Source organism: Zingiber officinale, chromosome 8B (assembly GCF_018446385.1).
Source record: "Zingiber officinale cultivar Zhangliang chromosome 8B, Zo_v1.1, whole genome shotgun sequence".
NCBI lineage: Eukaryota > Viridiplantae > Streptophyta > Magnoliopsida > Zingiberales > Zingiberaceae > Zingiber > Zingiber officinale.
The window spans coordinates 28,001,637-28,067,871 of record NC_056001.1 but is presented as its reverse complement, the minus strand read 5'-3'; the positions used below and the strand labels follow the sequence as shown (position 1 = coordinate 28,067,871).

The following is a 66,235-nucleotide window of genomic DNA, read 5'->3' as shown; positions in this document are numbered from 1 at the left end:
TCTCCGACTTCATCCGTGCAGAACGAGCCACCGAGCCCTCTCGACCTAGTCCGGAGAACGAGCTACCGAGCCCTCTCCGACTCCATCCGGTCCAGAGAACGAGCTACCGAGCCTTCTCTGACCTAGTCTGGAGAACGAGCTACCGAGCCCTCTCCGACTCCATCCGGTCCAGAGAACGAGCTACCGAGCCCTCTCTGACCTCGTCCGGAGAACGAGCTACCGAGCCCTCTCCGACTCCATCCGGTCCAGAGAACGAGCTACCGAGCCCTCTCTGACCTAGTCCGGAGAACGAGCTACCGAGCCCTCTCCGACTTCCACGTCCGGTCCAGAGAACGAGCTCCCGAGCCCTCTCTGACCTAGTCCGGAGAACGAGCTACCAAGCCCTCTCCGACTTCCCATGCCAAGTTTCCATACTTGGACTTTTCCCGTGCCAAGCTCCCTGCTTGGACTTTTCTGTGCCAAGTCTCCATACTTGGACTTTTCCGTGCCAAGTCTCCATACTTGGACTTTTCCCGTGCCAAGCTCCCTGCTTGGACTTTTCCGTGCCAAGTCTCCATACTTGGACTTTTCCCGTGCCAAGTCTCCATACTTGGACTTTTCACCAGATGTCTGGTCAACCTTGACCTATCTGGATTTCCCTTGCCTGGCTTCACTCACCAGGACTTTCCAACTGCCTGGCTTCACTCACCAGGACTTTCCCTTGCCTGCCTTCACTCACCAGGACTTTCATCTGGCTTCACTCACCAGGATTTCCCGAATCAGGTCGACTCACCTCGGGTCAACCAGGTCAACCTTGACCAAAGATTGCACCCACAATCTCCCAAGTTTGTATTCTGTCAAACATCAGAATACAACTTTTCTATTCTCGTCAAACATTAGAATAGAACTTTTCTATTCTCGTCAACCATCAGAATAGAACTTTTCTATTCTCGTCAAACATCAAAATACAACTCGAGTCAGGTCAACTCGAGTCAGGTCAACCAGGTCAACCTTGATCTAAGGTTGCACCAGCAATCTCCCCCTTTTTGATGTTTGACAAAAATCATAATCAAGTTAGGTTAACCCGATAACCTAACTTAGGTTTTCCAATGTTCTTCCTTGAACATTCTCCCCAAACTCTAATGTTCTTCCTTGAACATTCTTTGGACATTCTCCCATTCTCCCCCTTTTTGAGACACATCAAAAAGAGTGAATCAAGGTCAAGAGTTTCTTCCTAATGAAAGTTTCATACCTTTCATTGAAACCTTTAATTTCCCCCTTGATACTAAAGTCAACAATCAACTTAGTGATAATCACATATCACTCAAGTCTTTAGAGTAAAAACCCCCCCTTGACTAATAGGTAAAACTCCCCCTAAAAGTCAACTCCCCCTTGACCAGTGCACCAACAATGTCTTGGAGAGTTTCAAACCTTTAGAAATCCAAAACACAAACTGTGTTTTAACTTTCAGCCGAAATTTCAGACAACACAGTCGAAAATCAACAATTTTGGCACGCTCGATCGGTCACCAGACCGATCAGGAGCTCCCTGGATCGGTCCAGTGACCGATCCAGCATCCCTCCTGATCGGTCACACATCTAATTTCTGAATTTCTTCCTCCCGAAATTCAGAAACCCCTACAAAATTACAGAAAATTCCAAAAATTATAAAATTTTGAGGATACATTCCTCATAACATATACTACCATGGAAAAATAGTTTTCTATGAAAATAACTTCCATTTTCAAATCTTGATACAAAGTTCGAAAAGTTTTGAAATAGCTCAAAGTTTCAAAAACTTTGTATCAACTTGCTCAATGATGAATGCTATCACTAGAAAAGCTTCATCAAGGTTTTTCAAATCAATTTTGAAATGATTTTAAACCATTTAATTTAGGACCACAATCTTAGGGCTAAGTATACATGACTTGTACACAAGCTTTCCCTATGATCCTCAATTTCGAATTAGACTCATCTAGGTACAAGAACTATGCACCTTGATCCTAACTCATCATCCTAATATCTCACACACATCTAAGGTGTATCAAACACATCCAAGTCAATTTTGATGTGAGATATGATTTTAGGTCATCTTAAGCTAAGTTCTCATGCATTTTCTAAACAACAATTTGATTTCCATATCAAATTATGTTTTTGTCCTTAAATCAAATTAATTGATTATAAATGCAAAAGATGATGACATGACATAAAGTAATATCATAAGTGAAAACATGTGCCAATGTCATGATGTCATGTCATAAAGTAATGAAACTTAAATAAGGCATGACATATAGCTAACCTAAGTATTATCATGACATTTCAAATGATAATAAATTAAATATGATGTCATGACATGGCATATGGCAAACAATACATGGCAAATAATATATAAAGGTATAGAAAATACCTAATTCTAGCCTTAGTTGCCATTTTTGATAATTTTGATCATTTTTCCATAAATTTCATATTCCTAAGTGTAATAGACCTAAAATCATATACTAAAGATTTTTAGATCACAATGTGCCAATTAGATTGACCCTAGAGAATTCCTCGAATATGGTTGGCACATGCTAATCATCTTAGGAATAACTTTCCATTTCATTTTCAAGGCTTGATTACACCTTGAAAATTCCTAAAGTGCCACCTTTTGCCATGATTAGGTTAACTACCTATTCAATTAAGGTTGGCACACTCTAATCCATCTAGCGTGATGGAATCATGCTCTTAGGAACCCAATACCTATTTGAGCTCATTGGGTTCACTAAATATTCACTAGGGATGACTTCCCTAGCAACCCTCCTAATGACCCTCCTAGGCTTTAAAGCCTTGGTCATTTGGGACTCATCAAGATCAACTCTAGGGGTGACTCCCCTTGTGACCTTGGTGATGGTCTTCCTAGCCCTAGGTCTTGTTCCATAATTGAATGGAACATTATGATAAGTGGGCTTGACCACTTGAGACTTAGGTTTGTGACTCAAACCTCTCATGTCCTTGGGCTTTTACTTTTGACCCTTAGACCCTAGAGTTGACTTCTCCAAATTCTTAAGGGTCTTTTCTAAGGTGTCAAGTCTTGACCTCAAGACTTGATTTTCCTTTTCTAATACCTCAAGTTTTAATTTGTCATTTTTCTTTGAGGTATTCCTAGGCATATGTCTAGTTGTTTTGGGATTTCTACCTAGGTTTTCCTTAACCTTAGATGAGTTAATTCTAGGGTTGGTTTTTCTAGTATTGTCCTTATCTAGGTTAACATGTTTGGCACCTAAGCACATGTATCAGTTTCTAAGATTATCATGCTTATCATTATTGACAATTGCAATAAAATTACTAGCATGTGTCTTATAAGGATTGCAAGAATATACCTTAAAGGATACCTTAGGGTTTGCCTTAGCTCCCCCTATAGATGTGCTTGGTCTCTTGTCCTTGTGAGGTTGCCTCCCCCTCAGACATTGACTTCTATAATGTCCCCTTCGCTTGCATTGGAAGCACACCACGTGCTCCTTGCTCTTGCGTTTCGGGACTCTGGCTTCCTTGACCTTTGGTGCCGGTGGAGTCTTCCTAATCCTCTTTGGACATTTACTCTTGTAATGCCCATATTCCCTACACTCAAAGCACATTATATGTAATTTACTTGAAATTAAATCGCTTGAGTTACCTAGGGTTGAGGATGGATATAAGCTCTCTTCTTCATCCCTTCCGGAGGTAGAAGCTTCTTCTTGCACCAATCTTAAAGAAGCACTCTCCTCCTCTTCTTCCATAGATGTTGAGTAGCCCTCAACTTCTAATTCCTTACCTCCATGATGTGAGCTACTTGGCTCACTTGACTCCTCTTCATGACTTGAATTGGAGCTCTCCTCATGAAACTTAGCCAAGTTGTTCCACAACTCCTTGGCATTGCTGTATCCACCTATCTTACACAAGATATCACTAGGTAATGAAAATTCAAGGATTTTCGTTACCTCGTCGTTGATTGTGGATTGGTGGATTTGTTCTTTCGTCCACTTCTTTTTCTTGAGAAGTTCTCCCTTTCTATCCACCGGAGGAATAAAACCTACTTGTACACAATTCCAATTTGCTAGGTTAGTCATAAGAAAATACTTCATTCTTACCTTCCAATACGCGAAGTCGCAGCACTCGTAGAAGGGTGGAATCGTGACGTCTTCTCCAAGTCGATCCATTCTCTAGCTTGTGCTCCCCCGGGTGTTAATCCGACGAAGAGCAACCTTGCTCTGATACCACTTGTTAGGACCTTCGGATGCGGCTAGAGAGGGGGGTGTGAATAGCCGACCCCAAATTCGCGTTTCTTTCTACAAATCAAGTTAGCGCAGCGGAAAAATAACAACAGAAACGAGAACGAGAAGATCAAACCTTAGACGCAGCGATGTAACGAGGTTCGGAGATGATACTCCTACTCCTCGGCGTGTCCGTAAGGTGGACGAAGCCTATCAATCCGTCGGTGGATGAGACCCCGGAAAACTGGCCAATATGAACTCCTTATGGGTGGAGAAACCTCGCCACAATAACTCTTGCAATAGCAAGATAGAAGTACACAAAATACAAAGAAGCACAAGACAATATGAATGTAAAACAAACAAGCTTGCCTTCTCGTCTGGAGTCCGTTGATGAAGCAGCAGCTTCACGGATGCCAGCAGCAGGGAAACCAGCACGAAGCTCACACGAAGCTTCAAGAAGTAAGAGCTCAGCAAAGCTCGCAGAAGGAACCAGGAAGAACTTGCAGAAGCAAGAAGAAGGTCCTGTAGAGTCGCTCGACTCTTTATATAGCTGAACCTGCAAACCTGTGAAGGCAGAAGAAGACACAGAAGACCGAGATCTAGCCGTTGTCACTCACAACGGCTAGGCCTGGACCGATCAGGCTCCAACCTGATCGGTCCAGGAGTGTTCTGATCGGTCTTGGGACCGATCAGGCCTTAGGCTGATCGGTCCCCAGATCGATCAGCCAACTCTCACAGAGAGTTGGCCTCGTCTCTGATCGGTCTGTGGACCGATCAGGACTCAGGTGGATCGGTCCACAGACCGATCCTCCCTCTTTCTTCTCTCGATCTTCTTCGCTTCTGATCGTTTCCTGATCGGTCTGGTGACCGATCAGATTGCTTACAGTGAGCCACTGTTTGGTTACTGATCGGTCACCAGACCGATCAGAAAACCCATAGTATCACTGGATCGGTCTGCTGACCGATCCAGGTTTAGAGCTCCCAGCCCTAAACCCTACCTAGTCCGGAGAACGAGCTACCGAGCCCTCTCCGACTTCGTCCGGTCCAGAGAACGAGCTACCGAGCCCTCTCTGACCTAGTCCGGAGAACGAGCTACCGAGCCCTCTCCGACTCCATCCGGTCCAGAGAACGAGCTACCGAGCCTTCTCTGACCTAGTCCGGAGAACGAGCTACCGAGCCCTCTCCGACTCCATCCGGTCCAGAGAACGAGCTACCGAGCCCTCTCTGACCTAGTCCGGAGAACGAGCTACCGAGCCCTCTCCGACTCCATCCGGTCCAGAGAACGAGCTACCGAGCCCTCTCTGACCTAGTCCGGAGAACGAGCTACCGAGCCCTCTCCGACTTCCACGTCCGGTCCAGAGAACGAGCTCCCGAGCCCTCTCTGACCTAGTCCGGAGAACGAGCTACCAAGCCCTCTCCGACTTCCCATGCCAAGTTTCCATACTTGGACTTTTCCCGTGCCAAGCTCCCTGCTTGGACTTTTCCGTGCCAAGTCTCCATACTTGGACTTTTCCGTGCCAAGTCTCCATACTTGGACTTTTCCCGTGCCAAGCTCCCTGCTTGGACTTTTCCGTGCCAAGTCTCCATACTTGGACTTTTCCCGTGCCAAGTCTCCATACTTGGACTTTTCACTAGATGTCTGGTCAACCTTGACCTATCTGGATTTCCCTTGCCTGGCTTCACTCACCAGGACTTTCCAACTGCCTGGCTTCACTCACCAGGACTTTCACCTGGCTTCACTCACCAGGATTTCCCGAATCAGGTCGACTCACCTCGGGTCAACCAGGTCAACCTTGACCAAAGATTGCACCCACAATCTCCCAAGTTTGTATTCTGTCAAACATCATAATACAACTTTTCTATTCTCGTCAAACATCAGAATAGAACTTTTCTATTCTTGTCAACCATCAGAATAGAACTTTTCTATTCTCGTCAAACATCAAAATACAACTCGAGTCAGGTCAACTCAAGTCAGGTCAACCTTGACCTAAGGTTGCACCAACAATATACACAGCACACATGGCTGGAACAGAAAAAACATAACCGCGTAGTTGTATAATAAGTAGCTCACACGACTATACTAAAAACACAGCGAAAGACATAGGAAAGTCACATAAATCAAAAAGATACAATGCACGTCAGCACAACTTAAACACAACAAAGTACTAAAAAAATGATAAAATAACCACATGGCTAAACACCAATACAATGTCAATATCATAAGGAAATTGTATAAGAAAACAAGAGCGAAGTAATGATTGTCTTCTGATGTGACGTGGGATCAACAGACAAGATACTCCAAGCGACTTCACATTCTTCTACCTGCTACTTGAGGAAAAAGATAATATATAAATAGGGTGGTGAGTGCGGGTCACTCAATGGGTAATAGAGAAGATAATGCATGATCTATATAAAATATAGAGATCAACGCATACAGTCTCAGTAGGGAAATAAAAACATAATCACACCGACATAATCAGTGCACTTAGACATGATTGACATAATGAATACTCATAGTCATAACTAACATAAGGAATGCACATAATCATAATTGACATAATAAATGTACATACCCGATCTGCACCCAACACATATGGTATAGTGATCAATATACTCACTAAGAATCAGCAACAGATCTGCTCATAACACCTGAGTAATATAACTGATAGTATATACATGTATGATAAATAAACATGTATGAAGCATGCCAATCATATGAAACAATCATATCTCAAGCATGTGCAATAATTACAAGTAAATGCATATATATCTCTAGAAGATGCACCGCGCATCATCTGCAGAATGCACGTGCATGCAACATAGTCACCCCACCCACCCATCAAGGCACCACGACCCTTGTATGGTCGAGAGGCTGGATAATGACAATTGTACTACCCTCCAAATACCACTATGGAGTGGTTGAAGCGAACAGTTCGTTAAATAGTTATCTAACTACATAGTATTAGAGTCCTCGACTGCTCACATCTCTAGCCCCCTGACAACTGTACTACCCTCCAGATACCACTACACACGAATAGCCAAGGCGGACAGTGTATAACACTGAGCGGCCAAGTGAGCACGACAGGACTAGCTTCACTCCTATCTATCACTCTTCCACAGTGGCCGAATGGGCAACTAAAATTGAAATGACTGACAACTCTCTCAACCACAAAAGGAGATTTAATTGTCAGCATGCATATAGTGCAATGATGAGCATAATATAAATAATCATGATATAGACACAGTTATCATCAATGCAACAACACAATCAACACAGGTACCTCCAGTACATTATCCATCTATCACATAAAATATAAAAGTATGGATAGATCCAACAGGTGTCTACTAATCAACACATAAAATATAAAGTAACACATATTATACACCCCATACACAAGTGGTTACGTGACAACATAGGATCAATCAACTTGATACCTCCAAAAGTATACACTAAACCCGTGTACGCACTCAATATAGGTTTAATCGACTTGATACCTTCAAAAGCCACATCAAACACACATGCACACATAACATGGATATAATCGACATAATTCCTCCCATAGTAAACCTCAGACATATGTGCACACACAACATGTAAATGGGCAGTCAACATAATGACTCCTATAATACATACCAAACATGAATGCACTCAACAACATATGCATAATCAACATGTCAACACAGTCAACCAGAAATCCCCTCCAGTGCATACTCTATATGTGTACACACAATAGAGTATAGATATCCAAAGTCAAAATTGTATATGAAATAAATAGATCATCTCTAAAGTCAAGCACTGAAGTATCAAGCAGGATAACAAATGAATTAATTTAAGGTAAAGTAGCATAATCCATCAATCAAAACAACCATTCACTAAGTTCAAAGAATTAAAGAGGCTAAAGAACAAATACTCGCCTTTATCTATTGATCGTGATAAATCAATCCCACGTTGAGACGCTCATCTCGAATCAAAGTCCTGTAATTACATGATATATGAATTTAGCCAATTACATATGAATTAAATACCTAAATCAAATTCTCAAACCTATTTAGGGTAACCCCAATCAAAATATGGTCATTGATTAACCCCTACACGAACAGTATGGACACAGATTAGGGGTGATGCTGGTTGAGCATGCAGCCAGCATGAGCAGTAGACAGTGCGAGAGTTGGTACACGAGTGAGTACATGTACATGATCATGGTTCCTCTTCCAGATCTAACAGTTCATCAGACATGACATAAGAGGCTCTATGACCCTTTTTTATGTTTGTACATTTTGATGATATATATTTACCTTTTCATAAAAAAATATAGTTTACCCCTAATTAATCCATCATCTTCATAATACAATTCAACCTAATAGTCATCCAATCATTTAATCTATTGAATCAACTATTAAGAATCATAAACTCAATATACATAGTTCATCCATATGATCAATTGCTAACCACCGAATCTAATCATTAACCAAATCCATTTATCCAATCAGATTTAACTCCAACCATTTCCATTAACTATCATACATTTATCCCTTAACCAATTGGACATTGGTAGATCCCAAATCCATAAATAATCTCCCTATCAATCTGATATCCCTTGCCCAAATCAACAATCACCATCAAACCCCCCTAATTAACCAAAACAATATAGATAAAATGGATTCAATTTTGTAAAAACAACTTCAGTTCTAAACATTTCTCCTCACCATCGATTAGTTAACATTTAACATAAAATTGACTTCAAATCTGTATCAATCCAATACCAAACAGATCTCGCCTTATTTCTGATCCGTAGTCGTTCGATGAAGAAATTGAATGCTACCATGAAGAAAGAACTCTCCACCTCATATCTGATGAGAAGATGGTGTCCCAGTGGATTTGTCCTCCTCCCCAAACTGAAGAGAGGATAGATCTTCGGCTAGCCATTCTAGTGTACAAGGAGTTATGCCCGTCTCCCTCGCTGCATGATAGTGAATGAAGAGGTGGATCTGAAAGATGTTGGTTCGGGGTGGATTAGCAGCAGTCGGTTAGAGAGGAAAGATCAGGTGGCCGGAGGAGGAAGGCCGATGATCGGGTGGTACCAGTGCGATTGGCCCGTGGACAGATTGCTAGGGTTTCACCGTCGATGATCCTTCAACCGCTGCTCAAATTTGATCCTTAAGTCGAAGGGAGGGTACCTCTAGACCTTCGTGCGTTGATTTCCCTCTTTGGCACCGACGGGACCTAGCGATCGGTTGTCGATGAGATAGAGAGAGGGGGTGGAGGTGTTCGGTGGATCGGGGCGACGGTGGTGACGCGAGGCAGAAGGCAGCTGGGAATCGAGATGGCTTCCTGCTCGTGGTCAGAGAGAAACTGGTGGCACACGGGAATTCGGTGATCCGGTGAGGCGATGCGGACGGTGGTCGACGTAGGGGTGGTGCGATCAGGATCGGGGAGAAAGCACTGAGGAGAGGTTTGAGTGAGCTTTAAGTGAGGAGGAGAAGCTTTTATATCAAGGGTTTAATCAATTAAATGCTAGGTTATTTCCTTAATCAACTCCCAATAAGTGGTTATTCCAAATAGACTTTCTCCTAACCTATTATATTCATCCCTTTAAAATATCTTATACTGACATTGTATAAATGTAAAAACATTTCTAAAAATTCTTGAAAAATTCAATAAGATTATTTCTCTAATAACACTTATTATTTAATTTGTCATATTTTACAATGCCACATGCACTACACCATAATTTTACTAAGTATCCACCTTCTTAAGATAACTAATCCAAGGGTCCACTCCTCGTTCATAGCATCCACTAAAAACTTCTTTTTTCTCAGAAACTTTCTTGAGGCGGAAAAGCCTCTTACAGGCTTGATCACAAGAACACAACAAGAAACAAGAAGACAAAGATAAATACAATCGAAAACGACTTTACAATCAAAATCTTGCTTACTTGATCTCCTGTAGCTTAGAAATGCCTCTTGTTGATCCGAAAATGCAACAACACTGTCCTCCCAAACCCCCACGAATTGGCAACGAAAAACTTTTCGAAACATTTCCTTTAAAGCCTTTTGGTTGAGGTTGATTTCCGACTATCAGTCGACTGATCTTACCTATCAATCGATTGACATGGTCATTGATTATTGTACACAACCTTTAAATATTCTAAAATCTATTTGATTTTTGTTGATAATTCGAACATCTGTCGACTGATGTTCAACATCAGTCGACTGAGAGCATCAGTCAAATAGAGAACGCGAGTCTCACTCACTTCTGTGCTATTTAATTTGACATCAGTTGACTGATCACATCAACCGAACAGAACCAGTGAGTTTGACTCTTCTGTTCTCTTATATTTGACATCAGTTGACTGTTGTGAATCATCAGTCGACTAATTCCATCATTTGAATCAAATCAAGTAAATTTGGCTCGCTTTTGTTCAGTTTCTAAAGTCTTCAGTCAACTGATTAAACTCATCAGTCGACTGATTCCGTCAGTTAAGTCTAGCAACCAAGTCGATTTGCTCCTATTCAATTTCTAAAGTCGTCAATTGACTAATCAAACCCATCAGTCGATTGATACTTGAGTTTGATAAACATAGATATCTGAATAAGCTCCGTTTCATAATAAAATCACCTTGTTATGATATCCGGGTCAAAAGTTATGGCATTCGAAAGTTTGTTTTGTCGGAACTTCTTTATTTATGCCAACTCCCTGTTGGACATCAGACCGCCAAATATTCGGTCAATCGTAGTCCACTTGGACTTTCTGTCTCGTGCCAAATATTCAGCTCCCAGTTGACCCACTTTGGACTTAACCTAATTTGGTAATTCCCAATTAAGCCCTGCTAGGACTTCCATTACTTAATTCTCAACTAGGTCTTCTACCGCCTAGCTCGACTTCCATTACCTAGTTCCCAACTAAGTTTTCCACTGCCTAGCCTAGCTTTGCTAGGGCTTCCATTACCTAATTTCTAATAAGGTCTTCCACCGCCTAGCCCCACTAGGACTTCTATTGCCTAGTTCTCAACTAGGACTTTCTATTGCCTAGTTTTCAATTAGGTCTTCCACCATTTAGTCCCGCTATGACTTCCATTACCTAATTCTCAACTATGTCTTTTACCATCTAATCCTGTTAGGACTTCCATTACCTAATTCTTAACTATGACTTCTATTGTCTAGTTCTTGGTCTTCCAACTCGAGTTAACTTGAGTTGGGTCAACTTTCATCCACAATGATCACTGTTTTTTACATGTAATCAATGCCCATGTTATAAAGTTCTTCATTTTAGTCCCACAATAAAACTAATATTTGTGCATAAAATAATTTATAATAATTTACTTTATAAAGTAATTTATAATAATTTATTCATATTCCTATTAGATTGCATGATTATATTATGTTTTATACCGAATTATTCGTGTTTTTCAAATATTGTTGAAAAGTTTTAAAATCATAGTTAAACAAATTTTTTTTTCATATTTCCAAAATCTGACTTATTATTATTTCAATAAGAAACCTTAAACATCAATTTTTTTCAGCGCCATTTTCCTAAAAGAAATTACATTCAATTAGTAGAAGTCAGTCATTTTTAAATACTATTTATTATTCTTGAAATCAAATTTAGATTTAAAAAAATATGTAAATTTATTTGATTCAATCTAATATTTCTATTAAAAAGAATATGTAAGTTTTTGGGAAAAACCAAGAAAAGAAACATTTGTTTTAATTTTTTAATAATAAAAGACGCTCCACCCCACTAGTCCTCTTATAAAATTACATAATTACATTTAATGTGTTGTTCCATAGATTTTGAAGTTTGTTTGATAGATTAATTTTAAATTTAAATTCTAAATCGATCTGGTGAACTTGACTTGCACAACGGCATTCATATTATAACATATACAATTTTGTAACTACTATAATAGACTTATTCATCTAATATTAATGTTGTAATAATTTTATAAGTATTATAAAATTGTAGTTGTTACAATACAGATTTATTCTGTCCAACAATATTAACATTGTAATAATTACAAAATGTAGATGGTATAATATTGTAGTAACTAGCAACTACATTTTGCTACAAAAATCATAGTTATTATAATACAAACCTATCTTGTTCACACAATTGATTGGGTTTAAACTTTAAATCAATTATTAAAAAAAAAAAATCAAAACCAATCAAATGGTGCATTTACGGGTAGCTATGTAGTTTTACATACAGGCCGATGGGGTGGGGTGCCTTATAAAAAAAACAAAGAAGACATTATTTTCGATGATTCTAATAAAAAAGAAGTTTGGACTATAGTGCAATGGTAAAGTGCTTCCTCATTTAACTAAATATTTTTGGATCAATTCTTAATTATGGCGCACTACAGAATTAATTTTCTTTATGGCTGTAAACAAGTCAAGTTAAATCAAGATTTGTGGTTGTAAACAAGTCAAGTTAAATCAAGGTTTGTGATATTTAAGCTTGTTTGATAAGGTAACTAAGCAAAGTCGAGCTGAACTTAAAATAAAACTAAGCTTTTAAAATGATTGTTCAAGCTTGACTTTGTTTTTTTTTTATAAGTTTGATCTTAGCTTGAGATTGGTTCGTTTAGATGTTATCGATCTCTAAATTCAAACTTGTTTAATTATTTGAAACTTTTATATTTTTAAACTTATTTGATTAGTTATTGAGCTTGATAATATAAATTTGTTTGTTCATTTTAAAAGTTTTTTTTATTTATTTAGTAAATTGATAAGTGTTTTATTGATGAACATGGTTGATGAACATTGTTCATGAATATTGTTCATGAATGTTATTTATGAACATTGTTAACGCAAGTTGATCACGAGCATGTTCACAACATTATTTATGAACGTTAACAAGCTTAAACAAAATGAGTTATTCAAGCTTGTTCATTTAATTGATCTAATGTATATTGAATGAATATAAATAAGTTTTTACCAAGTCGAATATCAAGCTTGATCATGAACATTCAATTCATTTACAATATTAATTTTCTCCAATGGGGAGCAACCTTGAAACGCTGGTTGCGGAGTGATGAGTTGTTAATACTTCAAGATTTACTTTGATGGTCGTTAAAAAGTTTTATGAGTAGAACAATCACCACCAAGATTAATTAATTAAGAACTAGATATTTAGATTTAAATAATAATAATAATACGTCCTTTTTTATTTTTGCCTTTTTTTTACAAATCAAACTCTAAAATGATTAGGTGGCGTACACGCATATGAGAATGAAGAATTAGATTTATTCCTAAACTTTATGTTTGATTGATGGAAATAGAATTAAGATTTTGGAATGAAATAAAAAAACTTAGGTATTAATTAAACTCACCTCCTTGGGTTTCAATATATCTAAAAATTTGGATATCATTTAAATTATTTTGGATGAAAATACCCTTAATATATTTGTTTAATTTTTTCTTCATATCACTTCTTCTCTAATTGTTCTCTCTCTTTATTTTTTTTTTATTATACTTTCTCTCTTATCATATTCCTCTTTCCTCATTCTCATCACACTTTTTCTACCATTTTCTCTCTCATCACACATTCTCTCCCATAAACCATAACATACACTTTCTCTTTATTTTCTCTCGTCACACCTTATCTCTCTTCATTCTCTCTCATTACATTATCTCTCTGCTCATCCTCCCTCATCATATTCTCTCTAATCATATTTTCTCTCTCCTATCTCTCTCCCATCACACTATCTACTCATTTTTCACTACAAAAATTACAACAAATACCGACTGAATTTTTCGTCACAATTTCGTCGGTAACTTGGATCACCGATGGAATAATGATGAAATTTGTGACATCGAAAGTTATTGCGTCGGGAAGGGAATTTATCGACGGAAATGATATTCAATCGATATTCATCGACGGAAATATAAATTTTCGTCGGTAATATTTAACGACAGAAATCTGCCCCGTCGGCAGGGAGGAGACAGAAGATAACGGTATATTACCGACGGAAACCAACATTTCGTCGGTAATTTATCAATACACAACTGTATAGATTCGATATTTTACCGACGGAATCATTCCTTCCATCGGTAATGTTAGCTAAAAAATTCAACAGCACCTCTCTTGTTTAAAGGTTATCCTATATACAATTTTCATATCAACAAAACCATCACAAACGATGACAACACAAATACAAACCACACATAAATCACAATTCCTACAACATACAAACAATCAAAATATCCAAAATTCAATATTAAACACAATCATAATTGTCCAAAAGTCTAAGATTCAGCACAAAATACAAGCATAAGTATTCATATACACATCATACTCACAATCATACTATCCAAAGTGAATGACAAGTAAAAGGCAAATACAACATATCCAAAATACTTATCATGATACATCTCCTACATATATCCAAATATAATCCTGTGAAAGTCAAATACAAGGGGTCCTGATTAGAACGAATCGATACAAATGTAATATATAATTCAAAAATTACGGCATATAACTAATTTTATATGTAAAAAAATACCTGAATTATATTTTGGATATGCAATGATAATGACGGTGAATGTATCAATACGGGCTCCTAAAAAAATGTAATACAATTTAAGATAAATATTTAATAATATCCAAATAGAACAAATATATTTTACTTAATGTATGATAAATTTAAAAAATCAAGTTATATTTGAACATACCTCAGAAAATCTAATCATTAGCAGAGTTTGATGGGTCTCGAGTCTCTTGTGACTCAATATCATGTTGTAACTGGGGCTACTGTAACTGGTCCCATCTGTAGGACCGTTAGATTCGATAGAGGGGGGGGTGAATATCGATTCGAAAACTTAGAGTGTAAACGCAGCGGAAAAGTAAAATAGACACAGATGTTTTTTACTTTGTTCGGAGCCTGTGACGACTCCTACTCGAAGGCCCGTGGTCCTTGACCACTTTCGTTGGTCAATTACTAACAAGTCGAAATATGATTACAGAATAAGTACAGGAAATGCTAGTGAAAATAAAGCAATACCGACAAGGAAATTAAATCAAAACGGAAGGAGCACTTTGTCGGAGCATTGTTGGCGTCGCACTGAACGTCGAGCAGCAAGACCAGCAGTAGAAGAGTTCTCAGATGAATTGCATTCTGAAGCTCCTGTCTGGGGCTTCTTTTATATACTGTTCCGGGCGCCTGGAATGTGACGTAGCTGCTCAAACCGAGATGCTCCACGTGGCGATGCGCAATCAGGATAAAGTTTGCCTCCCGGGCGCCCGGATCCCTTCCGAGCACCCGGACCTCCGGGCGCCTGGATTCCTTCCGGGCGCCCGGACCCTGTTTTCCCACAGAATCCGTCCTGCACGACAAACGTTAGTCCGGAGGCAAATATATATCCTGTAAAACAGATTGTTAGCACAATTAAAGTTCAACAAAGTAATAGCAAAGAGTATGACTTAGATTCCGTCTTTCCGAGACCGGAATCTAGTCACGATCTCGACTTAGACATCCGAAATGGATCTAAGCCGGATCGACGTCTAATGTTCCCTTCCCGGGAACGCGTCCTCGCAGTCACTCCCCTCCAGTGACTTACCTCACTTACCGCCAGAGGCCAGCCCGTCGACCGTCTGGACTTCTCGCCAAGTCCGGTCACCCCATCGACCCGCTTGGACTTCTTGCCACCTATCCGGCCCGTCGACCTAGCCGGACTTCTCGCCAAGCGTCCGGTCGGTCCGTCGACCCGCTTGGACTTCTCGCCAGCTATCCGGTCACGACCTAGCTGGACTTCTCCTGCACACTCGATCAAAGTGTCAGACAACAACAAAACTAACTTAACCTATTTGTCATTCATCAAAACCTGGGTTAAATCGTTAGTGCTAACCGCACCAACAATCTCCCCCTTTTTGATGGAATGACAACCTGGTTAAGTTAGTGAAAACATATGCAAGAAACAACATGCATTTATGTGGTTTTAAAGTTAGTTTGTATTTTCAAATTGGTTTAGCTAACTTAACCACCTAACCCTCCCCCTTTGGCATTCATCAAAAATAAGCAAGGGTAAACAATCATAGTGTAGAGTTACTTTAAAAAGTAATCAGATTTTGCAACATATCTAAGTTTGGTTCAATTTTTTAACACCAAGTTAAAAAATAGTCAAGTTGACTTGGGGGAGACAAGTTGAATTTTGAAAAGTATAAATTTAAAGTTAATCAAGTTTAACTTTTCAAGTGTGTAAAAATTTTCAAATCAGGTTTTTCAAATTTACTTTTCATGTTTAAGTAACATTTACTTTTCAACAAGGTAAATTTTCAACTTCGATTTTTTTTTAAAAAAAAACAAAGCAAAAAATTTAAACAAGTAAGAATAATTTTTCAAGAAGTAAAATTTTTGCCAAAATAAATTTTTAAGGATAATTTGATAAAAGCTAAGTTTGGAAAGTTGAATTTTCAAGCATATGTTACAAAAACTGAATAAGTTTAAATTTGCTATATTCAACTTTTAAACTCAGGTTTAAAAAAAAAATTAGGTGAGATTAAACTTAGTTAATTTTAACTTTTTGCAAACTGATGTTTTAAAGATAAGTTAGTTTAAAAAAACACATTTTTTTTTTAAATATATAAAGTTAATTTCTCCCCCTGAACTTGATACTTAAATGTAACCAGCTGTCTAACCAATTAGGTACTAACTAACTATCAGAAGATAGTAGCTTTCACTTGGTTAGTCAGATTAAGTTGATTATAACCAGTCAGTGTTTGACTTGACTGATGAACTTTAATCTGATTAATATCTGAGTTGTATTTAACGTCCAGACTTATGCTGATGCACTGAAATAAGCATCTTAAGTCCAGACAGTTGGCCTATGCATCTCACCCCTTTCTATGTTTGTCAAACACAAGCAAGGTAAGCCTAAGGTGTTGGTGAGATGCTCAAAAACTAGTCCTATGGGTACATGCTTTCTAGGGATTCAAAACTAGTCTAAGGCCAAAACTGTTTTTTGAAAGTCTAAAAATGGAAAGTTTTCGAAAACAAACAAGTTTAACCTATTAGTTAAAAAAACATTATTTTTTAAAAATAGTTAAAAAAAAATCCTAGTCTATCAAGCACATCCCTAATTTTCGCCGTAAGTTGCTAAATTCACTTTCAGGGAGTGGTTTTGTAAAAATGTCAGCTAAATTTGATTTGGACTCAATGTACTTGAGTTCAATATCACCTTTAGTAACATGATCCCTGATGAAGTGGTGTCTAATTTCAATATGTTTGGTTCTTGAATGATGCACATGATTCTTGGTTAAGTTGATTGAACTTATATTGTCTATTAATACTTTTACATTTGTGATATTTAAGTTGAAATCTTTTAGAGTATGCATCATCCATAATAATTGTGCAACACATTCGCCTATAGCTATGTATTCTGACTCAGTTGTAGATAGAGCAACACAATGTTGCTTTCTACTAAACCAGCTAACAAGTGATGTGTTAGAGTATATACTAAAAGCCTAGCTTTTGGTATAAACATTTATCTAGAAATAAGAATCACATTGGTCAAATGTCTACATTTATGATAAATGAAGTTGTTCAATTAATTTATATTGTAGATAACATGGTGTGTGGTGTCACACACAGAGGATCATGTTATCAGTACCTTATAAATTATAAACAGTAGCTCACGACCATAATGGAAAGGAACAAACCATTGGAAGGTCGTAGTGTAATTAGGTATTAGTTTATCTTAACTATATAATTACACTAGTACACTTAGAGTGTATTGAGTAGGACCATTAGAGGTCGTTTCTTTTATACTGACTTTATAAAGAAACAAAGACCTCAGTTATTATGGAAGTGTGTGCTCTTAATCCTAATATAATAACAAGCACATATATTTGATATTTATTTCTTTAATTTATCAATGGGTGAGATTTAGTTCGATGAATCAATAAGCCCGATAAGTTGGGAAATGATATCACTTATAGTGTGTGTTGTTGATTATAGAAGGAAGCTGTGTCCTAGTGATCTAGGTTGAGAATGTCCCCAAGAGGAGCTCATAAGGATTGTCATGTTAAACCCTGCAGGTGGACATAGTCCGACATGACGATGAAGTTGAGTGGTACAACTCTTGGAGCTAGATATTAATTAAGTGAGTTGTCAGTAACTTACTTAATTAGTGGACATTTGTTATCTTAAACACAGGGAGACTAACACACTCATAATAAGAAGGAGCCCAAAATGTAATTTGGGATTGGTGCGGTAGTTCAATAATAGTTCTTTAGTGGAATGAATTATTATTGATGAAATTAAGTTGTGTGTTCGGGGCGAACACGGGATGCTTAATTTCATCGGGAGACCAAAACCAATTCCTCCTCTCGGTCCCTATCGTAGCCTCTAGTATATAGAGATTTATACCCACCGCATACCCACCTTCTTACCCATCCAATGGGGCCGGCCAAGCTAGCTTGGAACCCAAGCTAGGGCCGGCCAAGACCAAGTGGATGAGTCAAGTAGGTGGCCGGCCAAAGCTTGGGTCCCAAGCTTAGGTGGTCGACCACTAGAATATTAAAAGGATTTTTATTAAAATTATTTCTTATGTGGATATCATGATTTTAAAAGAGAGTTTAAAAATTAAAAATTTCCTTTTATAACTTTCTACAAAAGATTAAGAGAAGAGATTAATCTCTTTCCTTATTTGTAGATTAAAAGGATGGTTTTAATTTTTGGTAAAAATTTTCCTTATTTGTAAATCATCTACATGTTTAAAAGAGTTTAAAATTTGAAATCTTTCCTTATTTGTTGATTAAAGGAGGATTTTAAATTTTAAGAAAACTTTCCTTTTAACCATGTTCATGATTTAAAAGAAAGTTTAAAATTAATAATTCTCTTTTATTAGTTTCTACAAAGATTGAGAAAAGATTTGATATCTTTCCTTATTTGTAGATTAAAAGAGATTTTAATTTTAGAGATAACTTTCTTTTTATCCACATGTTTAAAAGAAAGATTTTAATTTATTAAATTTCCTTTTTATAAACCAATCATGAAGGATTAAATTATTGGAGAAATTTTATAAATTTCGGAGACAAATTAGGAAGTTTTAATTAATTAAAACTCTCCTTGTTTATAGCTTGGTGGTGGCCATGTAAATTGAGAAAAGGAAAATTGTTTTAATTAAATAAATTTTTCCTTTTCATGGCAAAAGAATTAAGGAAGTTTTTAATTAAATTTCCTTATTTGCCAAGACCAAGGATTATAAAAGAGGGGTAGAGAAGGCTTCATGGGTAACAACCTCTATTATTTCTCCCTCTTTTCCTTGGTGTTGTGGCGACCAACCTCTCTTCCTTTCTTCCTCTTGGTGGTGGCCGAACTCTCTATTGGCTTGGAGCTCTTGTGGTGGCGGATACTACTTGGAGAAGAAGAAGAAGAAGGAGAGAAAGCTTGTATCCCTTGGAGCTTGGTTGGTGTTTTGTTCTTCGTCCTTGGTGAAGCTTTCTTGTTTTGGCCGAACCTAGCTAGGAGGAGAAGAAGGTGTTTGGTGGTTTCTCATCTCGGAAGATCGTTGCCCACACAACGTCCGAGGTTAGAAGAGGAATACGGTAGAAGATCAAGAGGTCTTTCTAAAAGGTATAACTAGTAATTTTTCTTTCCGCATCATGCTAGTTATTTATGGAAATAATACCAAATACAAGAGGCTTATGATTCTAGTATTTCGAATATGTTTTTCGAAGTTGTGTTCTTTTGTTTTATTTTTCCTTGTGATTTGATTGTTCTTTTCGGTTAACCTAAAGTTATTTTAGGAAATTAAATATTAGAATTCTATAAAAGGTTTTGTCTAGTCGGTGGTGGTTGCTCCCATATCCAAGAAGGCCATGTGCCTCGCCACGTCAGTACTGGGAACCAATTATGGAAATTAATATTTAATGGAATTAATAACTTAAGGTGATTTGGGTCGAACGTGTTAAGTTCCGCAGGAGATCCAAGTCAAAACCTAAAAGAACAAATAGATTAAGTTTTGGATCAAACGTGTTAAGTTCCGCAGGCGATCCAAAATTTAATTTAAAAGAACACATGGTAGCTAGGAAAAGGTTCAGACCTTTGTACAAAATTTTTGTACAGTGGAACCTCTAGGCTTTCCGAGTAGCAACCAACATGATGAACCTAATAATTGGCATCCACCACTTGTGCTTTTGCGGTCTAATTTGCATCCAGCATAATCTGAGTCAGAATACCCTATTAGTTCAAAATTATTTATCCTAGGATACCAGATTCCTACATTTGTTGTTCCTTTAAGATATCTAAAAATTCTTTTAACTTGCGTCAAATGGGATTCCTTAGCAGAAGTTTGGTATCGAGCACACATACTAACTGCAAATAAGATATCAGGTCGGCTTGCAGTTAAGTACAGTAGGCTACCTATTACACTTCTATAATGTTTTAAATCAATTGGTTTTCCATTTGGGTCACTGTCTAGGATTGTGTTTACTGCCATCGGTGTTTTTATTTCTTTTGTGTTTTCCATTCCGAATTTTTTAAGTAATTCTTTGGTGTATTTATGTTGATAAATATAATTTCCTTCATTTGTTTGTTTGATTTGTAATCCTAAGAAATAGGTTAATTTTCCCACTAAGCTCATTTCAAATTCTTTTTCCATTAGATTAATAAATTCTTCTAAAAATTCTGAATTTGTTGAGCCGAATATTATATCATCTACGTATATTTGTGCAATAAATATGTCTGTATTTAATGATTTAACAAACAAGGTTGGGTCAATTTGACCTTGTTTGAATCCTTTAGATGTTAAGTAAGATATTAGCCTCTCATACCATGCCTTGGGAGCTTGTTTAAGTCCATATAGTGCTTTCTTTAATTTAAAAACATAATCAGGGTGTTCTAGACTTTCAAACCCAGGAGGCTGACCTACATAAACTTCTTCTTTAATTAGTCCATTGAGAAAGGCAGACTTAACGTCCATTTGGTATAGTTTGAATCTCTTATGGGCTGCATAACTTAGTAACATTCTAATGGATTCTAATCTGGCTACTGGGGCATATGTTTCATCATAGTCAAGGCCTTCAACTTGACTAAATCCTTTGGCAACCAGCCTAGCCTTATTTCTAGTAATTTCCCCAGTTTCACTTAGTTTGTTTCTGAATACCCATTTTGTTTCTATTATTTTCTTATTCTTAGGTGGTGGAACTAGGTCCCAAACCTCATTACGCTCAAATTGGGCTAGTTCTTCTTGCATAGCTATAATCCAATCTGGGTCTAGTAGGGATTCATCCACAGTTTTGGGTTCAATTTTTGAAATTAATGAGATTTGACTTAGGTTTCTAAAGGATGATCTGGTTTGAACTCTTAAGTCTGGGTCACCAATTATTTGATCAATTGGATGATTTGGGTTAACGCTTATTGTTCTAGGAGGTTGATTCTCTTGATGTTGTTCCTCTTCTTCATGACTTAGAGTTTGGTTGGTTTCTGGAACAAACTCAGGTGTTTGTGTAGATCCTATGTCTTGTTTAGTTTCTTCAAACTTTACATTAGTAGTTTCTTCAATTTTTAAGGTAACCTTATTGTAAATTCTGTAGCCTCTACTATTTAGGGAATATCCTACAAAAATTCCATTTTCAATTTTAGAGGTGAATTTTCCTAAGTGTTCTCTTGTATTTAAGATAAAAACTGGGCACCCAAATACCTTAAAATATTTTATATTTGGTTGTTTATTATAAAACAATTTGAAGAACGTTTTGTTATGAGTTTTATTTATTGTTGTTCTGTTCTGTACATAGCAGGCTGTACTAACGGCTTCTGCCCAAAAGTATTTAGGTAGGTTATACTCATTTAACATTGTTCTAGAAGCTTCAAGTAGGGTTCTATTTTTTCTTTCTACAATTCCATTTTGTTGGGGGGTTTTTAGGGCATGAGAACTCATGATGGTAACCGTTTTCTAGACAAAAACTGTTAAAGTTGTGATTTTTAAATTCTCCCCCGTTATCACTCCTAATTCTTTTAATTTTAATATCTTTTTCGTTTTCAATCTGTTTGCTTTGTTGACAAGCATTACATATGGTTGAATCTAAGTTAGGTAACTTTGGTAAGCCTTTTACAAGTCCATTTAGTTTACTTATATTTCTAAAGTTGGTGTGAAACATCCTCCTATGCCATAACCAAGTTTCTTCTTTTTGTGTTAAATAACACTTAATGGAAGAAATGGTTAAGTTGATGGCATAGATGTTGTCTTTTCTAAAGCCTTTTAGGCTTATGGTAGGATTATCTAGATGTTTGATTAAACACTCTGTAGATAGAAATTTGACCTTATACCTAGTATCACACAATTGACTTATACTTAGAAGATTATATTTAAAATTTTCAACAAGTAAAACATTTGTAATTATAAAGTCTAATTTTAATTCAATATTACCTATACCAATTACCTTGAGTTTGCCGTTGTTTCCAAAGGCAACTGTTCCTAGGCTTTTGTAAGTGAGTTGAGTGAATTTTGTGTGATCTCCAGTCATATGTTTGGAGCAACCACTGTCCAAAATCCACTTGGTTTCCTACAGTAAGTAGGATTAAAAGTTAGTCTTTTGAGCATGCATTATTTAAGTTTAATTTTTAAAATTAGAATTTTGAAATTAAATTTAAGATTAAAATTTTGAGATTAATTTTTAAGTTTAAAATTTAAATTTTGAAATTAATTTTTAAGTTTAAAATTTTGAAAATAATTTTTAAGTTTAAAATTTTGAAAATAATTTTTAAGTTTAAAATTAGAATTTTTGAAATTAATTTTTAAGTTTAAAATTTTGAAAATAATTTTTAAGTTTAAAATTAGAATTTTTGAAATTGATTTTTAAGTTTAAAATTAGAATTTTGAAATTAATTTTTAGGCTTAAAATTTTGAAAATAATTTTTTTTAAGTTTAAAATTGAAATTAATTTTTAGGTTTAAAATTTTGAGAATAATTTTTAAGTTTAAAATTTTGAAAATAATTTTTAAGTTTAAAATTTTGAAAATAATTTTTAAGTTTAAATTTTGAAAATAATTTTTAAGTTTAAAATTAGAATTTTTGAAATTAATTTTTAAGTTTAAAATTTTGAAAATAATTTTTAAGTTTAAAATTAGAATTCTTGAAATTATTTTTTTAAAAAAAAAATTTGAGATTAATTTTTAAGTTTAAAATTTTGAAAATAATTTTTAAGTTTAAAATTTTGAAAATAATTTTTAAGTTTAAAATTGAAATTAATTTTTAAGTTTAAAATTATAATTTTGAAATTAATTTTTAGGCTTAAATTTTGAAAATAATTTTTAAGTTTAAAATTAGAATTTTTGAAATTATTTTTTTTTAAAAAAATTGAGATTAATTTTTAAGTTTAAAATTTTGAAAATAATTTTTAAGTTTAAAATTAGAATTTTTGAAATTAATTTTTTTAAAAAAATTTTGGGATTAATTTTTAAGTTTAAGATTAGAATTTTTGAAATTAATTTTTTTTAAAAATTTGAGATTAATTTTTAAGTTTAAGATTAGAATTTTTGAAATTAATTTTTTAAAAAATTAATTTTTAAGTTTAAGATTAGAATTTTTTAAGTTAATTTTTTAAAAAAAATTTGAGATTAATTTTTAAGTTTAAGATTAGAATTTTTGAAGTTAATTTTTTTTAAAAAATTTGAGATTAATTTTTAAGTTTAAAATTAAAATTTTTGAAGCCTTATTCATCTCACCCGATCTATATTTTCAATCAGGGAATCCTATGATTTCGTGAGATGAAATTGGATTTTTAATTATGGAGTTTTGGTTTAACGTGTGTTAGATTCAGATTTAGTTTTGGTTTCCACAAATAGGCATTCTTCGGATAAACTTCTAAGCTTGGTGAGTCACATGGACATCATTAGAAGTAACCAACCTTTCGAGGTTTTCCGAATAGTCCTATCCACGGAACTTAGTACTAAATCTTGGTCTAACTGGTTAGGATTCATTTAAGGGTAGCTTCGGTCAGTTCCACTTGGCCAAATGCACCAGATCGAAGCCATATCTTTCTAGACATGCGATGCCCAAGCTTCCCTAACGTACTATCATCCAAAAATTTCACCAGAACCATGATTCAGGTTAAACTTGGTCTCTTTTTAACTAATCCTAATTACCTTGCCGGGTTAGTTAGTTTTGGAGGTGCCAGCTATTCGGAGCCTCCCCGAATTATTGACCTTTAATAAATTTTGATTTTAGGCTTGTGTCGATTCTTTTTATAGTTATGGTTAACTTGGTGATAATTTTGTTGATTTTTAAAGTGTTTAGATTTTGAATTTGATTTAGGTTTGTATTTTGGATTTTGGTTTGGTTTATTCGATTTTATATAATGTATTTTTTCTTTAGGTATATAATATTGATTAAGTCCTACTTGCGTGGTCAGACACGCTTTCGGAACCCAAGCTAGATTGGTTGATTTGTATTGGGTTATTAATGATTTGAAGGTTTTATTTGAATTCGACTTATATCCTAGTCCGGTTTTATTATAACATGCTTTTTGATTATTTAGGATTAAGTCTAAATTTTTTGATCTTGTTGTAAATTTTTCTAGCATTTCTTTTAAATTTTTAACATCATTTTTTAATGATAGATTCTCCTCCTCAAGTGTTAGATCTTGAGTTGGATTTGAATTTTTGATTTGTTCCTTGAGGTTTTGATTTTCCTCAAGAAGTGATTTGTTTTCATTTTCTACTTTAGTTAATTTACTATTTAAACAAGAGATGATTCTAAAAAACTTTTTGTTTAAATTAAAATATACCTCATTCGAGCCTTCGGAAACGAGTACGGACTCGTGGCTTGTTTCGGGCTCAGACCCGTCTTCATCTTCCGACTCATTTTCTGTTTCGGCTTCGCGGGCCATCAGTGCGAGGTGGCTCTGATGTTTCTGCTCTTCTTCCTCCGATTCGTCCGAGGAGTCGTCCCACGTTGCTTTGAGTGCCTTCTTTTTGGTTGGCTTTGGTTTGTCGAACTTCAGTTTTGGGCATTCGTTCTTGTAGTGTCCCTTTTTGTTGCAGCCGTAGCAAGTCACGTTCTTTTGTTATGAGGGAGAGCTGATCTTTTGAAGATCTTTTTTGCTGAAGCTCCTCTTTCTCCTGGTGAACATTTTTCTTACCAAGTTCACCAGGTGTTCTTCGTCTTCGGAGTCTTGGTCAGATTCTTCTTCAAATTCAGGCTTGCTTTTCTTTTCTTTGGAGGAACCTGCAAATAGAGCTATACCTTTCTCGGCTCCAGCATTAGTTTGTTCGTGTAATTCTAATTCACAGAAAAGCTCGTCTAATTTTAATTCAGAAAGATTCTTAGAAATTTTGTAGGCATCCACTATTGATGCCCACAAACTATTACGTGGAAAGGCGTTTAATGCGTACCTTATTAAGTCTCTGTTCTCCATCTGGTGGCCTATCGCATGAAGCCCGTTGAGGATGTCTTTGATCCTCGCGTGGAGTTGATTCGCTGTTTCTCCTTCCTGCATTTTTATATTAAAAATTTTATTTAAAAGCAGGTCTCGTTTTGTTACCTTAGCGTCGCACGTTCCCTCGTGCAGTTCGATCAACTTGTCCCATAGCTCTTTAGCGTTTTTGTGTGGACCGACTCTGTTCAGTTCTTCTCTTGTCAATCCGCACTGTAGAGTGTTGATCGCTTTATTTTCTGTTGATGCTTTTTTCTTCAGATCTGCTGTCCAGTCTTCAGGATCCACTAGATTCCCGGAGTTGTCCATTGGAATTTTGTAGGGTCTCGTAATGCTCATCCACTGGTCGAAGTCTGTTTTGAGGTAGACCTCCATGCGCTTCTTCCAGTACGGAAAGTCGTCCTCATTGAAGAGTGGAGGTCGCACTGTGCTGAATCCTTCTTGTTGGGACATTCTGTGCACAGGTAAATAACCGAAAAAAAATCCCAAGACTTGGTTTTGGATTAGTAGTGTGGGAAGAGAGAAATAGTAGAAAAATCTAGATTGGTGTTGCACCAATTTAGCCAAAAAAAATATAGAAAGTTATAAACCAGTTTGAAGTTTTGAGTGTAAAACTGAAAAACCGAAAAAAAATTTCACCCCCAAATCAGAGCGGTACCTGCTCTGATACCACTTGTAGGACCGTTAGATTCGATAGAGGGGGGGTGAATATCGATTCGAAAACTTAGAGTGTAAACGCAGCGGAAAAGTAAAATAGACACAGATGTTTTTTACTTCGTTCGGAGCCTGTGACGACTCCTACTCGAAGGCCCGTGGTCCTTGACCACTTTCGTTGGGCAATCACTAACAAGTCGAAATATGATTACAGAATAAGTACAGGAAATGCTAGTGAAAATAAATCAATACCGACAAGGAAATTAAATCAAAACGGAAGGAGCACTTTGTCGGAGCGTTGTTGGCGTCGCACTGAACGTCGAGCAGCAAGACCAGCAGTAGAAGAGTTCTCAGATGAATTGCATTTTGAAGCTCCTGTCTTGGGCTTCTTTTATATGCTGTTCCGGGCGCCTGGATCCCTTCCGGGTGCCTGGAATGTGACGTAGCTGCTCAAACCGAGATGCTCCACGTGGCGATGTGCAATCAGGATAAAGTTTGCCTCCCGGGCGCTCGGATCCCTTCCGGGCGCCCGGATCCCTTCCGAGCGCCCGGACCTCCGGGCGCCTGGATTCCTTCCGGCGCCCGGACCCTGTTTTCCCGCAGAATCCGTTCTGCACGACAAACGTTAGTCCGGAGGCAAATATATATCCTGTAAAACAGATTGTTAGCACAATTAAAGTTCAACAAAGTAATAGCAAAGAGTACGACTTAGATTCCGTCTTTCCGAGACCGGAATCTAGTCACGATCTCGACTTAGACATCCGAAATGGATCTAAGCCGGATCGACGCCTAATGTTCCCTTCCCGGGAACGCGTCCTCGCAGTCACTCCCCTCCAGTGACTTACCTCACTTACCTGCCAGACGTCCGGTCAGCTCGTCGACCCGTCTGGACTTCTCGCCAAGCGTCCGGTCAGCCCGTCGACCCGCTTGGACTTCTCGCCAGCTATCCGGTCAGCCCGTCGACCTAGCTGGACTTCTCGCCAAGCGTCCGGTCAGCCCGTCGACCCGCTTGGACTTCTCGCCAGCTATCCGGTCAGCCCGTCGGCCTAGCTGGACTTCTCCTGCACACTCGATCAAAGTGTCAGACAACAACAAAACTAACTTAACCTATTTGTCATTCATCAAAACCTGGGTTAAATCGTTAGTGCTAACCGCACCAACACCATCTAGCAATGACTGCTTACATCTGAGCCAATGTCTGCTCCTGAGCAGCCCACCTCTGATTCATCGTAGTCATTTGAGTCTTCAATTCTTGATTTTCTTTTCTTAATGACTCTACCTTAGAAGAAGAGGAACTAGCACGACTCCTAGGAGTCCTCAAGCGATCAAATATCACCTTAGCCTGGGAGCCAAGGCCGTAGAGGGAGGAGTTCTTTGTCCTTCCACCTACAATATCATAATAAATATCATTTATTTGCTCGGTGGATGGATCTTGTAACTCTCCTCCCTCTACTGGTAACTGAGATGTCTGAGCCACCCTATTTGTCATTTCCCCTGTGTAGAGAAAAAATATACGATTTATATATTGTACATAATTACTAAAGATAATTAATCATTATTAATGATTAAATAAAATAAAGTTAATAATTCAAACCCCAATGTTCTTGGATCGAGCATCAACATATGTGTCATCCTTTCTCTGGTGAGTCTTGAGAAAGATCTCCAGCCAAGTGGGTTGTCTTTCTAAAGAATACTCCTACATATACAAATAAGTTGAGCCAAAATTATGTAAGTTTGTTAATAAATAAAAATTTGATTTATATAACTTTAAATTACACTCACCAGATCCATAACGTGCTCAACAATGGATCGGGATCCCGATGTATGCTGAGTGGATCCGATACTCGGGCCACCTAGCTCTCTATTCCTATTTTCTTGAGCTTTTAGAGTCTTTGTCTGCCATCTATCTACAGACTAAGTGACCGTCCATGCACTCCAGATCTCCTTGAATACATAAGCTGGCCTTGTGTCATCCTTTCTCATATAATACAAGAGATCTTTGTACAATTTGACACAATAAATATTCCACGTCACTTCAAATTCTACCTCGTGTCCATCCTCCCACGTATATTTTTATGCAATTAAAAATTGAAAATTTAGTATAACAAAGGATAAATATATTGTACATATTCAATTTACTTACCACAAATTCATTATAATAAAAATCTTTTGTCTCTTAGTCTACATGTCTCCATGTAGTACCAGAAATGCAGACTCTTTCTTTAAATGTCCTGCTAATATATGTCGCTAGTTGATGACCATCAGGAGCAAACCTGCATACAAAAAATATTAAGATATAAGATATATATTATAAATAAAGAACTTGAACTACTAATAATAAAAAAATACTTACGACTCTCCAACCACCCTAAGCATTGTAGATCCACAGAGTGATGCTGGATGGTCTGCCATGATATATATTATCTACAAAATAACATTACAACACATCATAATAAAGTTTACTAAATGATAATTAAGCAACATAACATAATTGAAGCACAACTTACTTGATGAACAATAATGCTAAAATTTAATTAATGCTAAACTCTTGAAGCATTTCTACTCAATATTAATAGTTTCTAAGTCATCGTCGCTAGATTCTGTTAGTTCAATAAGATCCTCATTGCTGGATATCTCTCCATCATCTATCTCCTCGTAAGTGACATTAACATCTATAAGTAATTTTTGAATTATATAAGGTAGTTCCTAGAAAATGCTCATTTTCTTTCAACCACACTTGCACATCCTAACGAGATATTTATTTATCTCATCATAATTAGGCTAAGATACCGGGAGAAATTCATACCTATCTATTTGTTCAATGATTTCTTCATCTAAAGTATGGACTGTTGGGGGAGGTTTTCTGACTACAACATTCTTTAGAAAATTTTTCTTATTATGCCTAAATGGGTGATCAACTGGTAAAAATTTACGGTGATTATCAAACCAAGATACCTTCCCACTGCAAGGTAATGAAAAAGCATCAGACTCTGTCATGCAATATGGGCATGCTAATTTACTAGCTGTGCTTAATCCTGACAACATTGAGTATGCTGGAAAATCACTTATCATCTATAATAAAACAACATGCAATGTAAAATTAGTTTTACTTGCAACATCATAAGTCACCGACCCTATATTCCATAATTCATTCAGTTCGGCAATTAGAGGTTGCAATAAAACATCTATCTTATCTTTGAGATTGGTTGGACCAGGAATAAGTACGGTAAGGAACATAAATTCATCTTTCATGTACATCCATGGCGGTAAGTTGTACGGTATTAATATAACTGGCCAAGATGAATATTGTTGTCCCGACTGACCAAATGGTTGAAATCCATATGTAGAAAATCCCAATCTCACATTACGTGGTTCCATTGCAAAGGAGGGAAACATAATATCAAGATGTTTCCATGCAGGAGAATCACAAGGATGACACATCATGCTCATGCTCATCCTCATGATGCCAGATCATGTGGGAAGATGTAGCTGCAGATGCATACAAGCGTTGAAGTCTAGCAGTTAACGGAAAATAATACATCACTTTCTAAGCAATATTTTTCCTCTTCTTCCCTGGTATGCGAGTACGATGCTTAAAACAAGGGTGAGTACAGATTTTACATTCATTCAGAGCGCTGTCTTCGGTCCAAAATATCATGCAGTTATTTATACAACAATCAATCTTTTCTACAGACAAACATAAGTCTCTGATCAATTTCTTTGTTTCATAGAAGCTATCAGTCATTATGTTATCAGCAGGGAGCAACTCTGACATCAATTGACAGATATCATCGTAACATCTTTCAAAAAAATGATGTTATGCTTTCATATTCAATAACCTTACAGTAGCTGATAGTCGAGAATAACCAAAAGAAATGTCTTCCCACACTTCTCTTTCACTAGCCTTTAACATTTCATATAGTTGCTAATATTGAAGTGTTGGTATTTCATCTATATTCGAATAATCAACTGCATTCATCGCATCATGAACCATTAATTGCATTGAAATATCACTATTATTTAATGCTTCAGGAGCGGTAAGAGTAGTCCTAGAAGACGAACCACCAAAAGACCCAATTGGTTCATATAAATAAGGCTCTCCGTGACAGTACCAATTGTAGTAATTTGACACAAAATCATTTCTACATATATGCATTTTTACAGTATCCTTATCACAGAAAGTTCTATTTTGCCATTTTTTATGATTGCACGGATACCGTAACTCAGCACCATTCATACATTTTGAATGACTTTTAGCAAAGTTCACAAATTGTTCAACTTCAGCAATAAAATCATCTCTGATAAATCTATTTTCTAATTCATTGTACATTCAAGCTTTGTTCATATACATTGTTATCTAATGAGAGTATAACTTGAAACATTATTAAACTTGTATCACTTGAAATAAACTTAAATAAAGCATTATGAGCAACAAACTCATCTCATGATCTTCGTATCATATTATCGAAAATCTCCTCTACACTAAAGCAAATGAATGATAAATTTAGAATATCATGGTATAATTATAAACCTAAAATATAATGGTATTGCTTAGGGAATCATTATAAACTTAGATTTTCTAATAAACACATGTTGTTGCTTAGAGCATCATTAAATGAAATAACAATACATGATCCTGTCCGAACCAGAAGTCAACAGACGCTGGGCATGTGGCGCTCTTCGGCTCGCTGATGTAGATCCCCCACTGGTGGCGCGATGCTCCGGCTAACCTGCACAGAAGTCGAGCCGGGAAGGGGTTCCCGGCGGCGACCCTCCGACGCTCAAGTCAGGTAAGCTACGATGAACAAAGTGGCTTCCAAAGTCTCAGAATACGTACCCCCCGGCGAAACCTGAGGTTCTTTATATAGAGCTGGTGAAGGGTTTGGGCACGCGTACCTAGGTGCATACGTGTCCTCTGTCCTTTCCTAGGTATGCGGCTGTCAGAAAGCTTACCCGTCCTTTCCTAGGTATGCGGCTGTCAGAAAGCTTACCTGACCCATATCGCTATAGTCAAAGCATGCCCTCGATGGGACAGCAGAATCCCCTGTCACAAGATTTGGAGCATGGCACACACGTGAAACCTACCGATTGTCAGAGAAGAAATCCTCGGGTCTTTTCCCTTGCTCCAAACTTGTCGTCCGAGCGGACATCTCCCTCAACATCCGACCGGACATCCGCAGTGGTTTACTTGTGCTTTGTGGAGACTAATAAACAGGGGTGCTTTATGACTGTGGTCGGTCAAAAGGTCAGCTCGGTCTATGACCCCCGATTTGACAGGGTGCCTTCCAACCATAAGTGCGAGCCGGCCGGACCCATCCGGGTATTCGATTCCATCGGCCGGCCGGCAATCCGGTCGGACCGGCCGTCTATGGTCGTCCGTCCGGTCGGACCACACTCCTCCCGGATGGGCGGCTACTCCAGTGACTTCCACTTGGTGTTGACATTGCAAGAGGGGGGGGCCGCTCTTACTACCGGATCAATACATATAACGAAACTAACTATAATAAACAAAAGATACTGCAAGTAAAACAAATCTAATGTATAGAATAATGGACATGCAAACTATCAAATCCACCTGAACATCACATTTAAGTTTTGTTTGTCTCAAATATTTGAGATCCTCTGCATGAGTTTAAATAGGTTCAAACAAATATATATTAGTCACAAATATGCAATGAAACAATTAAGAAATTCTATGGTTGAGCAAGCGCCTACAACTGGCCACGAGCAACCCTTGCGGTGGTCGGTCGTGGCCAACCGCGAGCAGGCGCCTAGGGCGGCCGGTCGACCGCGAGCAGGGCCCTGCAGGGGCCGCGAGCAGGGCCCTGCAGGGGCCGCGAGCAGGCCCCTGTGGCCAACCGCAAGTAGGTCGTGAGTAGGCCCTTGCGGCAAGCCGCGAGCAGGCCCCTTGCGCGTGAAACATAAGAGATGAGGGAGGAGCGTACTTGTCGCCGGTTGTCGATCGTGGAGAACGGGAGAGAACACGAGGCTGGACGCGGAGAGGAGATCACCGGGAGAGAGAAAGCAGAGCGCCGAGAGAGCAAATTCGCGCGGAGATGAAAGGGAGGTCGCGTGCCCTAATTCCAATCGGGATTACCGACAGAATTCCGTCGGTAATCTATTCACCCAAACCCATTAACTCCAAACCCCGTTAACTCCAAACCCCGTTAACCAAAGTTAATTAATTCTGTCGGGATCTACCGACAGAATATTGATTCCGTCGGGGTATACCGACAAAAATTCCGTCGGCAACCTATCGACCCAAAGCCGTTAACTCAAAAAAACGTTAACCTAAGGGAATTACCGACGGAATCAATTTTTCGTTGCCGTGTACCAATGGAATGGATTTTCCATCGGGAACTACCGACGGAATAATTATCCCGTCGGTAATCGCCGACGGAAAACTGATTCCGTCGGTAATGCGCTAAACCCATTAACCCGAAACTTCTAAATCTGTTGGCCCAAAGGCCGATTTTCTGATTGAAACAAATTTAGTCGGTAATTTTCGACTGATATTTTAAATTCGTCGGTGTTTACCGACAGAAATAGGTATTCCGTCGGTAAACAACGACTGAATTAAAATCCGTCGGTATTTATCGATTGAATAATATTCAATCGGGGATCCCGTCGTTATTTGTAGGATTTTTTTTAGTGTTTTCTCATCACATTTTTTTTCTTTCATCATACTTTCTCTCTATTCAATTTCTTCTACCACATTCTTTATCATTTTCTTTTATGACACTTTCCTTTTTTTTCATTCTCTCCCATCATATTTTCTCTCTCATTCTCTTTTCTTATTTTCTATTATCAAACTTTCTCTCTCTTTAATATCTCCCATCATATTTTCTATCCTCATTATCTTTCATCCCACTTTCTCTCTCCCCCGTCTCTATCATTACACGTTCTCTTTCTTTTTTTCTTTTATATTTTTTCTCACATTCAACATTTTTTTTATATCTAATTTTTTTCTCTTATTTTTCTAAGTTAAAAAAATATAAAATTTTATTCATTCCAATAAAAAATATTTAATTTAAACATTATTTTTAAGAGTTTCTATTCTATAATATTATTATTTTCATTTTCATTTCAATTTTTAGTAAAGAATCAAACGCCATTTAAATCCATAGCAGCAAGAGGCATCAGTCATTTCATTTACAGTATCACCAGAAAAAATGATAAACGTTACCCTGGATGGCCAACTCAGTTCCACCGAATTGTTATTTGCAGTATCAACAGAACTATTTTCGGAAGGCTACCACAATTAATTTATTAATTATTAAGCAATCAATGCAATAGATTTAACAGTTTTTTTAAATAAAAAAATATTTATCTCACATGCTTTCCTATTTTCTATTTTCCCTCATGTAATTGATGAACGTGACAATACTTTCCTTAATTTTGTTTTCAGACAATCCTATACACGAAATTTTCTTGGTCGGATTTATTACATGTAATTTTATCTATTACAAGATATTATTTTTATGATTAAAATTTATAACTTTAACATGCAACAATTTTATTATTACACTATATTTTTTTTATTCAATTATTTGAATCGATTAATATAAAAGATATTGATCTGATTTATAAAAAATTTTCATTAATTATTAAAATAAATTAAAAATTACTCATAAACATCTATTTAAACAGCCACCAATATTCTTAGAGTTATCTTTCTATAGTGAAAAAAAAAAAAGCTAAACCGCAACTGAAATTCAAACTAAGACTTAATTAGATGCCTAATTAATCAGACAAAGACTCCCTTTCAACACTATAATAATTATTTTGATAAAAACTGCTACAATACTATTAGAATCAAAATTATACGAAGAACAACTTACTTACATAAGTCGATCTCTAAAATATTTATTCTTATTAGAAATTAGAATTCAAACTCTGATGCTTTATTTATTCCTGAGTATTTTACCTCTGCATCATCTCCACTAAGGGCACTTACAGCAATTTTAATATTAAAGCAGTCTTAACTAAGTTAAAATACATTGAATTAACTTGAATGTAAGTAATTTTTGCCAAAGCCTTTAGTAAAGACTAATAATTTTGGAATGAAAAATTAAGATGGGTCATCTTTTAATTTCTATCCATTTTAGATTATTAATAATATATTATTAATAAGGTGTAGCAATTTTAATCAGTATTAATGTGAACCAATATCAAAATATTTTTAACTCTTGTTGAATTAAGTTTGATCAAAATTATCATATTTTTTTTATTTTCCCCTATTTTATATCAAACTTAATCCCCTACTTGGGCGCAGTTTGTAAATTTTAAAATTTGGGGAGCATGTAAAGAAAGTAACCAACAATAAAGGGGATCCTCCCCAGTTCCCTCAGCCCCCTACACGTGTCAGTTATCTCGGCTGCCGTCGGCCGACTCCGTCAACGGGTTCCCGTCCAGTCCCGTCTCGTCCCGTTAAGCCCACGTGCCTTATCCCTCCTGACCACACAGACGACCGTCAAAAACTCTGCCTTATCCGCGCCGTCAAATCTGGTGAATCTCCTCCAGCCACGTACCCATTCCGTCAAATCCCGACGGCGACAGTGACGCCCCATCGCCAATCTTTCTCTCTTCGCCTTATAAATTAATTAAATCCTTTTAAAAATAATTATGCGGACCAAAAAAACAAAAGAAAAAATAATTAAATTATTTAGATAATGGCATCCAACGAGCCGCCCGCTGACCTTCCATTCTCCTCCACGTGGCGCCGCTTTTTCCTACGTGGCGCATGTCACAATAATGACATCATTAAGTTGTTTAATTAATGCATTTTATCTCAATTTAGAAATTAATATGAAAAATCTCAATTTAAGAGTATTAATCGAATAATGTTTATCCATTCGCAATTAAATAAAAAATCATGGTAGGCCATGAGCGTGAAAATAGTGAAAACGGTAGACCGTTTGATCTTAGGTGGAGACACGTGTAGAAAATCGGTTAGAGGTGGAAATGCAGAACGGAAAGTAGATGTTACCGGCACTAAGCGGTTTGGATACCGGTTCGGCCGGTGGATGGGTCAAAGGTATAAGAGATGGGTTTTGAGGGGTTTTGGCGATCTTCGTTTATCTATTCTTTTCTTTGACGGTTGGGGATCGATTGGAGGAGAGAGAGATCTTCTCTTTATCGAGGAAAATGAGTGGTTTTTGGGAGCTGTAATGGGGATTTGAGGTGGGAATGGAGGCGTTAGCGAATTCTGTTTTCGTTTGAGATCCGGAGAATTTGCCGCCTGGAGCTATTCGATCTGTTTCTAAAGAGGAATTCGCCTGAATTATGAAGTTTTTCCGACGATCGGAGGGAGGATTTTGAGATCTGCATGCGGGTTGCACCCCAAGTCGCCGTCTTGGAGGTGAGAGCACGGGCTTCTGTTCCGTTTCCGGCCGCGATTCGTCGGATGAGCTTAAAAAGAGCTGACTTTTGGCGTTTTCGCGGATTTGCTCGAAGCTTTTGATTTTGTGTGTTTTGTATGACGATCGGGTGTAGATCGATCCTTTTGTGGATGGTTCTTTTGTGATTCCCTGGGATTTGCCTAGTTGGACGAGTGATCGGGGATTGATTTCTGCGAAATTTCGATGTTTATCGCAGCGATCCCGTTAGTCTTGTGCAAATTCGGTCTGAACTTTGGAATATAGTTTCGATACTTCCGATTAATGAGCTTTGCTTGACTACAAATATGTTGCTTATTGAGGCGCACGGATCCCTAAGCAGGTCTATCTGTCTTCATCATTTCGCTTCAGGGTTTTTAACTTTCCCGGATTTGAAAAAAAAAAACGTATTTTTTTTTCATTCTTTTCTTGCAGGATATCTAGGCAGATGCTTGAATTCAATTAACTTGTTTCTATTAGAATATGGGTTAATCTAAGATAGCTCATGGCTCCATGTGCAAGGCAGGTAAGATCTTTGATCAAAGTTTTTTTTTTTTTCCATTTTTCTGAAGAAATCGGAGTTATTGATATCAGTTCTCATGGTTTTGGATCAGATTTGCTTTATGCTTTCCAATTTTATTTTTCCTTGACGTTATATTTCTAGCGATAATCTGCTTCTTCTCTGGTTCATCGATTTTACGGGACATAAGAACTTTTGCGATATCCTTTAAACAAAAAAACTTTTTCCATGAAGGAAACCTCCCTGTCAACCCCTTTGCCGAGATTTTCAACACAATTTTTCATAGTCTTAGAAATCTCTTCTTCGTTAAGATTTGGGAATCGCCCTCAGTCCACTTTCAGAACTATACAATTTCAGAAATCTGATTAAAGTCGTTCTATTCTTCTCATTGAATCTCTGTTCTTATAGATCTATGAATGATCAAATTTTATCAAGTTGTTTTACATCCTATCGATTATATGTTTGGAATGTCTGGAAATTGAAAGCATTTCTGTTATGTAATAAAACATCATTTTAGAAATCTTCTCTTCAATCAAAGTTGATCCAATATATCAATTCTCTTCTGTTGTGCTTGCAGATTTAAGGGGGTTGTGACAGATTCACTGTATTTGGATTTTGGTTTTGCATGATGTTTTGTTGCAATGGGATAAGATTCTTGGTGGTATGAATCTTTGGGATATGGTGTCTCAGAAGAGATTAGATAACGGATTCGGTGGTTACCGGCTTCCTCCTATTCCACACTTTCCGAAATCAGCAAAGGTAAATTAGTACTTAATTTTCATCTCACCTTTGCCTTTTCAGAGTTGGTAACTTAGATTTTCCAATTATAGAGAAAGCGGTCGGCCAGAAAAAGACGTGATGATGAGCAGTTGTGTGCATTTGATTTACTTGTAGAAGTAGCTGGGAAGTTGTCGTCAGAGAGTGAGAATTCTACTCTCCCCCCATTCTGCATTATTGGGAGATCTAAGGAGGTGGCTAAACAAGATCTGTTAGGCAATAAAGAGGAGCTAAAAACTGAAATTCCCGATTTGTTAAGCAACACTGTTTTAGCCCCTGAGATTGTCGTAAAAAAACAGGTGGCTTATGCCTCAAATAAACTCCCACAAGCCTCAAAACCGGAACATTCAGAACCGCTTTGTCTTCGGTTGAAGTCTAAGATATATGATACTGCTGCAGGAGGATCAGTGGTCTCAAACAGTGGAATTGGTATTGGTTGTTCTGCATCTACTGACATTTGCAGATCTGGCTCGATAAGAAAGTCTTCTGAAAATAGGTTAGAACTGGAAGCTATGGATATATACAGCTTGGAGGATCCTATGGATTTGGATGTCAAACCTCCTGCTCCGGCCAGTTCTGATAGTAGTGCTGAAGTTCCGGTGTCCAGGGATAATCCCTGCAGTAGTTCGATGCCCAAGCATGAAAGTGGCATCGAACACATTGTACATAGAGATGATGACGACAACTCTTCTGGGTGCACTCACCCTAATACTATTACTAATAAGGCCTCTAGGCCAACAAACTGTATAGGAGATCATGGAGAACGAAACTTCTCTGCATCTAAGTATTGGAAAGCAGCCATAAATTTGTCGAAGTATGGTCAGATATCTCATCATGGTATGCATTCATGTTTAGTTTCTTTATTTGGTAATCCCAATTGATTGGTATTCAGGTCTACAAATAGTGCTTCTGATTATGCTATTTTTATGGCCTGGCTTACTAGTTTTGATTATATGCTTCTCCCAGATATACAAAGGAAGCCCTTTTTACATGACAAGAAAACCTGTTACACTCGTCAAAGAACGCAGAGAAGCTACTTCAAGAGAAGGAAGTTGTTTGAACGTTGCCCAGTGTCGGCATCTAATCGAGGATTCTTTAGAATGAAAGTTTCCAATACGTTCAAGAAGGATAGTAACAAGCTAGAAGCTCATGATCCACGTGGAACTGCTATTCGAGGTTTATTTCATTGACAAAGTTAACAATTCTTGCTATTTTTTTGTGCTACTCTTGTAATCCTGTATGCTTTCGTGCAGCAAATGGTGTGACATCCCCTAAAGCGGAGCAAAGTTCATATAAATCAGGTGATTATCATAGTTGATTAGATAAATAATCTTATACTAATTGTTCATTTTCATAAAGGTGTTCCACCTTCTTCTATTTTTCAGTGAAATTCAGCATAAAATCTTTTAAGATTCCAGAACTTTATATCGAGATCCCTGAGACTGCTACAGTAGGTTCCTTGAAGGTATATTGGTCGATGTGTTTGTGTGAGCTTTTTAGTATACATGGTATTGATGAATTTTAATAAGACTCAAATAAATACCCTGGATACTCACAAACTGTTAAACCTCATGGTGCTAACATGACGGAAATTCGTTCGATATTTTTGATAGTGGCTTAAATGGCAGCATAACTTGAGGTGAGGGATCAAACTATTTTAGTAGGTACTAGTTCTGTGGAACATGTTTTGATTTGCTTGCTTTTGTTAATTTGGTTCAAAATTCAGTCCAGTCTGTTGTATTCGTGTCAATTTCTTTGTGGCTTTAGGATAGTATTTGTATGTTTTTATACAGAGGGCAGTAATGGAAGCAGTGACCGCGATACTTCAAGGTGGACTTCATGTCGGTGTTATCCTTCAGGGAAAGAAGGTTAGAGATGATAACAAGACGCTATGCCAGTTTGGTATTTCTAATGGAGATGCATTAGATAGCTTGGGATTCACTCTGGAACCTACGACAACTCAAATGGCACAACAACTAACAAGTTCTGATAATTCCCGATTTCTATGTCTTGATGATGCAGTTCAACCATTAGCAAGGTATGTGGATGATCTTATCCTAGCAGTTGGATCATTTTATCGACCTTATTTCCTTCTATAGTGATTCTTGACAATGTTGGGAAATTCTCTAGCTGTTTTTTCTCTTATATTATATTATAAGATTAATTGTGTCTCTATGTGGTTGCATTTTTCCTTTTGTTTTCAGGATACCACCTATTTCTCTTCCTATAGATCGAGATCCCTCTGATGCCTCTCCACAACCTGCACTTACCTCCTGCCCCAAAAGTGATCACGACTCCGTTCACTCACCGACTAACACATTATCACTAGATAAAACAACTGAAAACAAACTGGCTTTGGTTGCTCTTCCAGCCATGGATGTTGAAGCACTTGCTGTGGTTCCTCTCCGCAATCCGAAGCGTCTTGAGCATGCTCAGCGACGGATTAGGAGACCCTTCTCAGTTACCGAAGTGGAAGCACTGGTTGAGGCAGTTGAAAAGCTCGGAACCGGAAGGTCTCTTTGTTGTTCAATTCTCTTCCAAATGATCCGACGATCATTATGCAAGCCTGATCAATTCTTTCATCTATCTCCATCCATTCTCAGGTGGCGAGATGTCAAGCTTCGAGCATTTGACACTGCAAAACATCGAACATATGTCGATCTCAAGGTACTTGTTATACCATCTCTACTAGCCCTACAACCTAAAGATCATTCTGTGCAGTTTCTCAAGTTTTTGTTCATTTTTTTCTTGATTTGCGTCGGTTTTAGACATAAAAGGATGCATAGGATAAGAAATGAACATATTAAAGAAAAAGTCAGGATTGCACCTAGTGAGGGAAAACTACGGGAGACATGTATATGTAATTAGACTCCACTTAGGTGATATAAAATTATGTCAAATATGTACATCAAATGAGGAAGAAAAAGACTTGATTGATAAAGTAAAATAAGATAAAATTTATTTAAATATAAATTATGATATAATAGGGGATAGAGTTCAATGACATAGAAGGATCCATATAGCCAATTATCTAATGGGATAAGACTTTATTGTTGTTGTTGTTGTTGATGTATGTGTTGGTTTTATCGAGTAAATAACTTTGTGCTAAAACCTGCACATCTTTTAAACGATCTGCATGTGATTCGATAAGTAGTGAATGTTTATTGAACATAAGTAGCAAACTTGAACACCATAATGTTAGGACTTAGGAAATGTTCACTGCATTTACTTTACAGCGTTGACGACAAGAATCTCATATGCTGCCTTGGCATGTGGTAAATGTGCCATTCTTGCTATTGATTCTAGAAGTCAGCTAGTCCATTCCAATTAGATTATACTGGTCAACTATTGTGGATCTACCACAAGTTTTGGCCACTTTTTCATTTCATTTGATCTGTTTCAACCGGTTGAATCGACTGGTTTGGTCTAGTTTCAACTAACATGACATTGATCAAATCAGGATAAGTGGAAGACCCTGGTGCACACGGCCAATATCTCCCCTCAGCAACGGCGCGGCGAGCCAGTGCCACAAGAGCTATTGGACCGGGTTCTCTCGGCCCAAGCCTACTGGTCTCAGCAGCAGGCCAAGCTCCGAATCAAGGAAGAACCCCCTCTACCACTGCCACCAGTTCTTTGCTCCTCTGACCCGAACCAACAATTCTCCTCGTCGTCTTCTTCTTCCTTGCTCGAACCCGTAGGAACCTGAGAAGATCGATGTTTTATATGATTCATCGATGTAAAAAAAAAAAAAAACTAAAATAAACTAGTCTTGTGTAATACTAATGTTAATTCTCTCACAGCATTATTCTTTTCTAAGCCAGGATCATTTCCCCTGTTGTTATTTTGGGAAGGGGCTTTCCTTGGGCACTCTTTGTTGTACATGGTTGTTGTCCTGTGATCCAGGGAAACCCATTAAAAAACTTATGGAATAAGCAAATTGCTCTTTGCTTCTTTCCATTTTTTTCTTTGCATTAATATTGATTCATTTTGTTTGAAGGATTGATTTTTTTTCTTCTTCTTCTAACTTTACATTAATGTAATCTTTTAAACATTCATTAGCTAAAAATTTTATATGACAGCAAAATTAGTTAACTTATCGTATAAAAGGCAATCTGGTGCAATTACGATTAATTGCAAATTGCTTTTGTTCCTTATTGTAATAGTTAGTAGCTACTAATCTATTCTTGTTATAATTATTTCAAAATAATTTTGATCAATTTACAATAATTGGTAAAAAATATTTTGATATACTAATGTTTAATATTTTAAAATTTAGAGTGAAGTAGTTAATTATTTCAAGTGATTTGGATATATTTTGATAAAGCTTAAATAATTTTGACAAGTTTTTTTTTTTTTTTTGTAAGTTTAAATAATTTGTTGATGAACCAAATTAATTTTTAATTCATTCCGATATAGACCGAATCATATCTGGTTTGGCCAGCGTTTTCGTCAATCCGTCTCAGGGTCAACACGGAGAAGATAAATTACGGGTGGTTACTAGCCTTTGGAATAGTGACTAACACATAAAGGAGTCATTTACTTCGGTTTTGTCGAGATTTGAACTCTACAAAACTCATGGTGGCAACACCTTATGCGCTAGTCACTAGACCGTCCCGTGAGGACTCGGCCAAGTAGTAATATAGTCCGACTAGGAGTTGTTGTGGCCCAATACGAAGCTTAATGGGCCTTTCAATGAGCCCACTGGAACTCAAAAGTTCCAAAAGCTGGATTTAATTTGTTTCCCTCTAAAAACTGAGACGGTTCCCTCGCCTTCTCTCTCCTACGTAGCCGCTTGATTTTAGGGCTCGCCTCCGGTCTGTCAGTACATCGTCGAAGGAATTTGCGACGGCGAATCGGCGAGGCGAACACTTCCCGGACGCTTTTCAGTTAGCTGTAAGGTCGTTCCGCCTTCTCTGCTCCCATTTCCCGATCTTTTCACCTCCCGATCTCGTTCTCTGTTGCGATTTGCGGGCGTTGATGTGAATCGGACTTTAGGGTTTTTGATCGGGATGACTGCGGTCGATCTGACGCGGGGGGCGATCGCGGCGGTATCGGAGGGGCGTGCGGAGGAGGGCGCCAAGCCGGTGGTGCAGGTTTGGGATTTGAGGCTGGTGAACACCCAACAGAACACGACGGAGAGGTACCGGATGTTGCTGTCCGATGGGGCTCATATACAGCAGGCCATGCTCGCGACGCAAATGAATGGTCTCGTCAAGTCGGGGACGCTCCAGAAGTACTCCATCGTCCAGCTCAATGAGTTCATCTGCAACGTCATCCAGAACCGCACGTATGCGCTCTCCCTTTTCTGTGTCCTGATGATCACTTGCTAGTACTCTAGGGTTTATTTTTTGATTTTGAGACGCGACACAGAATAAAGCTTAGAATTTTTATTGGTTGAAAAGGTAATGGTTCTAACAATTCGATGTTAATGAGTAGAGCTGTGAATTTTACACAATAAGAAAAATTATACTTTTAACTGTTGCAAATAGTTATCGGTTTTGTTTCCAGTGTTAGTCAGATTATCTCGGCAGCAGTTACATTTTAGCTCCGGAAATAGGCAAGTGATGAAATTTACTTCGTCAAGTTTCTAAGTTATTATGCTTAATAAACTCAAGAAAAGGAGTATCACTTGATTTCCTGTTAGCAAGGCTATGTTCAAGCTAGTGGATTATTAGTAGGGATTCTTAGTATCATTGTCTATTTGTTTGGTGGATTCTTGGTAGATATAGTGTTGACTTGATATTATTAGTGATGCTGCTGAAAGAAATCAGTGCTCGATATGGTGACTCTAAAGCTATGAAATATAGCTAGGAAAAGGTATGTTCTACCGCTAGCAAGTACTTGTAGTGTTTATTCTCTGCGTGAGACTTGAGCTGTTCATCCGTTTATTAGGAATATTACAGCAGCAGTGGTGCTTGATGCTTCAGTCTTTTAAATAAAGAATAGATGATCATTACCCTAATGATTCTAATGTATTATTCTTAATGAGTGTAAAGAAAGTACTTAATTTCTCCTTATTTTGCTTTTGGTTGAAATTATGTTATTTCTGTGTACTATGGTTATAGCTTCTTCCTTATTAACTGTGTTTATTAATGTAATGCTAATATCCAGAATCATCATTGTCATCAACCTGGAAGTCCTTATCAGTAATAGCAGCGCTATAGGAGAACCCAAAATGTATGAAAATGGCGCTGCTACACAAATCCGTGCTCCACTGCCTGGTCAGTCGCTGGGTCCAGATCATCCAGTTACAGCTGCAGCTAATCCCCAAACTCATGGTATGCGCTCCTCTACTCCCATCACTGGGCACAATGTTTCTGGTGGAGCTTCTTTGCATCCGAAGACTGATCCTATGGCAAATAGCCCATCTATCGGTGCTAATTATGGCAGCAGTCCTGTGTTGGGCAGGAATATGAGTGGTGGGAAAACTGATACTGAACACCCCAAAGCTGAACAGGGTATAGGGCGGTTCTCTGAGTCACATTCATATGGTAGTAACCAGAACCAGAGGTCTGATCCAACATCAGCTGGACCATTTCGTCCCCCTGCCAGTTCTTATGGGCGTCCTCCTCCTCAGCAGCCCCCACCAATGTACTCAAATAAGGGGCCTATAGCCAGAAATGAAGCTCCTGCTCGAATTATCCCAATTGCTGCTTTGAATCCTTACCAGGGTAGATGGACAATTAAGGCAAGAGTGACAGCCAAGGGTGACCTTAGGCGCTATAATAATCCTAGAGGAGAAGGAAAAGTCTTCTCGTTTGATCTGCTGGATTCTGACGGTGGAGAAGTACGTTGCACTTGCTTTAATGCCGTAGCTGATCAGTTCTATGATCAGATTGAGGTTGGGAAAGTTTACCTGATTTCTAAAGGTAGTTTGAAGCCTGCACAGAAGAACTTTAATCATCTGAACAATGAATATGAAATCTTTATAGAATCTCAATCAGTTATTCAGCCTTGTTTAGAGGAAGATTCTACCATTCCGAAGCAACAGTTCAACTTTCGTCCCATAAATGAAATTGAAGGCTTGGAAAACAATTCAACGATCGATATCATTGGCATTGTGACTTCAATTAATCCTTTGGTTTCCATTATGAGGAAAAATGGCACAGAAACTAATAAGCAAACTCTTCAGTTGAAGGACATGTCTGGCCGTAGTGTCGAGGTGACTTTGTGGGGAAATTTTTGTGGCATGGAGGGTAAGCAGCTGCAAAGTATGTGTGACTCTGGTGTGAATCCTATATTGGCGATTAAAGCTGGTCGAGTTAGTGATTTTAGTGGAAAGTCTATTAATACTATTAATTCAAGTCAACTGTTCATAAATCCTGATTTTATGGAGGCTCATAGATTGAGAGAATGGTATAATAGAGAAGGTAAGACTATGACTGCTCCTTCAATATCTAGAGACACGGCCACCATGGGTAGAACTGATGTTCGGAAGACAGTTGCACAGATCAAGGACGAGGGATTGGGAAGATCGGAAAAACCTGACTGGATAACAGTTAAGGCAACAGTTACATTCATAAAAGTCGATAATTTCTGCTATACGGCATGTCCATTACTGGTAGGGGACAGGCCATGCAATAAAAAGGTTAACAACAACGGCGATGGCACTTGGCACTGTGATCGCTGCGACCAGAGATTTCCTGAGTGTGACTATAGGTACCTGCTCCAGTTTCAGATCCAGGACCATACAGGTATGGCATGGGTTACAGCTTTCCAAGAATGTGGGGAGGAGATTTTGGGAGTCACTGCCAAGGAACTTTACTTGTTGAAATACGAGGAACAAGATGACTTGAAGTTTGCAGAAATTATTCGAACAGTGATCTTCCATCAATACGTATTCAAGTTGAAAGTAAAAGAGGAGACATTCAGTGATGAACAACGTGTGAAATCAACTGTTGTCAAAGCCGAAAGAGTAAATCCATCCTCTGAGAGCAGGTACCTTTTGGGTCTGATTGAGAGGCTCTCAACTGAAGACCCCAATGCATCCACAGCGGTACCTGGAACTTTTGCTCCAACCTTTGGAATTCCCAACTCTTCAAATGACCCCGTAGAGTTGAATTGTAATATCTATTCTGCTAACAATAACTATAGCGCCTTTCACAATGCTGATGGATATAGAACTGGAGCACCAACAAATCAATCAGTGCAGTATGCAAATGACTATGGTGGAACCATCAAGCAAAGTTTCAGCCGAAACGAAGCTCAACTACAATGCAACAACTGTGGTGGCCATGGCCACAGTTTCCAGAATTGTCCAATCGGCACAAGCCGGCCAGCCCAATCGGTCAGTGGTGGATACTCTAGTGCTGGCTCAAATGTTTGCTTCAAGTGCCATCAACCTGGGCACTGGGCGAGTGAATGTCCCAGTGTAGGAGCTGCTACATCATCATATAGGGGTTCTGGCACATCAGGAAGATTAATATAGGTGGCTTCTGAAACTTTGACTTCATACTTTTCCTCGCAATTAGTAATATTATAGTGATCTATCAGCTTTCTTTTGGCATCTTTACGATTGTATTTGTACAGTCAAATTTCCATTGTGTTGATGTGTAGCAGCTGATAGGCGTTTCAGAAGCTTTTGATGCATCATGTTTTTTTTCTTTCTGTAATGTTTTCTTCTGTCAAACATTTTTATTTCTGTGCTCGATTATAATTTTGTTGAAATGTTTTTCCTGGATTTATTTAAGCGAAGTCTAGAGCTAAAATACTAGAGAACAGTTTGACAAATGTTGCTCTAAACAGTTCTGGTCAAAATTGTTAAATCAAGTGTTAGTTAAAAATGCTTGAATGTTATTAGTTTTAATTAAGATTGCAGTGGTTGACTAATCTTAGAGTAATTTTAAGTAGATTTAAAGCAACATTAAAATAATATTGAAGTAATTTTTGGTAAATTTTGATTAAAGTTGTTATGGTTGACTTTGGTAAAGAGAGGTATGTTTGAAAAGAAAAATTAGGATGCTTTTTTGATAATTTCTAGTTCTGTTTTATGATAATGAAAATAAGAGATGCTTGTAATCTTTATACCTTTTATTTATTAAAAGATGGGAGGTTTGATTGAAACTTCATTTTATAATTTTTTTTAAAAAAAATTATAACTTAGATGTATGTTCACTTCTATTTAGAAGTTCTGAAGGTTTTTATTTCTAAATAATTTTATTAAAATACTTATTTTTATTAGTTTAAATATTTTAGATTCAAATTATATTTGTTTTTTACTTGATCAAAGTATGAATATTCTTTTTTCCGGCAATTTACCATCTAATTTTTGTATTGATCAAAAGATGTATGTTATTTTGGTATTTATCAATATTCTCCTGATAAATTTAATTTTTTCTGTATTTTTTTTTCTCTTTTCTTTCGTCTCTACTATGTAGGTAACTTTACTTATTTTTCTTTTTATTTTTTCTCTTTCTTCTCTCTTTGCATGGATGGATAATATTTTATAAGGTTTAATTTTTTTTTTAATATTTAATTATATTTGGAGAGATCATGTTAAATCCACGTTGGGCTTGATATGATTCTATATCAAGTTCAACGTAGAGAATTTTGGTAATTTTTTCTTATTACAATTTAACACTTCCGAAAAGTTAAAATAAATAATGAATAGCATATTTGAATTTCTTGTAATCTTAGAAATCCACAGGAATTGAAATGTTGAAATGAGTGCAATCGGAGTTCTCTTTGCATCCATTGTTTATTTTGGTTTCTCGGAGGTGTTAAATTGTAATAGGAATTGCCAAAATTTTCAACGTTGGACATGATATGGAATCATATCAGGCCCAACATGGGTTTGATATAATTCCATATCAGACCCTTGTTGGGCTTGATATGATTCCATATCAAATCCAATGTAGAGAATTTTGATGATTCTTCTTTATTATATTTTAACACTTCCGAGAAGTCAAAATAAACAATAGATAGTATATTTGAACTCCTTGCAACTCTAGAAATCCACGAGAATTGAAATATGTGTAATCGGAACTCTCTAGGTTCATCAATGGATTTTAACCAAAATCTATTGATGGATCTAGAGAATTTCGATTGCACTCATTTCAGTTTATGTAGATTTTTGGTGTTACAAAGAGTTCAAATATGTTATCAATTGTTTATTTCGACTTCGCTAAATATATTTAAATGTTATAAAAAAATTAATTAAATTTTATAAAATGTTATTTATATGTTATTCATCTATGCAAAGAGGGAAGAAAGAGAACATAGAAGAAAAAATAAACTGAAAGTTACATACATATAAAAAAGAAAAGAGAAGAAAGAGAAATAAATTTATATAAAAAAGAAAAGAGAAGAAAGAGAAATAAATTTATTAAGAGGGTAGAATTGGAATTGTATTTTAAAAAGTATTTTCTTTGGTAAATATTAAATTGACATGTATTTTTTATCAATTCAAAAATTTAGATGCATCAGATAAATTACCGTTCTTTTTTAATAGATCCATTATTACATGAGAAATTTGTTCAAAACATATTCTAAATTAGTAAATATGAATAATTTAATACAAATGCTCAATTTATGCATCCTTTATGATATTGATAATAATAATAAAAATTGGGCATATGCTCTTGGATAAATTCGTCCTAGTCATCTGTATAAGTTGATCACGTGTTTTTTTTTTAATAATTTGAGGATGAATTATGAGGGATGTCTGGGTTATTACGATAATAAAAACGGAAGTGTTCATTTAAGGATTTTGAAAACAAATAAGACCGTTCTATTCAAGGCAACTTAGATTTTATCATTACTCTTTCGGTCAAACTGAGGAATAAGTTGCCTATGGAACGAATAGTCCATTCAACTTTCATTTGGTGCAGACGACCAATTTTTTGCTTCGTAAAAAAAAAAAAAAGAGAATTTTAAATGGGATGAATAGTTTGTTGAGTGTATATTAGTTGTTTTATATTTATTCGATAGATAGACGATGAAAATATATTTTATCCTTAACCATTAAATTAGTTAAATAAATTAACAGACAAAGATATAATATTCTTTAATTAATTTGAAAATCGCAATATTATTATTCTTCTAATTCATGTAAAAATAGTTATTAAGATTGATTTTAATAATTTTTACAATACAGATTTTTTAAAAGGTATAATTAATTTTACACCATCTACAAATCTACAATCATTTTATCAGAAAATGCATGGAAAATTTTATATTATTTCAAACACAAATGACATGATTAAAATGATAGCATCTAAATTGTCACCAGTTTGGAAAAGCTATGTCACAGATCTAGATACATATAACAAACACAATAATTAATACACATTATAAACGAGAGGGTGATAAGCACTGTGATGAAGAGGCTGAGCTGAAACAAAATACAGACTCTCAAGGGGAAAGAAGAAACAAGTTTCAATTTTTCAATAGTTTGGATAGTAGTATCCGCCGGCGGCAGCATTGTAGGCGGCCGGTGGCATCCCATAGGGCATCACCACTGAGTTCGGCATGGTGTTGTTGCTCAGCTTGGCCAAGCTGGTCTGGCCCTGCATTCCATTGTTGGCGTACTGGTGCCACATGACCTGCTCCTGCACCAGCAAATGCTGTTTCTTCTCAATCTCGGCCATCTGAACATAGGAAGGTGGAGGGACACCAAGGGACGCTGTGAATGGATCCTGCCCGACAGTCTGCATGGTGCCGTTGGGCGCCGGAAGAGCAAGTACCGGTGCAGTGCCTCGTCCGGGTGCTGGCAAGGCCACACTGCTTGAGCTCCCACTGCTCACCTGGGCATTTACTTGCTGCTTCACAGTACCTTGGTCGTACATGCCATTCAGTAGTAATGGATCCAATCCTCCGGCCATCATGGCCTTCTGCTTTGACAGGTTGCTGGCAGTCTCCACGAGGGTGAGTTCCCAGTCGGCTTTTCCGGTCTCTGCTGCAGGATTTTGCCAGGCGGAGCTCACTCCAGAATCCCCATCAGTAGAAGGGAATGCTTCCCATGAACCATTTGCACCATTGGCTGCCACCGGTGCCTGGAAAAGGGCTAATGCTAGTGTATTAGACTGGTCATCGGCAGTCACACCGTCCTCCCGGAGATCCACCAGGTCAGGTTGTTGTGGTGGTGGCTGCTGCTTGACTGGTTCGACAATCGGATTTGCTGGCTCTGGCTCCTCATCCTTATAGTCAGAGGGTGCAGGGAGAGCTTTGATGCTGTTCAGGTCTTGCTCCGCTTCAACCACCACTGCAGGTGCAGTGACTGCCACTCGAGGAGGGCTCCTTGGCTTCCTCCCTCTGTCCCTCACAAACACTTCCAGTGTCTCCAGAAGCTTGTCAGTTATGCGTTGCACCTCTGGATACTCCGACGACCTGGCCACTCCTGTATCCTTGCACCACGCATAGAAGGCACAGAGAGCATCGATCTGCTTTGCGGCACTGGCATATGCTTCAAATGATTTGATACAGTCTGGGTATTCCATGTCAAAGAAGCGGTCTAGAAGGATGGCCAGAATCTCACATATATCAGCATAGAGCTGGAAGCTCTCCCTGACAATAGGGTAGAGAGCAACAAGAATCATCCTGCTGTGTTTTGCATTGCCCGTGGGACGGCAGGCAAGGACTCGATCGAGCAATTGTTGCGAGTGCTGCATCTTGCTCAACAGCCTCTCTGGCTTCATGTCCCTAAGTGGTGTTGATGGCTTCTTCTCTTCCCCATGTTCTTCATATGTGTCTCTTCCATTGCGCGGAGAAGATGAGTAGGAGGATCTTCCATAACTTCCATATGCATAAGGATCATGATCACCATACTCAGATCGACTTTGGCGGTCTGTTCCGAATTCATTTGTGCGACTGATGCCCCCTCCTTGTTTTCTTTCATACATCATGTACTCCAAACGCTGATCCAGATAGGCAGCATATGTGCGAACAAAAGCAGAATGATCCCAGGAATTAGAGTGTGCCTCATCACGGAAATCAGACATGTTTAGAAGTCGCGTCCCTCTTCGGGTTGCATAGAGAATCTCATGTTGGAATGCAGCATCACCATCTGTGAGAAGACGATGAACAAGCACAAGGGCCTTCAAGGCCACGACCCAATCACGAGTCTTACCAAGTCGCCTAGAAACAGTTGCTATACAGGCACTGACATAGCCCCTAGAGTAGGATGTCAAGTTCAGAATCTCACGCAGGTGCTTTTCGCTAGCAGGTTCATCATCATGACTGGTGGCCTTCACTATAGCCACATCAAGTTCCGGCGCTATGTTGCTTGAAACCTTGGCCAGGCCAATGCTGGTCTGGTCCTTGACTGTCCCCAGAGCCTTTCTAATGCCAGGTGCCATTTCTGCTCTTCCTTACACTTCCTGTTAAAACTTCTATTCCTCTTCCAATAGCTTCACAAATATATTGCCTGAAGGATCTTGATGTCATGCACAAAAAGCATAATCTAACTAACTATACAATCGATCAAAAGAGCACAAGAAAATACAAATAAATGCTCAAGGAAGTGTTCTATTATGCACAATGTCAAAAAATACTGGATAATGTTCTAACAAACAGTTATAATCATGACTTGTCTAGTTCATAATAATGTTATATCGATAGTAATTGCACATCAAACCGATCAAAAACAAATACAATGTCACAAAAAGAAATTCATTCCTAGTAATAGATCAAGAAATGTGTCTACAAACAATCTAAACTGATGTTAAGCCGAGCCGAGTGAATTGTTGGTCAAAATATGAAGATTTTCTAGCTTCTAGCGTTCCATGCTTTATTCCTTATTTCAAAAAAAAATGGGGGATGACATTTTGAAGCGTGAAAAAAGCAGGCCCTAAGGGATCGCCGGAAATCTCGGTTGATTAAGAGAAAGCACAAAAGATTTCCTAAAAAAAATAGAAAAAGAAAGAGCAGTTTGCACCCAGATCTCTCACTTCAGCATCTATCCGACCCCAACTAAGACGAACGTCAGTAGCAAAGGTCTAAGAACTGGCAGTTCTACACATGGAACTCGTAGACCTAATCAAAAAACGACAAAGAAACAATTACCTGATCGATCGGCTCCAATAGCGAGAAATCGACGATTTGGGCACCGATCTGATATCTCGCAAGCCGATATTCCTCGGATCTACCGAGCCTCGCACGGGAACCCTCGATCTCCGACCGCGTTGACTGAGCGAAGAACCGATCGAGAAGCCGACAGACACTACTCTTCCGGCTCCTATGCCGCTTTATCTGCAGTTTTGGCAGTGAAGAAATATCGGCGAAGGCCGCACGGGGATCCAACGAGAGATTCGAAGCGCGATCGGCGTCGTCGTCGTCGACGGAGAGCGGCGGCACGCGTAAAACCAGTTCGCGATTAGCTCGCACGCGAATGAATAAAAAACACTGGAAAATTTACCTTTTATACCCAAAGATTGCCTTAATTTTTATAAAACTCACCTCAGAATTTCAAATTTAACATTTCTTTTCAAACTCTTACCATTCAACTCCTAATACTTCTAACAGACATATATTGTCAGCATAAAAATTAAAAAATATCCTAATTTATCTATAAAAGGACTTGACGAACGAAACGTGCGAGAATTGAAGAATTCATCTGTATATTGAAAAATTATTTCTACGACTCAAATTTCTGACCACAAAATCACATTATAATAACTTTACAATGGCATCAACTCTTGTTATATCCTTATTCATCTATATAGTAACAATTATTAAAATAATACTCTATCTATAATTTTTATCCAAATTATTGTTTCTATAAGCTTTCTTTTTTATATAGATAAAAAAGAATACCCTAAGAGAAATAATGATGGAAAATAATAATTTTAGATTAATAACTATTTATTAACAAAATACAAGGTAAAAGAGGCGAAGTGAAACGAATTTGAAAATTTTAGAAGGAAAAAATCACATTTTTAAACTATAGGAGGCCAAGTGAAATTTTCTACACAGATATCATATTGTAATGTAGGTAGATTAATGTCCACGATACCACTTTTCAAAAAATTCATATAAAAAATAATAATAATAATGCCATCAAATTAATAAAGAAGACTGCTGAAGCTTTGTTTTGTTGAATAATTCAATAGGTTGAAATAATTGTGACAGAGATATGGACAAAAAATATTGGAAAAAAAGGTGAAATATTATAAGAATAAATATGCAATTTTCCTAATATTTCCAGCGGTCGAACTAATCAAACGATCTAGAATATTAGCCCTAATTTTCTATCACATTGACCAATGTGTAGTATTTAATTGTCTAAAGAGTTCCATTCCACTACAGTTCGTTAGGATCTAGAATATAAGCTTAACAATGAAATCTTTGTCTTCACCTCCCTTGAATCTTTAGTATCTAGGAAGTGTCGAAATGTGATAATCTGGCTGAATTATGATCACTAGCTTGGCGATCAGAGTACACTTTCAACCTAAGCCGCTGTAAGTTTTGACTCTTCGAAGAGCTTCCTCCTCCAACTCAACCAGCATGTTGCAGAAGGCTTCCATGTCCTGTGCCTCCTCTTTGAAAGTGAACCTGAACTCCTTCCATCGATAGTTTACGCTGCTGCTAGTCACGCCCTCGGTTACTTTTGCGAGGATGTCGAATCCTTTGTGGTCGATGGAGAGAATGAAAGCGTCCTTCATTGCATCAACAGTAAAGATTCGTAAGATAACGGCAACATGTGCTGGAGAAAAACTAGAAGGAATACACAGAAGTTTCTATCTTTTACTTTCAGGTCTGATCAATGATTCTTCGGTGGCCAAAAATATAGGATAACTTTCTGTGCTCAACTTGTCACGACCGACATAGATGACTGCCTCATTAATTTTGGCAGATTTAACTGCAAATCAATTTTTAATCCTAAGACAATAGTAGCACCGAGATCTTGTGAGACTAACAGTGTCACAATCTCCCTCACCTTGTCGAAGTTTACAGGTCAACCCATGCTTAAGAGCTCTCTTATTAGTGATATGTGAGGTACAATGGCAGCTCTGCCATCACACAAGCACCCTTTTAGGATATCTCACCACGAAATGAGGTTGGCTATATAAATCCTTCTACTTATTGGACTCAGATCCCTTACTATATTCTCATCTACAGTTAAATGAATTTTATTATGTTTTATCGTTGTTAACTAAGTCTTCTTTGTACTAATAAAAATGAGTGAACTAACCAATTAATTGGATAGGCCTAATCATGGCCAAAATGTTTGGACCCAAGTTAATAGTAGCTGCTTATGGACCTTTTTTTCACTGGCATAGAATTCTCTCTATGAAACTAAACTAACAGAAACCTACTAAAACTCCTAATTCTGAATTAATGCAACGATTGTAAATATGCAGATTTACTAGATAAAATAGAGGTCAGAACATACCCTTGCCATTGTATTATAGTACTCCAAACAGAATAGCATCAAAGCTCTGCGCCTTGCTTGGCTTTGGTTGATTCCATCAATTATCTTCTCAGAAAATGGCACTAGACATCAGGAAAGATGAGTTTTAAGTAAAAATATGACGTTAAATTAGAATAACAAGAACAATGTAAGAAAAGTAGATTGCGTAGCTAGGGTTGATTTTGCTTGATTCCTAACTTTAGCAATACAGACAAGCATGCAAGTGTAAATCTTACATAAGCGATCTACTTTAGGTACTTCAACCTCATTCAGTTCCACATCATGAGCTCCCCCATTACCATCAAGATAGCTACATGATCTGCAACCAAAAAATTATTTTGGCATACCATAGTAAAGCATCATGTTTCGCACTGTGAATTCTCTAAAGAAGTGAAAAACATTGTACAAAATGTTCCAAATATCTCGTCAGAAACTAATATTCATAAAAGGACAAACAAACAAGAACTATTAAAAAATTATGAGTTTTGTGTTATATTTCTAGTTCCCCTAAATTGCAAGAAAGGGGTGTGATGTAAGCATAGAAGCACTAGATACCTACATGAAAAATATGAATGCTAGAAAGGTTGTGCACTTGAACTCTTTAATGTCAGCTTAATAACTTGCATGCTGTATGCAGTGACATTCCTATATTCAGAACATCTTATAACGCTTTATTATTTTCTAATCAATCTTCAGCCTTCAGGATCACCAAAATGGGAGAAAAAACTTTTGTCTCTGTTAAACTAGAAAATTATGTGCCTCGTCAGCACAAAGTTGATTTTTCCCTTGATTTTCAATAGAGTGCACAGAATATCTAAAATAAAATAACTAGATCTTTCTACATCAATGGTTGTAATAACAAATTATGTGACATACCTTATATTGAATTTATAAATATTGTAGTTGCTATTTTCCTTCAATAACCACTGTAGGTGCTCACTTCTTGATCCGCAACTGGTACCGGCAGCACTCAGTAAGGAAGAAACTGAATAACTAGATTGGTCGACTGTTTCATGTTCGGATACAACCGATTTTGCAAGACTTTCCACAACAACTTGGACCTTGATTCAAAGAAACAATAGGATGAAAGGAAACATCATAAAATTTTAAACATCATGATTAAATTGTAAATATCATCATTATAACTTCGGTAGTTCAGCTAAGATGAGAAAATGCAATGGATTAATGCTATGACTACTCATACCATTTTATGGTCTATCAAAAAATAAACAAAAGAGGGTAAAAAGAATACCTTATCGTCTTCAATAAGTTTGATATCACCAGTCAAAGCAACACGAGCTGGGAACTGCAGTAAAGAAAATTGTCAGAAAGAGAACTATATATCCTCTCGATGTCCTTTATCATGGAAAAGTTCAAGCTCCAAAGGCATTCATTTTGCATCACATATTTGCTAAAAATGCTTCATACTTGGCAAACAATAGTCTGACGAGGACTATATATTGTAGCATGATCATTATAAAGGGATGACCCAGAACAAAAACAAATTTCATGCCATTTATCTGCTCAAAAGCTTCAAATTCAACCAAAAAAGTGAAAATGTTTTTGAGCACTGAAAGAACAAGTACTGTAGGCATGGACTAGTAAGAAGAACTTGGCACAAGCATCAAACTAACCTTCTTTAGGGATTTAAGCAACTGTGTAAGCGGACCCGGAATGATGCTGCTCACAGAGAGAGAAGCACGTTCATCAATAATAGCATTCTACACGCAAGAAAAGAAAGCACATAAGTCCAATGCATATAGTCTAAACCTATCTCACATCTTGTAAGAAAGATAAAAAAAAAATTCACTGCAATCAGAAGCAAAGAAGCACACACCATGTTATGCAAATCACTTTCTTGCACCCAAATATATGGTTTTCCCCGTTTCGATATATAGTGAACCTTAGATGTGTAAATCTCCTGCTTGCTGTTGGAGCAACCAAGGCAACCAAAAGCCACACGAGCATAAACAAAATGAAGATTTGAGCTCACAGAAAAGGGAGATAGTATCTTTTGTACCTTCCTTTGGCATCGGCTTTGATGGTGTTCAAGTGTGCTTGCCAGTTCACTGCCACAATGTTCTATGATCAAGAACAAAAGACAACATGAGAACAACCCAAACGTTTGATGGACCCACAAAGAGAGCTCAGTCAAGCAAGAGGAATACCTTGCATCTCTCGGCGAAGGTGAGGGCTACTGCTTTACTCTTCGCCATTGTCCCTGCTTTTGTGAGCTCACCTTAGGTGCCCAAGGAAATGGCTTGATCAGGAAAGAAGAGACAATCAAGGAAATGGCTCAATATATCACTATGCACAAAACTATTTACTTCAACACGCGTGCAAATCATTGAGGACCAACAATAGTACAAAATCAACAAACAATGAGGTAAGAGTATAAAGGAACAAAAAGAAAATCAAGCAGATAGAACAACATGATAAATTAAATTCTTCACACGTTCCGGTACCGAGGGCAAACCCTACAAAATATTAATTTGTGCAATCATGATTTCACCGAATTACATAACATTACCATGCAAGTACTTCAGTCAAACCCGAAGCCACCATAAATTTTGAAGTTACCATCTCCAAAGGTACCTCCTAAATGACAACTCCAATATCTAACACCATCAATCCATCTCCCAATTCCAAGTAATCCTCCAGGAGAATGATTATTTAGATTAAGCACGCACGCACGCACAAAAATCAACAGCTAACTATAAAAAGATCAGGACGTCAACTTATAAGTCAGACAATTATTATCCCTGTGTGACTGCCCCATACAACAAACAAGGAGGAACCCACCTCAAAAGATACACTCATTGGCACATCGCCAGTCAAAGGACATCCAACAATTAGCCCTGATGGCCGATTTACAAGGGCTACATCTTAGAGATAGCTGCATTACCGTGAAGGTAGATCACTATAAGGGCTTAAACGAGATTGTCAAGCCGTCAAACTCACCAAGACACAAAGCTGTTTTCCAGGTTGGTGTCGAGAAAGAAGACGCGACGCTGCCAAATATCTCAACCAATGGCCCGCACAAGGGAGAAGGAAGTGCAACACGCTTCCCGTCCGCAGTCAGATCTTCTTGCCGGACTCTGTATCCTCGCCGACACCTGAGGAAGCCACCGGCGATGTGGCGCCCGGCGAAGAAGGCTACGACGACGCGAGGAAACCACAGAGGGTCGGCGCCCAGCAAGGGTGGAGCGGAGAGGACTCTTCCAACAATTAAACCCCTTCATCAAAATCGGTCAAACCGGAATTTCGAACCGGTCAAATCGAACCGGTTCAGTTCGACCACAGCCCCCGTCAATTTTTAACGGCAAGCTAACGGTCGCCGCCTTGTCTCAACGGATAAATCATAAAACCCACTCGCGTGGCCTGGTCCTCTCCTTCCTCTCGTCTCCCTTTCGCTCCACCACTTCCTCGCTCCCTCATCCGATTCCCCTCTCCTCCTCCGTCCGCGCATGAAACCCTAATCCTCACCACACCTCGAACCAGCTCACCCATGGCGAGATCCCTGGTCCCCTGCCAATCCCCCTTCCTCGTCGCGCCGCTCCCGACACTCGCCCGGTTCGGCCTGCCGCTCTGCCGGCCCCGGAGGATGGGGACCAGGGTCAGGATGAGCTTACAGGAGATCCCGCCGCTCGATTCCTTGGCCCAACTCCAGGGGATCGCTTCCAGGGTGGAGGGCCTCCTGTACACACTCGCGGATGCCACCGTGGCCGTGGATGCTTCTAGTCCCGCGGCCGAGGCGTCCGCTGCCGCCCAGAAGAATGGAGGCTGGTTTGCGTTCATCTCGGAAGCGATGGAAATCGTTCTTAAGGTGAAAGTTTCCACCGAAATCCCTGTGTACTATTTTGCTTAAAAGTGCGTTCAAAATTCTCTTTTTTAAGCAAATATGCCCTCCATCTTTTCTCTACTTCGTGGCTTTTTGTGAATGGATTACCTAGCGTATTATCACTTATTGACCTCCTAATTTGTATATGCAAGATGAAAATTTCCACCGAAATCCCTGCACTACTTTGCTTAAAAGCGCGTCGCTTTACTAAGTTTGTTCTCTCTTTTTTTTTTTTTGAAACAAATATGCCTCCATTCTTTGTATAGTTCGTGTCTCCTTTTGAAAGGATTACGTAGCATAGCGTCACTTTGTTGACTGCTTAAATTGCAGATGCAAGGATATATTGACAATCTTAGGATGGATTAACTTGACAATCTTCTGCCTGCAGGTGTTGAAAGATGGTCTGTCAGCTATACACGTGCCATATGCTTATGGATTTGCAATTATCCTACTAACTGTAATTGTGAAGGTGCTGACGCTTCCTTTGACCAAACAGCAGGTGAATACGTGCTACTGCACTATTAAAAAATAATTGATTTTTTTAAATTACTGGTTTGAAGTGTCATTTTTTGTTGAGCGGCTCACATTAGTTATCTTGCATTTTCTTTTCATGCTCATCATTGTGATACAAATCCGTAAGAAAAATCCTTTTTACCTATTATATATTTTTTACTTTTGCATGTATTTTTGATTAATGAACTAGTGCACTTTTGCCTCTTATTATCTATTGCAGTTTTACCATTGCGAGCTATATGCTTATTCTCACAGTTACTATTGCTTCTATAGGTTGAATCGACATTAGCCATGCAAAGCTTGCAGCCAAAGATCAAGGCAATTCAAGAGAGATATAAGGGAAATCAGGTTAACTCTCAGGCTAATTTCCAGGATGCTGTTTGGAAAAGTTCTCTTCTTAGTGAATAACAAAAAGCAAATGCAGTTTTTTTTTCTTGCTCACTATTGATTCTTCTTGTCATCTATAACGTGATTTTTCATGCTTCTCTTTCCTCTAAATCTTCCAAACCAAATAAGTATAATTCATTGTTGTTCATCCATATTTAGATTTTGTTCATGTTTTAATAAAATGTTCACAGCATAAACATCTCACATCTTCAACTGGGCTTTCACTTTTGCAAATTGGGATGCAAGTTTTATTTTAATATTTTCAGCCATTGTTGTTCGGCGACTTCTTTGTATTCATTGTGATATATCTGTTGATTTTCTTTGAACAGGAAAGAATACAGCTAGAGACTGCTCGCTTGTATAAGCAAGCTGGGGTGAATCCATTGGCAGGTAATTTTGCTTAGATGTTTCCCTGTCATGTTAATATACTGGCATCTATCCACATGTGTCAAGGTGCATTCTAAATCGGATTGTTTCAAATTCTCTTTGGTCAAAACAATGTAGAGATGGCCTATATGTTTTTCCTTTTTAAGTGTTAGTAAGGTCGTGTATTGTGTGTGCTTCACAAGTTCTATGCTTTCGTATCACTAGGAATACCAAAAGGACATGTATATGTCTATTTGCTTGAAATGAGTTACTTTACATGGTGACTTAGTTAAATAGGTTCCTTCTGTAAATTCATTATAAGCTCAGTCTTCAGTGACTTAGTCTATTAACTTGATGACTTACATTAGTTCAGCCAATAATATGCAAATTATGATTTTAGTCATATGTAATTGAAATGCATGTGTATGCAATATACATGAAAATTATACTTCATGGTACTGGAAATGATTAGTGAAAACTTTACTCTACAGTTTCACAGTTACATACATAATTCAGCACTGCTTTGCATCTAATTTGGTTTCATCAAGTTTTCTTCCATTATTATGTATTTCTTTGTGTATAGAGTGTCTTCCCTATCCTACTTACCGTAAAGCCTTAGTTATTGTATGAATGCCAAAGAATGTGTTGTATTACAAAAAGTGAATTTTCCATGTTTTCAGTTTTGTATTTTTTTTTCCTAAAAAAAGAACTTGAAATTTGAAAAAAAAAAAAAATGTCATTAACTTTTTGACATTATTGTATAATAAAATTTATTTTTTCACAGAGGAAATGTTGGATTTTCCCCAAAATGAAGGAAAAAACTAAAAACAGGAAGCAATGGCCTGTTTCTGTAACTAAATTAGTATTCACGAAATCTTTGTCTTAAAAATGAATTTCATAATGTGATGACTTTATATTCTGGTGGCTAATGCCATTATCTGAATTAATTATGAAGATTTCAATTTGAGGGATTTGTGAGCAAATTATAAAATTCATTTCCCCCACTTTTAAATAAAATAACTAATGTATGGAGATAAATATCAGGCAAGAATAGCTTCAGCCCCTTCACATATCATTTTCAAAAAATAAAAATTACAAAACCTTCACAATTCACTTCCTCTTAGATGATGGGTGCAAGCCATGCTTGGTCAAGGTATTAGCTTGAGAAATTTCCAGTGTTATTGGCATTCTAGTATTTCTGTAATTTCAATGGCTGCAGATTCTTCTTGTTGTCGATTTTGCTACTATAATGTCTGTGCTTCCTAAAAACATTGTTTAGGATGCTTACCAACTTTGGCTACAATACCTGTTTGGATCGGTTTGTATCAAGCACTTTCAAACGTTGCAAACGAGGTACTCACTATTGAATTTTTGTGTATAAAACACTGCCCCATTGGTGCACCCATGGCTGATTTGTGAAAATTTCAACTGAAGGGGTTGCTGACAGAAGGTTTCTTCTGGATTCCCTCTTTGGCTGGTCCAACAACAATTGCTGCTCGACAGAGTGGAGCTGGCATTTCATGGCTCCTACCTTTCGTGGTAAATTTTTTTTCTCATGCAGTGCATATGTTTGTATTTGTTGTATCCCTTTCCAGGCAGTATTTATAGAAATCATTTTTTTTTCATGTTCAAGCTTTTCCGAATGCCTAGGCATATCTTTCATCGACTAAAGAAATTTAGAGTAACTTTGTTCAGATTGTTGAACTCAGTATCTTTTATCTACATATTGTAGTCAATTCCAATTTGAATTCTCTGTACTTAATTTGTGAATGACATGTAGCTTAAACTGAACTTGAGGCATTTGATATTGTTTTTGTTTTTTAATAAAAGCTGTAACGTCCTTGACCAATTTGCTGATGCCACATGCATATCAGTTATTTAGCTAGCTATCTCTTGGGGATTCAAACAATGCATGCAACCTAAGCCTCTCTATATTAGGGGCTTGACACGACCTACATGGATGCTAAATTGATTTGTTTACTTTTTTTACAGGATGGACATCCACCTCTCGGATGGTCTGACACAGCAGCCTACCTAGTTTTACCTGTTCTTCTCGTTGTTTCACAATATGTCTCCATGGAGATCATGAAGCCACCCCAGGTCATTTGTATTCCTGAAAATTTTTTCTTCTTTTTCTTCTTCCTTTTTTTAGTCTCTGGACTTAAATTATGGTATTTAATGGCAGACAGATCCATCTGCAAAGAACCAACTTCTTGTATTCAAGTTTCTTCCTCTTATGATTGGTTATTTTTCGCTCTCTGTGCCATCAGGGCTGTCAATCTATTGGTAGGTAACTAGTTTTTTTTTTTTGTATCTATCAGAGCCTTGTGTTAAATTTTAAAATATATATTTCCTCTTAGTTGACATGCACTATAATCAATATACATTTCAATATGTGATAAAATGAGAGAAAATAAATCGAAATAGCATGGACACATTCAAAGGCAACCAATAGTTGTGAAATGTTTAGAGTGGAAGGAGTAACAAATAGTGAGAGATAAAAGAAAAGTTTAGTTAGTGGAATAAAAAAGGATTCAATTAATTGAAACTAGTGATATAGTCTTCTATTCAATTCAATGAGTTAATAACTAGTTGAGACAGCAAAGATGACGAATTTCACTTTTGCAACGTGTTTAAGTAACTTCCAGCAAACCAAATATTTCTGACCAACTCGCAACCCATGAGTGAGATGAATAATTTAAGTTTTCTTTTGAAATTTATAATAAAAACTGCATGTCTTTTCAATGACTAACTGGTTAGTGATTTCATTCAAGGCTCCACCTTGAGAATGTATGTTTTGTCTTCCGTCAACATCTTGACATGGGCACTGTGACTTGACATGGGCACTGTTTGTGCGGTCCGAGACAAATATCTCTACAACTCTTCATTTCATTTTGTAAATTCTTATTTGATCTTGCGATATTTGTCTTCAGGTTCATCAACAACATTCTAAGTATGGCACAACAAATTTGGTTACGGAAATTAGGCGGGGCGAAGCCTGTGGTCAGCAGTGATGCTGGTGGAATCATTAGTGCAGGACGAGCCAAACGTTCTGTTTCGCAGCCGGCAAAGGCTGGCGAAAGGTTGTTACTCCAACTTGGTAGGAAAGTATGCTTTTAAATTTAAATCCAACACGTTGACATTTTCATGGGAAAAAAACAGGTTTAACAAATTAAAAGAAGAAGAAAATAGGAAAAAACTCAATCAAGCATCGCCAACCGAGGAGAGACTTCCTTTAGCTTCCATCGACTCCGATGATGAATCAGACGGGGAGTCAAATGATAAGGTATCACTATCACTCCTTCCATTTTTATCCTATTTATGAAGAAATCTGCGTCTGTTTCTAACATCATGTTTCATCTAACAACAGGGAGAAATCTTGGAAGAGACATATGCCTCTAGTAAAGGCAAAAAACTCCCAGAATACACTCCACCGAAGAAAGGGAAAAGATCGAAAAGGAGGCGTGCGGCACTATAGATTAGAAAATCCCATGAGCGGCATGACCCCAAAATCTGGTCAGTGTTATGCATCTCCCACAGAGAAACATACACAAAATGCATCTCTCCCAGTTTTTACTTGGGCTTACTTTAAAATTTGTCGCTCTGTACAATTCGATCGAGTTAGAAGGGGATATGAGGGGAATCTAGGCGATTTATTTTTTTCAGACCTATTTTGTGCATGAAATGTTATTCTATAATAGTAGCCGTTTGATTTATCGAAAAGTGTGTTGATAGTTTAAATTTTGTTGCCCGCAAAATTGTTTTCGATATGGATTTCTCTCCTCCAAGGATTCAGGTAGTTTCAAGCGTGTTCCAGTTCTTTCTATGAGATAGAATTGAAATGTTTTCAAATTTGTTGTGTTCCTCGTGTTTCCTTTGTGAGATTGATTTTTAATTATTGGAAGTCAGCCATATTACCAATGTTTCATTCCTAGAGCAGAACATAAGGGAGGGAAAGATCTCGATCGACAATATAGATTTTCTGTTTGCAGTAATCGGCTACAAAGTGAAGAGCTATCAATCAATTCTCCATGACGCCAAACATGACTAGATGTTCTTCCATACGTTCTGCGGTTCTAATATACCTATGAATGATGCCTCGCTCCTTGTAACATGCATCCACTAATTATCATCGTTCCCTCAGATAGGTCTTTTGTCATCATGAGGTCTGGGGTTCGAATCTCGATAAAGTCGAGGTAAATATCTCCCTTATATGTGCTAGTTATTATTCCAAAAGCTAGTAGCCGCATGTGATTTACCTCCTCTGTATTGGCCCTGAGACGGATTAACGGGGGTGCTGGGGACGAATGTATTCATCCTTTACCATCACGAATTATCATCGTCGAACCACATTTTGAATCATTTTCATTTAAAAATAATAGTAATGGTGATGGAGCTAACATTTTTCTCCCTCTCTCTCTCAGTTCGTGCATGCCTCACCGCACTTTATAACTCTCCGATTGCAACTCTATTTTAGTGGTGAAATCGTCTCTCCACTTAAACCCTACATAAGTATCTTCGTGTATCCCTCAGGCGGCATCAAGCATTTCCACCTATAAATCCACACTGATCGTGACTCTGCAGTGAAAGGGTTTTAGGGTTTCTAACAATAATCTCCTTTCATAATGGGCAAGGAAGTGGGTAGGGTGTATCATCCTCTTCACTTCAATTATCTGCAAAGTTTAATCTTAGAAACTCTCTGATTTTGAAAAGTTCAACCAGTTTGGTTAAAAAATTTAGATTTTTTAAATTTTTTAAATTGTAGGGTTCGGCTGATGTTGGGCAGAAATTAAATTGGAACAATGTCTTTGTCATTTTAAAAGTTTTTTTGAAGTATCCACAAAGAAAGGAAGGTATCATGGATCTGTTATTTTACATGATCGACATATAGCGATGATCAAACAGTCACCCTTTAATATTTTCTTGGACATAGAAGATATTCAGTATATCCGTGGTATATTGGCTAATATATTTTAAAATTAGAATTCAATTTCTCAAACCTTTAGATTCTCGGATATAGCTTATAATTGCCAATTTTAATCACGAAGTAATTGTAAAGTAAAATAAAATACTTTAAAAAGGTTAATATTTTAGTTAGCTAATGACCCTGGTAGTGAGGTATTATGGCAAATGAGGATCTGATATGATCCCATATTAGACTTAACATAAGCCTAATATATGATCATATAAGGTCCAACGTGGACCTAATACTCATTTATATGTTTATAGAAGTCAATTAATCATTTAAGTTATTCAAGTGTACTGGTTGCTTTCACAAGAGGAGACATTTCTTTGTTGCTTGGTATTACAGATCGAGGTGTTTCGATTCCAATCAATTCAACTCAAGCATTGAGTGACCTCTTTCTGACTTACTTCTCAAATAAAAATGAAACTACCAAATCAAGAATTAAGAAGTTGCTTAAATTTTATACCAATTGCGTTAAAGAAGAAGAAGTTTTATTATTTTACAAATTCTACATTATATATATATTTTTTTGTGTCTTATTTTCTTCTAGTACATATGATCCTGTCTGAACTAGGAGTCAACGGACGCTGGGGACGTGGCGCTCCCTGCTGGATCCTTGAGTGCTCCGGCGAACCTGCAACAGAACCGAGCCGAGGGGGTGTCCCGGCGACGGCCCTCCGACGCTCAAGTCAGGCGAGGAAATAGCAAAGAAGTGGCTTCAGAGATCCAGACGCGCGTACCTCCGGTGAAGAAATGGAGGCCTTATATAGAACTATCGAAAGAGCCCAGGCACATCAATCGAAGCAGTCATCTGCTTTAGACCATACCCAAGTATGGGCCTGTCAGAAGAGCATATATGAGACCATACTGCTACTGTATCCACCCCTCCCTGATGTGACGGCGGGATCTTCCATCGTGCAATCTCGTGTACGGCCTCATCATCAGACGTGCCTTCTCTGACATCACATATCTCGAGACAAGCGCATAGGCCGCTCGACTACCTTTGTACCCTCGCCCTTATCTTGGCCGAGCGGACCACCCGCTCGGCCCTTAGGTCCCAGCCGAGCGGACTCCTGCTCGGCCCTTAGATCCTCCTGCCTTGGCGTCAGAAACCCAAGCCCATGGATGGGTTATCTATAGCTCCGCTCGGACCATTATCCGTTGGGCCAGCCCTCCATTCTTACCGCCGGATCAACATATAAGGTCTCTTTATGTCTTATAGATATAATAGATGATTTTAAAAATCTTGTTAGATTCAGATAGGTTGAAGCATCCATGAATTTATGGCTCCATAATTACCTAAGATTAATTTTCATTAACTCATATAATACATTCTAACACCAACCTCTCATACCTAAATGGATTTGCTGGTCTTTTGGCGGTGAGTTTATATTTAATTTTAAATTTAACAATAATTTACGGATATGTATGAATATTTAACAATTGTGATGATGAATTAGGCATGATTTTTTTTAGCATATTCTAATCCAAAAATCATACAAAATTGAAGGAGCGCGAATAAATAAGTGGAGGAATATTTCTTCACATATTGTAAGGTAAGGGATTTGTTCGACCGAGTCTCATCTGAAGAGGTAAATTTTGAATTCATAAGTTAGATTAATATGTTTTTTTTAACATTAATTTTAATAAATTGACATGTTATGATTGACCTAATCCCTATCCAATATAAGAAATCATTGGTTGAAAACATTGATTTTGTTGATGACATTCCATGTCCAATGGAGATATCACAATTTGAAGACAACGAAGCAGGAAGCTAAAGTAATAAGGAATGTTGTAACTATATTATTCAAGCAAACCAAATTAAGGAGCTAACAATGGAGAACATGCATTTGAATGATAGGGTGAAAGAATTACTTGAAATAATAAAAAATAAATGCATACAATATCAATCAAGTGATCATGTAGTCGATCCTCAATGTGAACCAGTAGCTTTTGGAACAAGTAAGAGAGGACATGACAGAAGTCGCTATGATTACAGGGATATTCCAATTGATAGTCCATTGTGGCTCCAGATTTTACTTAAGAGGAAGCCGAGAAATATACAAATATGTGAGTATGTGGAGAACGTTTTAACAAAAGTAGAGGGTAAAAAATTTGTAAAAGAACCTGATGTTGTGGAGAAGAGGAAAGGAAAATTTGATGTGAATGATATGGAAGAAGAAAGAGACATCGTCACAATAATGGAAGACAATTCTATATAAGAGGAAGTGGAGAAATATACAAATATGCAAGTCATTGCTGTAAGTATATATTTACATATAAAATAGTAATTTGTTTGATTTAATTCATTAATTAAATATGTTTTATGTTTATGGACATAGTTTATGAAGAAGCAATTTAAGACTTCGAAGAAGAAAAAATAAGATGAAGATGTGGCCTACTTGTTAAAACAATTGGAGAACTTAAAGTATGTTAAATACATAGTTGATTTAATTAAGTGATAAGTCAAGATAATTATATGATTCTCTAATTTAGATAATTATATGATTCTCTAATTTTATTATGTGATTCATAATCATTGATTTACTTTGCAGGTTTACAAGTGAATTAGTTTGGAAGGATCCATCCTTTGCTTTAAATGTGCATTCCTTCTTCTCTAGTGTGAATGGAGAGATTTTGACAAAAGGGGAGGTAATTGACACATATTGTAAAATATTGTTTAGGAGGCATCCTCGTTTGATAGGTCATACAATAAGTCTATATATTATTCAACTTTTTTCACAGTAAGTAATCTAAATAATTTGAGAATATATAATATTTGAATAGATTTTATTATTTGGTTAAGTATATATGACTTTACATATTTGTAGTCATCAATAAAATCCTCAAGCAAGTTTAGCTTGCAACAAGTGATAAAGATAAATATAGAAGATAAAGAG

At 37.4% G+C, this 66,235-nt stretch overlaps 5 protein-coding genes across 9 annotated transcripts; 3 read left to right on the top strand and 2 right to left on the bottom strand.

Annotated features, from left to right (window-relative positions):
• The first annotated feature begins 35,307 nt into the window (after positions 1 to 35,307).
• On the top strand, positions 35,308 to 40,907 carry LOC122014535 (telomere repeat-binding protein 2-like). 2 transcript variants are annotated; one of them, XM_042570777.1, is made up of 11 exons: positions 35,308 to 35,957; positions 36,050 to 36,140; positions 36,712 to 36,893; positions 36,965 to 37,748; positions 37,878 to 38,087; positions 38,165 to 38,212; positions 38,297 to 38,376; positions 38,705 to 38,949; positions 39,116 to 39,424; positions 39,515 to 39,578; positions 40,372 to 40,907. In XM_042570777.1, exons 3-11 carry the CDS (start codon positions 36,798 to 36,800, stop codon positions 40,615 to 40,617), a joined length of 2,082 nt encoding a protein of 693 aa, XP_042426711.1. In that variant the 5' UTR covers positions 35,308 to 35,957; positions 36,050 to 36,140; positions 36,712 to 36,797; the 3' UTR covers positions 40,618 to 40,907. The 2 variants fall into 2 exon arrangements, with proteins under 2 accessions (XP_042426711.1, XP_042426712.1); XM_042570778.1 differs by lacking the exon at positions 36,050 to 36,140 and having other exon boundaries at positions 35,308 to 35,598.
• A 762-nt stretch (positions 40,908 to 41,669) lies between these two features.
• Positions 41,670 to 45,600, top strand: LOC122015269 (replication protein A 70 kDa DNA-binding subunit A-like). 2 transcript variants are annotated; one of them, XM_042572069.1, is made up of 3 exons: positions 41,670 to 41,809; positions 41,907 to 42,198; positions 43,023 to 45,600. In XM_042572069.1, the coding sequence occupies exons 2-3, from the start codon at positions 41,921 to 41,923 to the stop codon at positions 45,337 to 45,339; spliced, it is 2,595 nt and encodes an 864-aa protein (XP_042428003.1). In that variant the 5' UTR covers positions 41,670 to 41,809; positions 41,907 to 41,920; the 3' UTR covers positions 45,340 to 45,600. The 2 variants fall into 2 exon arrangements, with proteins under 2 accessions (XP_042428003.1, XP_042428002.1); XM_042572068.1 differs by having other exon boundaries at positions 41,686 to 41,804.
• Positions 45,601 to 48,108: 2,508 nt separating this feature from the next.
• Positions 48,109 to 51,262, bottom strand: LOC122014799 (probable clathrin assembly protein At4g32285). 2 transcript variants are annotated; one of them, XM_042571231.1, is made up of 2 exons: positions 50,913 to 51,262; positions 48,109 to 50,283 (listed from the first exon to the last, which is right to left on the bottom strand). In XM_042571231.1, exon 2 carries the CDS (start codon positions 50,204 to 50,206, stop codon positions 48,296 to 48,298), a length of 1,911 nt encoding a protein of 636 aa, XP_042427165.1. In that variant the 5' UTR covers positions 50,207 to 50,283; positions 50,913 to 51,262; the 3' UTR covers positions 48,109 to 48,295. The 2 variants fall into 2 exon arrangements, with proteins under 2 accessions (XP_042427165.1, XP_042427164.1); XM_042571230.1 differs by having other exon boundaries at positions 48,109 to 50,274.
• An 820-nt stretch (positions 51,263 to 52,082) lies between these two features.
• On the bottom strand, positions 52,083 to 56,490 carry LOC122014463. Of its 2 annotated transcripts, none has more exons than XM_042570695.1 (10): positions 56,221 to 56,490; positions 55,428 to 55,498; positions 55,280 to 55,341; positions 55,097 to 55,187; positions 54,894 to 54,980; positions 54,512 to 54,565; positions 54,136 to 54,320; positions 53,496 to 53,578; positions 53,242 to 53,342; positions 52,083 to 52,504 (listed from the first exon to the last, which is right to left on the bottom strand). In XM_042570695.1, exons 2-10 carry the CDS (start codon positions 55,473 to 55,475, stop codon positions 52,292 to 52,294), a joined length of 924 nt encoding a protein of 307 aa, XP_042426629.1. In that variant the 5' UTR covers positions 55,476 to 55,498; positions 56,221 to 56,490; the 3' UTR covers positions 52,083 to 52,291. The 2 variants fall into 2 exon arrangements, with proteins under 2 accessions (XP_042426629.1, XP_042426628.1); XM_042570694.1 differs by having other exon boundaries at positions 55,428 to 55,519; positions 56,221 to 56,481.
• A 148-nt stretch (positions 56,491 to 56,638) lies between these two features.
• Positions 56,639 to 62,089, top strand: LOC122014462 (inner membrane protein PPF-1, chloroplastic-like). Its single transcript, XM_042570693.1, has 11 exons — positions 56,639 to 57,085; positions 57,489 to 57,599; positions 57,887 to 57,961; positions 58,330 to 58,390; positions 59,646 to 59,719; positions 59,801 to 59,905; positions 60,359 to 60,466; positions 60,552 to 60,652; positions 61,300 to 61,449; positions 61,529 to 61,652; positions 61,737 to 62,089. Exons 1-11 carry the CDS (start codon positions 56,768 to 56,770, stop codon positions 61,842 to 61,844), a joined length of 1,335 nt encoding a protein of 444 aa, XP_042426627.1. The 5' UTR covers positions 56,639 to 56,767; the 3' UTR covers positions 61,845 to 62,089.
• Positions 62,090 to 66,235: the final 4,146 nt, after the last annotated feature.

Bases quoted from the DNA above. Each gene is read 5' to 3' on its own strand.
- LOC122014463 (XM_042570695.1), bottom strand. From the start codon at position 55,475: ATGGCGAAGAGTAAAGCAGTAGCCCTCACCTTCGCCGAGAGATGCAAG. The intron at 54,981-55,096 runs GTGTGTGCTTCT...TCTTGCGTGTAG, and splicing joins AAAGTGATTTGCATAACATG to AATGCTATTATTGATGAACG. The intron at 54,566-54,893 runs GTTAGTTTGATG...TCTTTACTGCAG, and splicing joins TGCTTAAATCCCTAAAGAAG to TTCCCAGCTCGTGTTGCTTT.
- LOC122015269 (XM_042572069.1), top strand. From the start codon at position 41,921: ATGACTGCGGTCGATCTGACGCGGGGGGCGATCGCGGCGGTATCGGAG. The intron at 42,199-43,022 runs GTATGCGCTCTC...GCTAATATCCAG, and splicing joins AACGTCATCCAGAACCGCAC to AATCATCATTGTCATCAACC.
- LOC122014799 (XM_042571231.1), bottom strand. From the start codon at position 50,206: ATGGCACCTGGCATTAGAAAGGCTCTGGGGACAGTCAAGGACCAGACC.
- LOC122014535 (XM_042570778.1), top strand. From the start codon at position 36,798: ATGAATCTTTGGGATATGGTGTCTCAGAAGAGATTAGATAACGGATTC. The intron at 36,894-36,964 runs GTAAATTAGTAC...TTCCAATTATAG, and splicing joins ACTTTCCGAAATCAGCAAAG to AGAAAGCGGTCGGCCAGAAA. The intron at 38,950-39,115 runs GTATGTGGATGA...TTTTGTTTTCAG, and splicing joins GCAGTTCAACCATTAGCAAG to GATACCACCTATTTCTCTTC.
- LOC122014462 (XM_042570693.1), top strand. From the start codon at position 56,768: ATGGCGAGATCCCTGGTCCCCTGCCAATCCCCCTTCCTCGTCGCGCCG. The intron at 57,086-57,488 runs GTGAAAGTTTCC...TTCTGCCTGCAG, and splicing joins CGATGGAAATCGTTCTTAAG to GTGTTGAAAGATGGTCTGTC. The intron at 61,450-61,528 runs GTTGTTACTCCA...GGAAAAAAACAG, and splicing joins CCGGCAAAGGCTGGCGAAAG to GTTTAACAAATTAAAAGAAG.